This window comes from Miscanthus floridulus, chromosome 17 (assembly GCF_019320115.1).
Source record: "Miscanthus floridulus cultivar M001 chromosome 17, ASM1932011v1, whole genome shotgun sequence".
Lineage (NCBI taxonomy): Eukaryota > Viridiplantae > Streptophyta > Magnoliopsida > Poales > Poaceae > Miscanthus > Miscanthus floridulus.
Window position 1 is genome coordinate 13,583,694 of NC_089596.1, and position 72,089 is coordinate 13,655,782.

Consider the following 72,089-nt stretch of genomic DNA (forward strand, 5'->3'; position numbering starts at 1 on the left):
AGGGCCTAGCCTCCGACTGGACCACCGTCAGCTCTTGCGATGACACCGACGGCTCCGCCATATCATCTGCCTCATCATCAGACGGGATGTCCACCATCTCGATTGTGCGGACCGCCATCGGGCATTCCAACTCTATCCTGGTCACGCTTTCCCCCGGTGCCTTCAGCTCCAACCACAAGGGTGAGCCATGCAGCCCTCCACCCAGCAAGGAAGGGTGCCATGTCTCCCTCTCCTCTTCTGCCATGGCCGGTGGAGGAGGGGCCATGAGGTTTACTTCTGACGCAACCTCCACCGGAATCACCACCAATGCCAACACCGCCACCGTCACTATAGTAGCAACCGCCCCCGGAAGGGAAGGGCTCACCGACGCCACCCTGTTCCCCCTGCCGCTCACCGCGACACACTGTAGGGTGGGCCTCCATGCCTCCTGCATGGGAGTTGGGGCGATGCTCAACTCCATCATCGCTCGGCCACTGACAGAGGGCGCAGGGTTCACACCTTTCTTCCTGGCTTATGGAGCTGAGGCAATGCTGCCCTCCGACCTCGACCACGGCTCCCCAAGAGTGAAGGCTTTTGACCACGACCAAGCCATGGAGGCTCAGCAAGACGCAGTCGACCTACTCGAGGAAGCCCACGAGATGACCGTCATCTGCTCTGCTCGCTATCAGCAAACTCTCCATAGGTACCATAAAAGAAAGATCAGGGGGAGAATCCTCGAAGTCGGCGACCTCGTACTCCGGAGGACCCAATCAACAAAGGAAAAACACAAACTCTCTCCGCCATGGGAAGGACCCTATACGGTGACTGAAGTAATCCGATCGGGCACCTACCGACTGGAGGACGACAACGGCAACGCTCTCACCAACACTTGGAACATTGAACAACTACGTCATTTTCCCCTAAAATTTGGTATTACCGCTTTTTTAGTCAACACTTACTCCTATAAAGCACCCCGGCCCAAACAGTTTTAGCCTAGGTCACTCGGGGGCTACACCCAAGTCGATCAAACGGCTCAGAAAGACACACCAGAGACATAGGTAGGAAGCGAAGGGACACCCCATGTAGGCCATGCCGACTCCAGTCATGAACGACGAGCGTGGGTCCCGGTCAGGACATTTCCGACTGAAGCTCTCCGAACCCCGTCACTCAAGTCATCAAGATGAGCACTACCAACCCCCTCTATTTCCTTATAATCATTTCATACATCCATACGGGCAATCATTCCATACGCCCAGTGCCTCCCAGATGATTCGGGCCCTGAACCGCCTGGGGGCTTGGGAACTAAGCATCACACGTGCAGCGAAATGCATCACAATGCTCTGTGTTGCATCACTGAAGCGGCGGTTGCCTCATCCGACATTAGCAACCAATCAGAGCCAGGGGAGAAAAATGTAGATGAGCCCCTGTGTAGCCCTTGCCCTAGTTTGGTAGACCAGGTCATCTCATCCTTCTCATTCGATCCTAAACCTCTCGCCTAAGCCCACAGAATCTCCATCGAGGAGAGGCCGTTAGGCCACCTGGGTCGGTCTCCAGGAACGACCCGAGCATCTGTCGGGTTGTAGGTAAAGGAGTAGTGGAATGTCACAAGAGGGCTATGTCGACCCCGTCACAAACGATGGACCCAGATTCCGCTCGATCATACCCATTAGCGAACTCACCGAGTGCGTCACTTCAAGCCGAGCGATCAGGGACAAGCGACAAAACTCTGCCCCTCCGGTTGTGAGGAACCGAGGATGGGGTAACGCACACAACTCACACTGACCCCTACTAAGTCCCAACAGGGCTCGGGGGCTCAAGACACAAAAAGTCTAGGTCTGCAACCCCAAACTCGCCCCTTCCGACTGCGCTCCAAAAACACCCGGGTCTGCGACCCCGATCTCACCCCATCCGGCTACGCTTCTGACTGCGCTCCAAAAAACACCTGGGTCTGCGACCCCAATCTCGCCCCATCCAGCTATGCTTCTGACAACGCTCCAAGCACCTGGGTCCGTGACCCCGATCTCGCCCCATGACTCCGACTCACCTGATCCCAATCCCGTGGCGCGCATCGACGCTAGGATCAGTGAGCTCTATCTCGTCCAAACTAACTTCCTCGCATGATCCCATGGCTCGCATCGACGCCAGAATCAATGAGCTCTGTCTCATCCAAACTAACTTCCTTGCCCGATCCCACGGTGCCCATCGACGCCAGGACCAGTAAGTTCTGTCTCAATCCAATCCCCGCGCCTAACCGCCTCAGCTGCACAACGATGCCTTGGATGACAAAACTCCATCTCAAACTAAGAACACGCACACACGTCCGCTAAAACGAACATCCCCTAGATGGTTCTGCCTGAACCGCCCGGGGGCTTGGGGGCTACACCCGTGGGTGTGCTCGCACGCACCCACTGACAAAGAAAAAAACCTCCCCCACTGACAACACAGAAAAACCCCCCAGACAGTTCTGTCTGAACCGTCCAGGGGCTACACCCGTGGGTGCGCTCGCGCGCACCCCCCAGCAAGACAAAAATCCCTTGGATGATTCTGCCCGAATCGACCGGGGGCTCAGGAGCTCCTGTCGGGTTCATAAACCCAGGGTCCCTCGGGACCAGGCTTCCATGCCAAGGCTTGGCCCGAGTAGACAACACATAACTCATGGGTCGGCCCAAGAGTCTAAAATGATAGGCCAGAAGGGCGGATCCAGTCACCGACCGGAAGGTCTAGCCGAAGAGGGACAACGCCCTCTCGTCGACTACTTCGGCCCACCTCTCCGACCGGAGCGCTCGCTTTGGACTCCAACCGCCTCAGGACGGCCTCTCCAATCGGAAGGCCTATCCCAAACACTACTTCCGACTCTGACCCCATGTCTTTGATCGGGGTTCGTAGGAACCCTGCTCACCGCTTCTTCTCCGACTGGCGCGACCAGAGCCGACTAGGGCCATCCAACCGGGGATGCCTACTCGGAAAGGACCTAGGGGACAAATGGAGAAAGCAAGCTAGGGCGCGCAAGTCAAACCATGATACCTGGGACCATACCCTATATGCCTATAGGAATAGTACTCTGCAACCACCCTAACACAAAACAGTATTATAGGCACCGACATCTCCCTCTACAGTATTGTGGGCGCCGCTAAACTCCCATACGGTAAGGCCCCCCCCCACATGCCTCTGGGCATCGATAGTGTTGTGGGCGTCGGGATTTACCGTACCAGGTGAACGTGGTGAAACTCCTCACATGCCTCTAGGCATCAAACAGTATTTGCAGGAACCGACGTCTACCATTCCTGAAGAAAGCAACACGACCTCCCACATGCATCTGACATTCTACAGTGACATCAACAGTGTTGTAGGCGCCTACCATTATCTTGTACCCGCTGGCATGGGAAACAAGGCTCAGTAGCATATGTACCCTCACCCTCTCACTTGTAAAGCCATGCACTCCCTCCAACAAAAAGGGCCCTTCTTTAAGTTAACAAGCACCGATCAAGTTCACGAGCTCACAACCACAGAATCGCCGGGCTTGGACCTCAAGCACACGCTTGAACACTTAACTCATAGCGTAGCTCCTGTCGCTCTCGGCCCTTCCGACCGAAGCCGACCAGACCTCTTGTACACCCCTTCTTTCTCCTTCTCGTTTGTAACCCCACTACAAACTTCGAGCACCTAGGCTCAGGAATAAAGTCACCGACCGACCCAAACTAGACGTAGGGCACGTTGCCTGAACTAGTGTAAATCATGTGTCATTGAGTGCTAGGCCACCTCCGATCACAACGTACGGCAAAACTACAAATATTCACTAGTTGGTCACTTTCTGCACCGACAAACATTGTCTTTAGAAATGATCGCTCTATTCTTGTTGGTGCCCTTGCAGCATGTAAGGCGGAGGCCTTTCCTTGGAAGGCAAGGCTACCAGAAGCTATTAAACATATCACGGAGGCTTGGTGCACCTTGATTGCAAATGCAATTAAGCAACCATTTTAGAGAAATAGTGTGTTGTGTGGTGGCTATTTTGTTGTTCAAACCACCTATGTACTTTGAACCAATTTGGCCTTGGGGCCCCTAAATAAAATGCATCAGGTGGGAGATCCTCTCCCCCTCCATAGAGCTCTTCCCATGCTCCTATGGAGGTCTGATGATGATCTATGAAGGTCTCTGAAAACCACCATAATTGACCATAATGAATGCATCTCCATCCTATTGAAAATTAATTCAGACTCAAACTCAAACCCATTATCATTCAATGATTTGCCCTCCATTGGTACTTGAAGTCCCTAAGCTCTACTCATCTCCACCAAAGAACCCTTAAGTTGAACGGGTCCCACGAGTAGTATTTCCCAATAGCCATAAACTTCTTTAGTTCTTTATCTTCCATAGAAAAAAGGATCAAACTCCTCCTCATCCTCCTCCAATGCCGGCTATTTCTTGGCTAACACTATCACCATATCCTTTGACACATCCTTGAACACCTTTAGGACTTGTTTTGCCAAACCAACTCATTTTGCCAAAGTACCCTCCAGATGCCCAACTCCTCCTCTAGCTATCATGTCCTCAACCTTATCGCCTAGTTTCTTCTCCTCCGTGATTCCTAAACCACAACTCATGTCACCAAATATTCCTTTCCACTTCATGCCTATCAATTATAGTCCTGCAATTTGAGTTCACCACCTTGGCTTTGGGTGGGCAATCTCCTCATCAGAGATCCCATATCCCCCAGGGTGAAACAGAAAACTCAAGAACATGGAGCCCGAACTAGAGACGGCGCATCGAAAAGTCGGTGGAAGAGAACTTTGTAATGCGAAGCAATACTGACTAGATTGGTTCCCGAAACCATTAAAAACACTTGTAGGGAAGGGGCATACACAAGTAATCCAATCGCCTAGGGCCTCTGTACCATAGGGGATGTATTTTCAAAACTCACTAGAAAGTCTCAATCTGACATAGAAACTAGCTCGTCCACCCCGATGAAACCCTAGGAGTCCCATGTGGTGGAAAAAGATTAGGGATCCATCCAGCATCCAAGACATGGAGTCCTCCACAAGCACGATCCCCAGAAGTTGTTTAAGCCATCCCTTAACACCTGTAACATTGCTTTGATTGCTCCAAGCCATCATACTATCGCCACCCAATTGCTTATGATACAACCACATCTACTAGGTTATTATTGATTTTCGTAATTACAATTACTTTATTTATACACTGGTGCAGCAAGGCTTTTTGCTCCCGGTTGGAAAACCCCCTTTAGTCCTGGTTTCCCAACCGGGATCACCAATCCGGGACTAAAGGTACCCTCCTTTAGTCCTGGCTTGACGCCCACCTTTAGTCCCGGTTGGAAACACCAACCGGGAGTAAAGGGGGCCTCCAGGCCTGACCGGGGACCACCACGGGATAGGACCTTTAGTCTTGGTTGGAAACACCAATCGGGACTAAATGTCCCTCTTTTTTTTTCTTTTTCTGATTTCTATTTTTGGTTTCTTTTTTCATTTAATGATTAGTTTTTATATTAAAATACATTTTCGAATACGCTGCTAATAGTAATATATATGTGTACTTCGCACGCGTAAGTTTTCGTTCGAACTTTGTACATAAATAAGAAACGAATATACACGTACATGCATATATATATGATGGATCATATATATACACACGTTATTTTATGTACATATAATATGTGCATATATATATATATATATATATATATTACAAAGGTTTGATATATAAATTGTTTATGTCCTTAGCAATTCACTCCTCCAGATTTGGCATCCACTGTTTCGTTCGGATCATTGTAGAACTCGCCGTTGGGGTTGATGACCTGGTCATTTAGAAATCCTGCTATAGTCTCTCGAATTGCTTTAAGTTGGTCAAGTCAGTATGACCTTTTTCCTCAACCATTCAATCTTCAATAAAAGTTAAAGGAAAAAGTATTAATATATATATATATATATATATATATATGTATGTGTATTGCTCATGTAATTACTTATACAAATGAGAGCAATAAAGAAACTGTAAATATACGATCGAAATAATATAAAGGAAAAAGTATTTATATACATACTTTGAGTTGCTCTTCAGGAGTTCTCTTTGAGTACTCCATAATGAACTCGCAAACATAGTATCCGCAGTAGTTGTTACCCTGCTCCTGCCTTAGAACCCACTTTTATGACAAAAAATCAATTAGGGTGAATTAAAATCATCATATGGTGTTAATTGAATATAAATGTGTAGTTATAGTACTTACTTTTTGTGCGATTACACCCAGTGGCGCTTTGCAATGTTTTATTTTTTGTTCCTTAATGAACCTTTTTCAAACCCTGCTCCCAATAAAATAAAAAAATAATTTAATCTTTAATAATTGTTAGGAGATCGGCGCCATTATATATATATGTTGTTATAGAGAAACTAAATTAATTACCCTTGTATAATATCTATCATCAGCCTGATCACTGGGGCTGGGCTGGCTGGCCAGCCCCCTCCCATGGCTACTGTTCATGCGAACCAGCCAGCAGTACTTCTCTCTCACATAAACGAACCAGCAACGATACGAACCAGCCAACCGAACAGGCTGCATGTCTTGATACTCCGTTTGCAGAGATTTTCAATCTACTATTGGCCATATCGATGACCATCAATATATATATATATATATATATATATATATATATATATATATATATATATATATATATGTGTGTGTGTGTGTGTGTGTGTGTGTGTGTGTGTGAGGTAACTAGCCAGTAAGGAAATATTGATATCCCATATATATGATCGACATTAATTACTTATAATAACACTTAGTTGAAGTTGTAGGGGAAGAGTATCTCCTTCTTGTCGTGTTGGTTCACTAAGAAATTCATGAGATTTCTCTCAGGTTGAGGCTTATAATCCTTCGGGAGGTTAGGGTGTTTGTATACGACATACGGATCAACGAACCCAACATCATTATCCTTTCTCTTTCTAAGTTCTATCATCTCATATCTGCATACATGAAAATTGTGAATATATATATTGTGAATATATAATAAAGAAATTGTGAATATAGTAGAAAATAATCACACTTACAGACAATAGCAGCTAATGAGACTTTTGTCGAGAGAGTCCATGTGGCATAGTTGGTGTAATTCTGCAAGCTCGACATAGATAATGTCATTGCCACGGATGTAATAGGTGGTTTCTAATTCCGACAGAAAGATAGATTTGTCCCGCATCAGACGCCGACATGTACCACCCGTTTAGCAGGTACATTTGCGTACCCAGTTCACCTAATTTCTCTGGGTTGTATAGACTCTGGCCTGGTACAAAATTCTTGTAAGGATCCACTTCTGAAGCAGATGGTCCTTCAGCGAGCACTTCGGCAAGGTTCAAACCAGTTTCCTCATAAAACCGAAGAAATGACTCATAGCCTGCCTACCTCCGCCACTAAGTTTAAGTTTGAACCATATTCGTTAGGAACGACAAGGGGGGATTGATTGTTGTGATTGTTGTCCGAGTTGTGCAACACCTTTCCCTACTCTCTTCTTTTTTTGCGCCGCCTCATATGACTTGGTGAGAGAGCGGTCATAGTCCGATATCGGTTGTTTCGTGGCGCTCTTAAGAGAATTCCGTATTTTTTTTGTTCCAACTTCTTCTTAGCTGATCTAGAGGTAGGAAGAAGTATGATGGCTCTGGGTTCTCCCTCGCTCGTCGTGCCTATTTTGCACCTTCAAAGAAATCTGTCACTTCTTTTTGTACTGCATCCTTTAATTCATGTTCACTTTTCTCATAAGATAGTTTTTGGGGAATAACTGGATGAGTATTTGCTTTCTGCTTCTTTGCCGGTGCAGGCAGGGCAACGGCTTCGTTTGTGGGGCAGACCTCTTAGGGGCTGGCTTCCTTGGAGGTGGGCTGAGGTGTTGGAGACCAGCCTTGGAGGCAGTGTAAGACTTTAGGAGGCGGTGGAGGCATTGGAGACCTCGGCGGAGGAGTTGTGGACTTCCTTGGAGGCGGCAGAGGAGTTGGAGATGGTGGGGATGCAGCAGTGCCTTCGAAGGCGTCATCATTGCCCTGAGCACTATGATGGTCGGGAGAAGCAATAGCTGGACTTTGGTTGGCGGAGGCCCTTCTTTGTGAGTACAAAAAATAATGAGATATAAGTAAATGCTTATTATTAGTCATGCCCATAGAAAATTATCAAAAAATTGTTTTGTTAACTTTTGTCCGCACCTAATGTCTGCTGGCAGTGGAGCAGACGCCCCAAGGGATAATGATGTAGCGCTTGCGCCATAGTATATATGCCTTCTCTGTTTCTCCTAGAGTCTTCTCTCCATCACCTCTAGGAATGTCAAGAGCTAGATCCTCATAACCTTTGCTCACTGTATCCACTGTAACCCTAGCATATCCAGGTTGTATTGGTGCCCCATGGATTCTTGGTGTCTTGGTAAGGTCTGGAGGAGTAAAAACATCGACAGTGACCTTGATTGTGTCATTCCCCCTTGGAACAAGTAGCTCAATTGATGTCACTGGAGTAGTGACATCATCCACAGGGAAGCGCAGCGCTGCGTCATCTTGCTTTGGCAGCTCAGTGGAAGCACAGCTGCTTTTCAACTGACCAGGGGGCTAATATTAACATTCATTCCTGGCTCTGATGCCTACCTCTGGGCACTCATTGCTATCTGCACTTGATTTCTGATTTCTTCCTGCATTCTTGCTTCCATTGCTTTTTCTTGCTCCTTTGCTTCAAGCACCATTTCCTCCAACATTGTCACCCGCTGCTGCTTGCTTCCTCCTTGCTTCTCTAGGCAGCTTCGGTAGGTTTCCCTATCATTAGGGAAACCATGAACCCATGGAGTGTTGCATCCTAAGCCTCTGGTTCGGCCAGTGTGTTCAGCAGTCCCGATGGCATACGTCAGCTCATCCTTCTCTCTATTGGGCTTGAACACACCAATCTCTTTAGCTTCTATAGCAAAAGCCAATCGGACATGCTGCTATTTCGAGTTTTTGCCCATACACTAGCCAGGCCAGTCTATGGGTCGAGTCTTCCCCCATGACTGAAAAACCAATTCTTTGAGCGTGGGGGCCACTTGGCTGATTCTGGTTCGATCCCCTTGGCAATAATGTTCGCTTCCATTTTTTGCCACTTCGGAATGGCAGTATCAGTAGACACCTGATCCCATGTCATGGTGGTATACCTTTTTTTGGGCATTCTCTTGGTTCCTTCTCACCCGTGCCTCACCCTCTGCTGATGTCTTGTACTCTACGAAATTCATTCCAATAGGGCCTCTGTTTCGAGATCAGGCCCGTAGCAGTATTGAAATTCGGCGTTTCGTTCTTCTTGATGTATGTGTTGTATAGGTGTTTCTTCCAAGTCTGGAATTGTGTGGCCATCTTCTTCATAGCCCATGATCGAACTAGCTCCTTCAATTCATCATCGTTGATATCATCATAATCATCCGCTTGCAACGTGAAATGGGCAAGGATATCATTCCAGAGCAAATTCTTGTCAACATCAGAGACAAAACTAACATCAGGCTCGTTGATCTTTTTCTTCCATTCACGGATACTGATCGGAATTCTGTCCCTTACAAGGTACCCACAGTGTTCCACGAATTTCCTTTTATGTGGACCAAGTGGTTCGCCTGTCTCGATGTTGAATTCCGATATTATGTACCGGCCCTCCAGTGGTTTCTTCGGTCCTCGAACATTTTTGCTCTTCGCCATTGTGGTCGCCGATCCAGAGGGCTACATATAAAAAAATAATAAATAAATATCTTTTGTACATAGAAATATATACAATATTCACATATAATATATATTTAGTATATATACCTCGCCTGTATTTTCTTGCAAAACATTTTCTTGCTCATTTTCAAGAGCTAGGTATTGACTTCCGTCATCAACATCCTGCTCACCAGCATTGGCAATAATATTCATCATTTCTTCCTCCATGTTGTCTCCCGGGGCAGCCATATCTAACAAATTTAACAAAATTTAAGTCACATATATAAACAAGTCATATATATACAATAAGTCATATACAAATTTATCTAAGTCACATATATATAAACAAGTCATATATGTAAACAAGTCATATATGTACAATAAGTCATAAACAAAACAAATCTAAGTCAGCATATATAAACAAGTCATATAAATAAGTCATATATATAAACAATTCATATATGTAAACAATCATATATGTCAACAAGTCATATATGTAAACAAGTCATATATGTAAACAAGTCATATAAACAAGTCATATATATAAACAAGTCATATATGTAAACAAGTCGTATAAACGACGAATTCGCCCTAGCGAGAACGATGAATTCGCCCTAGCGAGAATGATAATTCGCTCTAGCAAGAACGACCGAATCGTCGTTCTCGCTAGGGCGAATCGTCGTTCTCGCTAGGGTATACAACAACGGGGCGGCGTTGCTCCGCATATACAACAACGGGGCGGTGTTGCTCCGCATATACAACAACGGGGCCACGTTGCTCCGCATACAACACAACGAGGCGGCGTTGCTCCGCATACAACACAACGAGGCGGCGTTGCTCCGCATACAACACAACGAGGCGGTGTTGCTCCGTATACAACACAACGAAGCGGCGTTGCTCCGCATAAAACACAATGACGGCGTTGCTCCGCATACAACACAACGAGGCGTTCCTCTGCATATATCACATACAATCACATATCGACGTACGTAGGGGTCGGCGGTGACGATCGACGTACGTAGGGGTCAGCGGTGATGGGCATCCGGAGGCGGTGATGACGAGGCGGCGAGGGGCGTGGCCGGTGGCCAAGGCTCCTCCTCCTCCCTTCTCCTTCCTCTTCCCTTCTCCTTCTTCCTTCTCCCTTCTCCTTCTCCTCCCTTCTCCTTCTTCCTTCTCCCTTCTCTCCTCCACCTCCCTTCTCTCCTCTACTGCCCCGCTCCTCCTCTCCTCCAATCTGGCGGTTCAGGGGGCAGGGCACCAGTCCAGCGGCAGGGACGGCCGCGGCGGAGCGGGGCTGAGGCGGGGATGGCCACGGCGGAGCGGGGCCGGGACGAGGACGGCCACGGTGGAGCAGGGACGGGCCGGGGTGGTCGGGGGGCGGTGCGTCGGCGAGCGTGCTTAGTCGGGGCATGCGACGTCGGGGAGGAGGAAGAAGAGGGGTCGGGGCGGGCGCAGAGGCTATATAAGGGAGAGGACCTTTAGTCCCGGGCACCACCACCAGCCGAGACTAAAGGCCCTTTAGTCCCGGGCCCTGTTAACGCCCGAGACTAAGGGTCACACCTTTAGTCCCGGCTGGTGGTGGCGCCCTGGGACTAAAGGTAACCTTTAGTCCCTGGCTGGTGGTGGCGCCCGGGACTAAAGGTTTTTTTAGTCCCAGCTAGTGGTGGCGTCCGGGACTAAAGGTTTTTGGCGGGCGGCCAAACTGCAGTTTCGCTGTCCACCAATTCATTAGGATTTTAATATATTTCTTTTTACACAAATGATAAAAGGATAGTTAATTGCACAGAAAATTAAATAAAAAGACATAAAAATATTTTAAAAAAATATAGATTCTATTTTGCTTTATTGCACACAGGAAAATTATGTGACCTAAAGTTTTAATTTTTTTAACAAGTTTTAAAACACAATATAGTGTTTAAATTACTATTTCGATAATGCAAAAATATAGTGTTTAATTAAATTCAGAAAAACTCTTGTGTTTCGACTAGGAAATTTATTTTCACATCATTTGAACGTGACATAATCCCACCATCAAACATAAATTTGTTTTCACATCATTTCAATGTGACATAATCCCAACATCTAACATAAATTTGTTTTCACATCATTTCAACTGTGACATAATTCAACATCAAACATAAATTCACAATTATTACATAATATCTCTAATACACACTATTGAACATCAATATATATATCAAGCGGGCACAGTAATGAACTTCTTCTTGACGTATGTCCCTTGGTTATGATTGCGCCATAACTGATGGAGTGTCCTCATCGTTTAGCTGGATGCTAGGGTCTTTAGTTCACTATGAAGGGTGAAATTCGGTCATCCTTTTCATAATCTTCTGACATGTCTGACTTGTCTTCGATTCCGACGAATGTTTCTTTTTCCTAAAAGAACTATGTGGCGCTTTGGCTCATCATTGATTGGGTGGTTGTCGTTTTTTCCCTCTCTTCGGTTTTGTAGACATGTCCTTGACATAGAACACCTTGAGTCACATCCTTCGCAAGGACAAATGGTTCAGCCTTTGTACCCAATATTGTTGAGGTCCACTGTTGTCATTCCATACTGGTTGTCGACTGCTATGCTGCCTCCAGTCGTCTTTATCCACTGGCACTTGAACAAAGGTACCTTAAAATGAGATGCATAGTCTAGTTCCCATATCTCCTCTATGTGGCCATAGTATGTTTGCTTGTTCCCACTAGGGTCTATGGCATCTATGCGGACACCACTATTCTGGTTGGTGCTCCTTTTATCTTGTGCTACTGTGTAAAATGTATTCCCATTTATCTCGTACCCTTTGTATGTGAGGATATGCCACGATGGCTGCCTAGCCAACAAATATAGCTCCTCATCAATACTCTCATCACCCTGACATTCTTTTCGCAACCTAGTCGCTGAAAGTTTCCATGTGCTGACTCATAATCCATGCTTTCAGACTTCCTTGAGAACTCAGATCGGAGGAGGTTCTTGTGTGTCTCGATATACGGATCTACCAAGGAGGAGTTCTGTAGAACTGTGTAGTGTGCTTTATTGAAATAATCATCACCCTTACCAATATATGTTTTCTTCCCTAGTGTCCCCTTTCCACTTAGTCTCCCCTCGTGTCGCGATTCAGGAACACCAATCGGGTTAATATCGGGAATGAAGTCAACATAGAACTCAATGACCTCCTCTGTTCCAGTAGCCCTTGGCGATGCTTCCTTCTGGCCGAGCACGGTTGTGAACATATTTCTTCAGGATTCCCATAAACCTCTCAAAGGGGAACATGTTGTGTAGGAACACAGGACCTGAGAATAGTAATCTCCTTGACCAGATGAACTAGGAGGTGTGTCATGATATCAAAGAAGGAAGGAGGGAACACCAACTCAAAGCTGACAAGACATTGAACCACATCATTCTGTAGTTTCGCTAGATCCGTTGGATCGATTGCCTTATGAGAAATTGCATTAAGGAATGCACATAGCTTCACGGTGGCTAGACATACATTTGGCGGTAGAATTCCTCTTAATGCAACTGGAAGCAATTGAGTCATGAGCACTGTGGCAGTCATGGGACTTTAAGTGTCCAAATTTCTTCTCTGGCACATTTATTATACCCTTTATATTCGAGGAGAATCCTAGACGGTACCTTAATGCTATCTAGGCATTCAAACAAGCTGTCCTTCTCTTCTTTGCTAAGAGTGTAGCTGGCAGGACTTAAGTACTGGCGTCCATCATCTGTCTTCTCTGGATGCAGGTTGTCTCATTCTTTCAAACACCGCAGGTCCTGTCAGTGCTTCAATTGTGTCCTTAGGCTTCCCATATACGCCCATGAAGCCTAGCAGGTTCACACAAAGATTCTTCGTCAGGTGCATCACGTCGATCGCGCTGCGGACCTCTAGGACTTGCCAATAGGGTAGCTCCCAAAATATGGACTTCTCTTCCACATGGGTGCATGATCGTTGGCGTCCTTCGAAATAGGTTGGCTTGCCAGGTCCCTTTCCAAATATTACTTTCACATCATTGACCATATCGAGGATGTCCTCACCAGTTCGGTTGCGAGGCTTGGTCTGGTGGTCTGCCTTACCTTTAAAATGCTTGCCTTTCTTTCTTACGGGGTGATTTGTAGGAAGAAATCGTCGATGCCCAAGGTACACGACCTTGCGACACTTTTTCAAGAATATACCTTTCATGTCACCGAAACAGTGCGTGCATGCATTATATCCCTTGTTTGATTGTCCTGAAAGATTACTTAGAGCTGGCCAATCATTGATTGTTACGAACAACAATGCTCGTAGGTCAAAGTGCTCCTACTTGTGCTCATCCCACACACGTACACCTGGCTTGTTCCACAAAAGTAGAAGTTCTTCAACTAGTGGCCTCAGGTACACATCGATGTCAGTTGCCAGGTTGCTTTGGGCCTTGGATGAGCACCGGCATCATAATAAACTTACGCTTCATGCATAACCAGGGAGGAAGGTTGTAGATACATAGAGTAACAGGCCAAGTGCTATGACTACTGCTCTGCTCCCCGAAAGGATTTATACCATCCGTACTTATAGCAAACCTTAAGTTTCTTGCATCACTTGCAAACTCGGGGAATTCTCTATCGATTGCTCTCCACTGGGACCCATCAGCAGGGTGTCTCAACATATTGTCTACCTTACGGTCTTCTTTGTGCCATCACAACAACTTTGCATGGTCTCTATTTCTAAAAAGACTGTTTCAAGCGTAGTATTATAGGAGCATACCACATAACCTTGGTAGGGATTTTCTTCTTGAGACGTTCGCCCTCAACATCACCAGGGTCATCTCGCCTGATCTTATACCGTGACGCGTGACATACAGGGCATGCATCCAACTTCTCATACTCCATACCATGGTAGAGGATGCAGTCATTAGGACATGCATGTATCTTCTGGATTTCTAATCCTAAAGGGCAGACTACCTGTTTTGCTTCGTACATAGTGCTGGGCAATTCAGTTATCCTTCGGAAGCATCTTCTTTTGGATTTTTAGTAACTCCACGAATCCCTTGTCAGATACACCATTCTTTGCCTTCCATTGCAGCAATTCCAATGTGGTACCTAACTTTTTCTGTCCCGCATCACAAGTTGGGTATAGCAATTTCTTGTGATCCTCTAGCATGCGGTCGAACTTGATCTTCTCCTTTTCACTTTCGCATTCTCTTTGTGCGTCACAAATGGCCTGACCAAGATCGTTAGCTGGGCTCCTCCTCTGCCCCTACCTCTTCTTCAGCGGGCTTCTCCTCTGCCCCCACCTCTTCTTCAGCCGGCTTCTCCTTTGCCCCCACCTCTTCTTCAGCTTCCCCCATTGCAGTATCATTGAAGGCACCATATTCAGCAAAAATGTCATTATCGCCCCATTGTTCTTCTTCACCTTCTTCCATTACAACTCCGGTTTCTCCGTGCTTCGTCCAACAAATATAGTTTGGCATGAAACCCGATTTGAACAAGTGTGAATGAAGAGTCTTTGAGTTAGCATATTCCATCGTATTCTTACATACAGCACATGGGCAGCACATGAAACCATCGCGTTTGTTTGCCTTGGCCGCACGTAACAAAGAATGCACGCCAGTCCATGAACTCTTGGGAGCGACGATCAGCATTGTACATCCAATGCCGACTCATTTGCATTACATGACATAAATACCGTATTAAAACCTAGAACATAATTAGTTAATTATACAACATGCATACCACCACAAAAGCTATAAATTTAAGAAAGCCTCGCTACAATGTAGACAATCCCAACTACCACTAAAAACACTAAAGCTAAAATGCACTTCAGCAGCACAAGGATTTCGCGACCAATCCCAACTAAAACAGACAGATCCCCCATTTGTTCAACATCTTTGGGCTTCTTCGGCTAGATCACTGCCTCATTAGCCGCCATATCTGCCTGTTGTGCAAGATATTTTTGCACGAGTTCAACATACTCTTCCTCCAGTAGAAGCCTGAACATCCAGTGCCATCCCACTAAAATTAAAATAGAAAATTAGAACTTTAATCACAACCATCATGAAAATAGGTATAAACTAACCATAGTCATTAAATACGATAAAATAACTCACATTGCGATCCGGACACTTGTAGAAAATGCGACCCTTGTTGGGACCCTCCTTCTTCACTCGGTACTCCATCACAATCTTCGTCTCATCACAACACTTGCCGCATGCAATGAGTGGGAGGCCCGTCCTAAGTCGCTTTGGAAACCCATGAGAGGCCGAGGACCCAGAAGCAGTTGCCATCTACTCTCTATACTCATTTTTTAATACACTATAAATTTCTCATTTTATAAACAAATAAAATTAAAAAAACTCTAAAATTCTCTATATCTCTAAACAATGAAGTGTGCTATGCATGCTACAAATGAACGGTGAATACTAGTTTTTAATAGCTACTTTAACCTTCCTTCATGTAAATATGCAAGCTTGAAGTGATTTTGAGCTCAAATTGCTTACAAATGAAAAAAACTATAATAAAGAACCATATATATATAGTGAACAAAATGAGATAAGACAATGGTGAAACATGAGAGTATGAAGTTGGTAACCTTTAGAACCGAAGAATCGATGGAGGAATCAAAGAAATCGATGGAGGAATCGAAGAAATCGATGGAGGAGTCGAAGAATGGATGGAGAAAGAGCAAGAACACTGCTTAAATTTGAACTTAAGCTCTTGGGCGGGCTCGGGGAGGAAGAAGACGGCCAGCAGGATTTATAGCTCAAAACATGTTTCAATAAATAACCATCCGTACTAGTTGATCTTGCTTACGTGATCATCTCGGTGAGCATTTCTCCACCGGACGGCTCCGTACTTGGTCAAGGAAGAGCTCCGATTCTACGAGGAAGGGAACACGGTCTTCCACGACCAGTTGCCACTCTCCCTCGTAGAATCAAAGCTCCTCCTTGATGTCCGTTACCGCTCGACAGAGAACATGCTCGCCGAGCTGAACACGGTCCACAAGTTCAACTAGTACGGATTTTCTATAATTTTCTAGCTATTTTCTAAGTTTTTCATTTCATAAATAGTTAAAATAAAATGTTTAGTCACGGAGTCCATAGAAATGACCATATTTTGACCTAGCAACGCATTGTCAATTGTCATTGTGTTGCATTGCACCCCGGACCGGACTCCGGACAATAAAATACTATGGTCGATCGATGCCGTTCTTTGTCGTACAGTCACACGGCGACGGCCGACGGACCCGTTCAACCACCAAATCTATCAGGCCTGGCTGTTCGGGCGTATCGTCAAAAGAGAACGGATTTGCTTCCTATTGCACGGCATTGCATTGCATCTGTCATACCAGTCGGAGGCACTAGTCCCCGGTGTGCTTCAAACCTCTACTGGTATACCGAGACGCATTAGGTTGACGGTGGAAGAAAGAAATGAGGAAGACGAGCGAAGTGCACAGAGATAGCAATGCAACCGCAAAACCATGACACTTGTCTCATGCAATTAGTGGGAGGCCCGACCTAAGTCGCTTTGGAAACCCATGAGAGGCCGAGGACCCGGAAGCAGTTGCCATCTACTCTCTATACTCATTTTTAATACACTATAAATTTCTCATTTTATAAACAAATAAAATTAAAAAAAAACTCTAAAATTCTCTATATCTCTAAACAATGAAGTGTGCTATGCATACTACAAATGAACGGTGAATACTAGTTTTTAATACCTACTTTAACCTTCCTTCATGTAAATATGCAAGCTTGAAGTGATTTTGAGCTCAAATTGCTTACAAATGAAAAAAACCATAATAAAGAACCATATATATATATAGTGAACAAAATGAGATAAGACAATGGTGAAACATGAGAGTATGAAGTTGGTAACCTTTAGAACCGAAGAATCGATGGAGGAATCGAAGAAATCGATGGCGGAATCGAAGAATTGATGGAGAAAGAGCAAGAACACTGCTTAAATTTGAACTTAAGCTCTCGGGCGGGCTCGGGGAGGAAGAAGACGGCCAGCAGGATTTATAGGGGGGACCTTTAGTCCCGGTTGGTGGATCCAACCGGGACTAAAGGTCACTTTCTAGTCCCGGGCCACGCCACTAGCCGGGACAAGAGCTTTACTCCCGGTTGGAGCCACCAACCGGGAGTAAAGGTCGACCTTTAGTCCTGGTTGGTGGCTCCAATCGGGACTAAAGGTCCCCTGCCACAATGGCCTGGCGTAGGAGCCGTTGGGCAGGGACCTTTAGTCCCAGTTGGAGCCACCAACCGGAACTAAAGGTCTCTCTAGTCCCGGGCGTAATATTTCCCGGGACTAGAGCCTGGTTTGGCCCTTCGATCAAAGGTATGTTCTCTACTAGTGATATTGGCTTTATAATCACTTTTTGTGTAGTTTTCAAGAAACGCTAGTATAACAAAAAAAATCCAGGTGTTGCAGTTCTCAATAACACTCTTGTTTGTTAGTACAAAATTAGATCAAACTTGACACTAGTACAACAGAGCTCACTACCGGCGGTTTCAAAGCTATTTCTATTGGCGTCTGTCAATACTGCCATCATTCAGCCACCCGCCCGCTCCATCAAATTCACATGTCATGGCATTTTTCACGCACCTCACGGCCAGCAGAATTCGAACCCACGACCTCTCCCTCGTGGGTTACTCCTTTAACCACTACACCTCACACTCACTTATGCCTATAATGGATTTTCTTTCTCCTCATATTATACTCAACTAAGTTTAAATTGATTCTTTGAAACCCTAAATGAATTCAAATCAAAAAGTTGTCAGCTACAAAGTTGCATAACTTTTCGAGATCTACAACTTTTATTTTGGTTGTTTCTCCATCTGAGGTCATTTGAAAAATTCAAATTTCAAATTTGAGAAATTTAAACATAGTTTTTTTTGACAAGATTATTTTAAATCAAAAAGGTTTTAACTACAAAGCTGCATAACTTTTCAAGATCTACAACTTTTATTTTGGTTGTTTCTCCATCCGAGGTTGTTTGAAAAATTCAAATTTTAAATTTGAGAAATTTAAACGTAGTTTTTCTTGACAAGATGACTTTAAATGAAAAAGTTGTCAACTATAAGGTTGCATAACTTTTTGAGTTCTACAACTTTCGTTTTAGTTATTTCTCCATCTGAGATCGTTCAAAAAATTCAAATTTCAAATTTAAGAAATTCAAACGTAGTTTTCCGTGATAAAATGGTTTCAAATGGAAATATTGTCAACTACAAAGTTCTAGAAATCATCGAGATCTACAACTTTTATTTTGGTCATCTTTTCACGTGACTTGGTTTGAACAATTTAAATTTTGAATTTCAAAAAATGATTACTTCAAACAACATTTTGATACAACAATTGATTTCGGCTGCAAAAGTCATCAACAACAAAGTTGTAGAACTCTCCAATGTCTACAACTTTTATTTTGGTAATTTCTTTATCTGATAAAGTGATAGTCTATATTTTTCATAAATCTCTCACATAGTTTATGAAACTATATAAGAGATATGTCATTTGTGAACAATGTTTACTACCACTTTGTCGGATGAAGAAATGACCAAAATAAAAGTCGTAGATCTTGATGAGTTCTACAATTTTTATGTTCATGACTTCTTTAGCTGAAATCATTTGATGTTTCAAAATGCTGTTTGAAGTAGTCATTTTTGAAACTCAAATTTTGAAATGTTTACAAGAAAAGATGACCAAAATATTAGATGTAAGAACACAATAAATTGATAGATCATGATTTTATAAAATTTTAGAAAAAAAATCGAGTAATTTGAAGATAGTACGATGGAGAAAGACTAGCTAGAAGTTTAAACCAGAGATTAAAAAAAGAGATCAGAGTTCTTCAACCATTTTAAAATTGAATTTCAAACAACATTTTGAAACATGAAATAATTTCAAATGGAAATGTTGTAAACAACAAAGTTCTATAATTTTTTGAGATCTACACCTTTTATTTTGGTAATTTCTCCATCTCAGGTCGTTTGAAAAATTCAAATTTTAGTATTTAATTTTTAATATTCAGCGTTTATTTATAGTTACACTAGGTTATGAAAACCGCCACTATAAAAAAAATTACTGGTTGTTTTCTTAAGGCTACCGTAAGTAGAAATCATGTATTTTTATTGGCGTCAAGAGAAAGCACTAGTGTACTAGCGTGAGCTAAAATCAGATGCTAGAAGAAGCTCCTAAAACTCTCGGTTTTGTACAGACACACTGCTGATTGCCGGGGGTAGAGCTTCTATATTTCTATAAGAGGATGTCATCACTAAATTTCTTCATGTTTTGCAAATTACACCATTTTACTTGACAAACTTGTGTTTGATTTCATTCGCAGACTTGAAGAGAAAACAATCTCAAAATTATGACGTACTGACGTGTGGAAACGTATAAACAAACATAGTACACGAGCTAATTAGCCAAACTTGACTAGTAGTGTGGGTTGACGACGAAGCACTTCTCCCTGATCTCTCCCTCGTCGCCGGTGAGCACCTGGACCTTGCCCATCTTGACCATGGCCTTGGCGAACTTGATCTGCCATGCGTTCTCGACTGCGGCGTTGAAGTGGACCGTTCCAGCCGTCCAGGGGTTGTCGAGCAGCGTGTTGTCGGAGATGAACAGGACCTTGTGCGCCAGCACGTTCTTGAAGTACTGGTTGTCGAAGGTGGCCGGCGTGACTGGGTCAAGCGGCACCACCGTGGGGTCCATCTGGGCGTCGCTGGACGGCCATGGGCAGCGGATCTTGAGGTGCTCGGCGTAGGCGGGGTCGAGCGACGGGTCTGTCCGCCCCAGCTGGCCGCTGAAGTTGTAGAGGCGCTTCGTGAAGGAGGAGCAGTGGGAGCGGCCGATGGTGTGCGCGCCGGAGAGGGTGACCATGTCGTCGGCGTTGAGGCCCTTGCGCTTGAAGCTCTCGATGAGCTCGGCGACATCATCAGTCGGGGAGGGGACATTGTTGTTGAGCACCTCATTCTCTTTGGACACGCGGCCGTCACGGCGGCCCGAGGGGACCTTGTAGTCAAGGCCGCCGGCAAGATAGGCGCCGTCACGGGCCGCGAACGCGATGATGTCGGCGCAGGAGACGGTGCGCGGGCAGTGCGCCTCGAGGACGGCCTTGGCGTCGTCGATGACGTCGAAGCCGCGCATGCTGGGGTTGTTGGCCACGGAGTCCTTCTCGGCCTTGTTGCCCGGCGTGGAGTTGATGAGGATGGAGCCGTCGCAGCCCCTGACGAAGCAGTCGTGGAAGTGCATCCGGATGAGTCCAGCGCCGACGCCGGGTTCACGGGCGATACCGCGGCGGACGGCGTTGCGCACGATCTCCTCGGCCTGTGGGCACGACTGCTTGTAGAAACCGACCTCCAGTTCCGCCGGCGAGGCGTGTGCGTGTGCCGCCGATGAGGAGACGACGAAGAGCGCCGACAAGGCAAATGCCAACCACGTCGACCTCATGGCGACGGTGAACAATATGGGCTATATATTGGTCGATCAGATGCTACTCTCACTCTGAGCTTGCTATTAGCTGCTTTAGCTTTGGAGATCGATCGAGAATTCGAGCTGGCGATGAAGAGATGAAGAGCAGCGCAGCTGCTTGATCTCTATTTATACAGTACTGAGGGGATGCATGGCGTGTGCTGGTGTGCATGGATGGAATACCGTGTCTGTGAACCGAGTCAACTCAATACCCAATCCCTGGATCGCCAAATGTAACCTAACAAGTAACAAGTAACAACTGCTACAAGAACCATGTTAGTGGACTTTGTAGAACATATATGTCACCATCTAGCTAATGTTGCCCAGACTTTGTAGTAGCAGCAAATGATAAGCAAAGCAGATAGTTGTTTAGAGATCGAAAACAATGTCAGTCTGAAGGTTACTTGCTTGATCAGAGAATTATTCTAGACATATAGAGTTAAAGTTTCATTGACATGGTCGATAATGATACCGCATGACCGGGACAAATGAAAGCCGTGTCTCATCACAATTTCAAAATTTCTGTCGATTTAGATCGTTTACCTTTTGTAGCTCACACCTCACAGCACCAAGTCAAAAGAGACACTAACGGTTGAATGTGAATCCGTATGGATTATGTTGAAGCCTGCAGAATGATCAAAAGTATTGATGTTTTTGAATGTGAATCCATGCCAAAATACTTTTGTACTAAAGGTTGATGATGCCACAGGTTATATTAGCCTACCTAACCACAACAAACATGAAGAAATGGATGAGAATACGCAACTGCTTGGGGGGCATTTGACTGTTCTATATATCAGGAACAGGATATATATCATCCGCACTGCATCTCCTCTGAGAAGAAAGAAACCACACAACTTCAGACAGTTTCCAAACAATAAACCTGTCCAGATAAACCATCAGTTTTTGTAGTAAGTGGTTACGCCTATCCTAAGTCAGATCAGAAAAGGACTCCAGTGCATTTTGGGTGACGAAGTTGCAAATCTTTGGAATACATGACATGTTTGAATCCTTCAGAGTTACTAAAAATGGGGAGGAAAAGAATTGATATTTCATTCTTGTGTTGTATTGACACAATAGTTTTTTTTTTCTCTACAAAATTGACACGGTAATTATCCAGTACTGCATCCTGCATATAGTAATTAGCAATTGTAGAAAAAAAAGGCTATGAAGCCAAATCAAACATGGGCATGAGCATACATGAGTTTTCTGGGATATGATTTTATTATATAATTATAAAATATATGCCAGGTATTTAACTTAGGGCGTGCTTGTAGTTTTCAATTGGTTATGTTATTAATTAATTCATGTTAGGCAAATTAAACCCACATACAAGACTCTTGAATCCATTCCCAAGCTAAATGTTGCTGAATTTATGCTCTAGCCATCTTAGTGTATAACCTTCTTCTCCTTGGATTTTGTTTAAATATTATTTGAAATAAAAGATTGGGCTTATAATGACACAATAAAGCATCCAGGTCATGAACTATCCCGAAGTTCCCCGTCCCTCTCGGCAGTTCCAAACCAAAATGTTCATTGTTCCCTCTCATTTCTATAACTTGCTCTTTTGCGCTGGTGAAATCTCTCCTCTATTGCCCTTTATGTCATGCTGTACCTAACTCTTATCCACTTCTGATAGGAACGGAGGTCTCGATCTTCTGTTAGATAGAGGTAACTATTGATTTGGTGGAGATGCAACACACTGATTGGCTACAAATTAAAAGACCAAATCCTACACTCTTAGCATCACGTCTCCTCTGGTTATTAATCGTGTCACAATCCAGTTGACCTCGCCAAGAAGGCTAATATCTGCCTGTGAATCGAAGCACACAAGCAAGAACTCCAAAGAACGCAGCTCAAATAAAGTGATAATTATGGATATATGATTAAGCACTCGAAGTTGGAGTCTCACATACCGATGTGATTGTTTGAAGACATATTGATCTAAGAAAAAAGCCAAAACCTAACATGAGCGGCAACGGCTCAACATAAAGTCTATGGGGAGCATGAGTACCCTCTGGACGAGCCACCTAATTGTCACTATGACGATACACGATCTAGCAGACCAAAAGACAGTGTCGAAAGCACCCTGGCAGATTCTGGATGTAGACTTGTTTTGACAATTCATGTTGACTTCTATGGAATTTTCATGTGAGACCGGCGTCGTTGGTTAGGTTATCTTGTCATATTTTGGTGTATGGGTAGAACGTCCAACCCGGAGTCTGTATGCATCCTAGGTGTCTATTTTAGTACTGGCTGCTCCTAAAGGCCAAGCTGGACTCGAACTCGACTTGTGTTGGACCTCCCTCTTGGCTTGGACGCCCTTGCTAGTCTCCTTCACCTCCATGCCTTTGTCCAAGCACTTCATGACCCTCTCCAATGTTCATAAGAATTAAAACATCATTAGGCAACAATCTATTCTCATATATCTGAAAAGCATCGCTTAAGAACGAGCTCACCTCTACATTTAATTACCGCATTCGAGCTCTAGTCATTGGTCCTTGCATAGCGGTTGGAGGAGTGATGGGTGCATCTAAAATAGTGATGTCCTCATCAACTTCCATTTTGATCACTAGATGCTCTTGGGGGGGGGGGGGGGTAGGGAGCACAAAGTGAAAGTTTTACAGCATACCCAACTAGCATAGCAGCGGAAGGGGTTGATAGTAAGTATAAAATAGTAGTGAGATAAAATTATAGAATGTTACATCTTTCTTGAAAGAAACACCTCCATGATTAAGTTATACCCTATAAAACCAAAGTATTAGAGAAGTATTTAGAAACCTTGAACTCAACCGTTGTCCTCCCAATTTAGCTAGACTACTCATTTATATACCATGGAATTCTCTTATGTGTGTGTCATTATTCATAACTCTTATCATAAACAACACATAGCCCCACTTTAGTTTAGTTGGTATACAAGTTAGTAGATACATGATGGTGAACTATCAACTTCTTTAACCATTGTTTCCCTATGGATAAATACGATACCTTGGAATACTCCCGGATGAAAGCTATAGCGGTATCCGTGCGCTTGCGGATTTATCTGTTTGCGTTTGAAAATACTAAACATGGCGTGGTTTATCCCAACAGTTGGCATTGGAGATGCAGCCATCGCGGCGCCCCTTGGAGACGTGGTAGTCGATGCCGCCGGTGAGGTAGCCACCGTCGCGGGCCGCGAACGTGACCACGTCGGCATAGGAGACGGTTCACAGGTAGTGCGCCTCCAGGACGGCCCTGGCGTCGTCGATGACATCGAAGCCGTGCATGCTGGGATTGTTGGCAGGGGAGTCCTTCTCGGCCTGGTGGTCCGGCCCCGTGGAGTTGATGAGGATGGAGCCATCGCAGCCATGGACAAAGCAGTCGTGGAAGTGCATGCGGATGAGGCAGGCGCCCAGGCCAGGTTCGCGGGCGAGGCCACGGCGGACAGCGTTGCGCACGATCTCCTCAGCCTGCGGGCACAAGTCCTTGTAGAACCTGACCTCCAGTGATGGCGAGGCGTGTGCATGTGCCGCCGATGAGGAGACGACGTCGACCTCATGGTGCCTAGTGCATGAACAATGGATTATTGTTGAGGTTTTTACCTGTACGTCCTTGAAAAAAATAGTTCTTCCGTGTATGGTCTTTTTTTAACTTACTTATATGACCCCAAAATGAAATTTTTTTCCTTGTATGACCTTCTGTCAAGACTGTTAGAGTATTATGTTAGTTTGTCCACTAGTTGATATGCGAAATGTCTAAATTGCCCTTTTGTAATTTCTGCCAATACCGCCGCATCCAACCACGCATCTGATCGAGACCGAGCCCAGCGATGGGGGAGGGGGCCGCCGCCGCCGGGATATCCGGCCCGGATTCACCTCCGCCCGGCCCCACTCCCAGCGTCGGTCGCCATGGGGGCAGCTGCCCGCCCATTGATCGGGCTATCGTGGGGGCTGTATTGAGACAGAGGTATTGAAGGGAGGGGTTAAATGAAAATTTATCAGCTCTCGAAAAGGCATGGACCTACAGTGGACTACATAAAAAGTTTATGGACCAAAAAAATACACTTCGAGTGTTGATGGATCCAGATGGCACCCTCTAAAAGTTAATGGACCTATAATGCATTTTACTCTTATTTTTTCACCAGAGGTAAAATGATCATTTCACCCTCGACTTAACACCGTCCAGTGGCAAAAACAAACGGAATAGAAGGAAGCAAATTTGATTTCGGGACCATATAAGTAAGTTCAAAAAAAAGGTCATACTAGGAAGAGCCATTTTTTTCATGGTCATACAAGTAAAAAGCTCATTATTGTTCGATCAGATGCTACGCTCACTCTGAGCTTGAGCTCGATGCAGATGGTACGTGATGAGGAGATGAAGAGCGGGGCAGCTGCTGATCTCTATTTATACAAGGGGAGCAGCATGCAACCATGCATGCGTGTCGTAGCAGTTGGAGAATGGCCTGTGTGTTGTGTGCACCATCCTGACACCGAAAAATGTACACTAGAATGGCACCGAAAAATGTACACCAGAATGTCAGAATCCTTGCATCAACTTGTAGTGTCTATGATTCAAAAAAAAAACTTGTAGTGTCTAACAACTATCACTGTATCACTATCACGCGCATGCATGAACGGTGTTATTGGACTTACCCACTTTAAACATAGTATATATCTAAGCGCATAACAGATATTCTTTCTCCTCATATTATACTCAAACCCGAGACCTCCTGCATCGCGTGCCACTCCTCTAACCACTCCACCCCCACACTCGTGCTAATAACAGATATTCTTTATCCTCATATTATACTCAATCGAATTTAATATGATTGTTTAGGACTCTAAATGAATTCAAATGAAAATGTCCTCAACTACAAAGTTGTATAACTTTTAGGAATCTACAACTTTGGTTTTAGTCGTTTCTCCATCCAAATTTTAAATGTAGCAAATTTAGACGTAATTATCATTATTTCAAATGGAAAAGTTGTTAACTACAAAGTTGTTTAACTTTTCAAGATCTACAACGTTCATTTTTACTGTTTCTCCATCCGAGGCCGTTTGAAAAATTCAAATTTTAAATTTAGAAAATTCAAAAGTAGTTTTCCTTAGCTAGATGATTTCAAATGAAAAGGTTGTCAACTACAAAGTTGTATAACTTTTCGAGATCTACAACTTTTGTTTTGGTTGTTTCTACATCTGAGATCATTTGAAAAATTCAAATTTCAAATGTGAGCAATTTAAACGTATTTTTTCTTGACAAGATGCTTTCAAATGAAAAAGTTGTCAATTACAAAGTTTTATAACTTTTTGGGATCTACAACTTTTGTTATGGTCATTTCTCCATCCAAGGATGTTTGACAATTTCAAATTTCAATACTTAATTTTTATTATTCGACGCCCATTTGTAGGGACGGCTGAAAATACCAGCATTTGTACTAAAAAAGGAGGCGTTGCTACAAATTCTTTTTTAGTAGTGGATGGACGGTGTTGATGAACTAGCATGATGTAGACAATTTGAACCTTGGATTGCAAGCTCGCAATGCATGCATGGTGGATGGTGTGCAAGCTGGAAGAACCGGTAAGACCGACTGGAGCCGACAGGAACCGATAATACATGTCACCATCTACCTATAATCTGTTTTTGTTTGAACCTCTAATAAAATTTTCAGTAGGGACTAAGGTCCCTCCTGTTCCTTAAAAAAAACGATGTGGGTCTGAAGAGGTTGCTTGATCAGAAAGTTAATTCTTCAAGACAAAAGTAAAGTTTCTCTGAATTTGATATTTGTCACACCCAGTTTTAAGAACAAAAGAGGATGTATAAAGTCTTATGTGCACCCTAGGAACGGTCGCACACATAAGTGGACAAATTGTGAATTGTACCAACACAATGTTTATTACATAGCGAATAAATATTCAACACATAGTCTCAAACATAGATATAATAGCTACTAAGATAACTCTCTTGCGGAAGCTCCAACAGGGACGTCAACTGGTGAACACCAAGCCTAATACTCATCACAATAATCTTCAATCCAATCTTGATCTGTTACCCATCCAGAATTTTTCCAACATAAAAGATAAAGCAAGGCATAAGTACATGTCGTACTTAACAAGATAACTAAGGGTTCATGAGGCTCAAATAGCTGACACTGGTTTACTGCGGTTAGCATTTAAGTCATCATCAAGTTTAGCATTTATTAACATCAAGGTAGCAATACCCCATAATACATGATCAATGAACATGAATAATCAATATCTTAAACAATTAACATAAATGATCATCTTAACAAGTAAAAATCATTATCCCTTAATGTAAGTGTTCCAAGGTGGCTCTTATCCGTGAGCACGGCTATTATAACAGTTTGTTAACTCTGCGCAGAGGTGTACACTTTCACTGTGAGTCATGATTTCCAAATGTATGGGTTTGCAAGGTCCAAAACACTGGAAACCATATAAAGCCACCCTAGAGCTCGTCTAACCGGCTAGGGCCGCAGGGTCATTAGATATAGGAAACCCCCTTCCAAAAATAAAGTAAAAGGCCGCTTCCAAAGCTAGGCTCAACAGGACAGAGGCTGTCCTATACCCAACTCGCAGACCTCTAACCAGCTAGAAAAGGGTTTCTCAAATAACTAGAGCCAGAGCCATATAGCCCTCACAGCTGTACGTTAATCCCAGATAATCAGTTACAAGACAAGTCCTTCTGTTGCTAAAAAGTCATCTTGTTTATGTTTATAGCATATTCATTAATCAAGTTTCAAGATCATGATTGTTGCACTAGCAATAGAACTACCCAATGCAAACCTCCCAAGGTGACAAGGTAATTGAGTATTCAAAACCTAGGAAATCCTACCATAGGTAGCAAGGAAGACACATGCATATGTATTTTAGTGAGCATCATGAATAGGACAACAAGGAAGGTCCTTAGCTATACTTGCCTTGATCAAAGTTCTCCTGAAAGTCTTGCTGGTCTTGCTGATCGTAGAAGTTCTCTTGATCACCAACGTAAACCTCACCGTCTGAACTCGATCAACATCACCAAGCAGCAACATACAATCATCCGAGCAATCATACACGAGGCAAACAAATAAATTTAATTAGAACAATACACCAACAGAGACAAACAGTTTTGAAAAGTTCATAAAACTATTCTATACGTCGCTACGATCACACAGACGCGAAGATCACGAAAAACGGAGTTACAACGAGAAAGTTAGGATTAAAACAAGTTTCCCTATGAAAGAAAGAGATTAAATCTAAACTCAAAATTTAAAGTTCAAAAACATGGTGACAAACTATATGAACAGATAGATCTCGAAAAGATGAATCTAATGCAAGTTGAACGGATCAATTTGGAGTTAAAACGAAGAAGTTATGAGCAATTAAAGGCAGTGGCAAAATTGTAATTAATTAGAACTTCTATTTGAATCTGCAAATTGGAAAATACGTTTTCAAAACGAGAAAATGTATTCACTAGAATACGCCATGGGACTGTGGGTTCTATATTTAAAAACCGCAGGGGCTCTTTAGCAAAAGTGCACGCAAAAGGGTACGGGCTATTATGGACCGTTGGATCCAGATCGGACGATCCAGATCAGACCCGAAGGGAGGAGGCGGCGTTGCCGGCCGGAATTGAGGGAGGAAGCGACGGCGGCCATGGCCGGCGGCCGTAGAACTCGCCGGAGTTCTCTGTCCAAGCGATTTAGGGCGCCATTTGTGACGAGACCGGTACCAAACGAACCGGGAGCTCAAGGGCTACTCACCTATCTAGAAGATGACGCCGGCGATGATCCGAGGAGAGCGCGCGGCACGACGAGGCGGCGGCGGCGTTCCTGCGCACGATGAAGTCGCCATTCAAGCCAAATTGGACCGGGAAAAGGCTCAGGAAGATGTGCGGGGTCAAGATGAAGCTACCTAGCTAGCTTACCGAGGTGATGATGGACCGTAGCAGCGGAATTTAACGGCGTGGCGGCCTTTTAGGGTTGCGGCTGCCGCTGCGAGCTCGGGAAGCGAAGGCGGCGATCGCTAGGGTAGGGAAAAAGGCGATGGGAATGCGCACACGTGATTTATAGGGTGAAGGCGCGGTGCGGACGCACTAGGACGCGAGGAAAAACGTGGCTCGATCGGTGCCATGTCCGACCCGAGTCCGGTTCGAGGAGGAAGACACCGCTGACATGTGGGCCCGCTTCGTCAGCGAGACAGAGAGAGAGGAGGACTGCTACCGCTGTGGGCTGCCGTGAGCTGGGCTGGCCTGCGGCCCAAGAAGGAGGAGGAAGGAGGTCTACAGCGCGCTGGGCCAGAGGGAAAGATGGGCCTCGCGGCCAGAACAGAGAAGAAGGAATTTCTATCTTTTTCTTTCTATTTCCAGAATTTTCAAATGGATTTTCAATAGGGATTTGAATTCCTTTTCACATGCAACAAAAACCAGTCCATCACAATTAAAATATGCTCCAGCATGAGTGCATCAACATGTCTCTAGCCTTAGGATGAATTTTACTTTCACAAAAATTATTTATTTAACTAGATTTGCATGCTCACCAAATCACTAATAATTCAAATTCACTTATTTCAAAGTGATGCAAATTTTTGGGTGTTACAGATCTACCCCCCTTAAGAGAATCTCATCCTCGAGATTAGGCTGTGCTTACTCAAACAACTGCGGGTATGTCTTTCTCAAATCATCTTCTCTTTCCCAAGTTGCCTCTGCTTCCGAATACCGATTCCACTGAACCCTACACATCCTAATTGTTCTGCTTCTCGTAACTTTCTTAGCTATATCCAAAATCTTAATTGGAAACTCCTCATATGTCAGATCATCCTTAATAGCAAGTTCCTCTAATGGTATTTGTTCCTTAGGCACACGCAAACAATTCTTAAGTTGAGACACATGGAACACATCATGGACACCAGACAGGCTCTCAGGCAATTCTAACTGATAAGCCACTTCTCCACATCTCTTTAATACTTTAAATGGACCAACATACCTTGGGGCTAGTTTACCTTTCATGTTGAACCTTTTCACACTTCTCATAGGTGATACTTTTAAAAAGACATAATCTCCTTCTTCGAATACCAAGTCTCTTCTTCGATTATCTGCATAGCTCTTCTGATGGGTTTGTGCCACTCTCAGATTCTCTCTAATCTTTCTCACCTACTCTTCAGCGTTTCTAAGCACATCTGGTCCAAACACTTGACTTTCACCAGTTTGATTCCAAAACAAGGGTGTTCTACACTTACGCCCATACAAAGCTTCAAACGGTGACATCTTGAGACTCTGTTGATAGCTGTTGTTGTATGAGAACTCTGCATAACACAAACTCTTATCCCAACTAGTTCCATGCTACAATGCACATGCTCTCAACATGTCTTCTAAAATCTGATTAAGTCTCTCTGTCTGTCCATCAGTCTGAGGATGGTAGGCTATGCTAAAATTCAACTTTGTGCCCAGCGAAGTGTGTACCTGTTTCCAAAAATGAGAAGTGAACTGCGAACCCCTATCAGACACAATCTTCTTTGGAACGCCATGCAAACTCACTATCCTTTCCATGTATAGTTCTGCTAACTTTGGTCCTCTATAAGTGGTCTTGACAGGTAAGAAATGAGCAACTTTAGTCAAACAATCCATAATCACCCATATTGAATCATAACCTTTCTGAGTACGTGGTAACCCCACTATGAAGTCCATTCCAACTTCTTCCCACTTCCACTCAGGTATCTTCATAGGTTGCAACAATCCTGCAGGTCGCTGATGCTTAGCTTTCACTCTCTGACAAGTATCACATATAGCAACATACTCAACTACATCTTTCTTCAGACCATACCACCAATACTTCTCTTTAAGATCCAGATACATCTTAGTACTACCAGGATGGATAGAATAAGTTGAATCATGTGCTTCACGTAGAATTGCATCACGAATGGCTTTCACTTCAGGCACACAGATTATTTTTCCAAACCATAGGGTCCCATTCTCATCTATGCTGAAACCTGGAGCTTTCCCAAGCGCTACATTACCTGCTATCTCCCTTAGTTTATCATCCTCCAACTAACCCTTATGTATCTCAAGCTCTAGTGTAGGTGTCACTTCTATCTCCATAGCATTATAAGCAATACCAAGGTTCAAGTGTTGAAGCTCTTCCCATAACTCCTTTGGCACAGGCGCCATCTGAAGCTCATTGGCATACCTCATCCTACTAAGTGCATCAGCCACAACATTCGCTTTACCAGGATGATAGTGCACCTCCAGATCATAATCCTTGATCAGTTCCAACCAACGACGTTGTCTCAAATTCAGATCCGTCTGAGTGAATATGTACTTCAAACTCTTATGATCGGTAAAGATATCACTCTTATGCCCAATCAGATAGTGTCTCTAGATTTTTAATGCATGAACCACAGCTGCTAACTCCAAATCATGAGTAGGATAATTCAACTCATGTTTCCTCAGCTGTCTAGATGCATAAGCAACAACTCTACCCTCTTGCATAAGAACACATCCCAAACCTTGACGAGATGCATCACAATAGATAGAGAACTTCTTATTTAGATCAGGCAAAATCAGCACTGGCGCTGTTGTCAACCGCTTCTTTAATTCTTCAAAACTAGCTTGACACTGATTAGACCACTCAAACTTAGCATTCTTCTCTAACAGGGCTGTCATGGGTTGAGCAAGCTTGGAGAAACCTTCAATGAACCTTCGATAATAACCAGCTAAACCAAGAAAGCTATGGATCTCACTTACATCAGTAGGTGGCTTCCAATTCAGTACATCCTTCACCTTGCCTGGATCCACTGCTATGCCACCATTAGAAACCACATGTCCAAGAAAAGAGACTTCTCTTAACCAGAATTCACACTTACTACGCTTAGCATACAGCTTATGCTCTCTAAGCTTCTGCATCACCAATCTCAGATGTTCAGCATGATCATCTTCAGTCTTAGAGAATACCAATATATCATCAATGAATACTACCACAAACTTATCAAGATACTCCATAAACACCTTATTCATCATATACATAAAGTAGGTAGGTGCATTGGTCAAACCAAATGACATAACTGTATACTCATATAACCCATACCTCGTAGTAAAAGTTGTTTTTGTTATATCAGTACTCCGAATCTTCAACTGATGATAACCAGAACGCAGATCAATTTTAGAAAACACACAAGCACCTCTCAACTGATCAAACAAGTCATCGATTCTAGGCAACGGGTACTTGTTCTTGATAGTTAGCTCATTAAGAGATCGATAATCCACACACATATGCTATGTTCCATCCTTCTTGTCAACAAAGATCACAGGCGCTCCCCAAGGTGATGCACTAGGACGTACGAACCCTTTATCTGACAACTCTTTCAACTATTTCTTAAGTTCCTCTAATTCGTTAACCCCCATTCTATATGGTCTCTTAGCTATAGGTGCAGTACCAGGTAATAATTCAATTATAAACTCAATGTCACGGTCAGGTGGCATACCTGGCAAATCATCGGGGAAGACATCAGGAAACTCCTCCACAACATGGTCCTGGGGATTAGCATCATCATCTAGTTGATTCACTGTAGCTGTTGGTGGTGGTTGCACTATCACGCCAACACTGATTCGATCCCCCTTTGGTGTTGTCACTGCTACAACTCTCTCCTGACACTGAATTACAGCTCGGTGTTCTTTCATCCAATCCATACCCAGAATCACATCGATTCCAAAAGTTCTTAACACAATAGGACTGACTGTGAAGTCTACCCCCCTTAAGGTAAGACTTGCTGAAAGGCAACAATGTGCAGCAGGTATTGATCCCCCCGGTGAATTTACTAGTATTTGGGTCTTCATTGCAATTAAAGGTATGCTATGCGTTCTAACAAATGCTTGTGAAATAAAAGAATGCGAAGCTCCAGAGTCAAAAAGAACATTAGCGGGGATAGAGTTGATGTTGAACGTACCCATCATAACTTCTGGTGCTCCAACCACAGTCTCAGGTGCCACATGGTTCACTCTTCTAGTGTTGTACGCGGGCTTCTGGTTGCTATTCTGCTTCTGAGGTGTCTGTTGATTCGGCTTCTAAGGGCAATGGTTAGCATAGTGTCCCACATCTCCACACCGGAAACACCTATTGGGAGTACTAGGTGCACTGCTCTTCATCGGGGTATTGTTGGGCGTTTCCTGGCGTGGAGTCTGATTGCCCATTTGCTGCGGGGTACGCTGGTTCCAATTCTGCTGTTGGTTCTGAGAGCGTTGTGGAAACTGACCACAGTTCCACTGACTGACTGGACCTTGATACCTCTGTTGATTATTATAGCGCGGGCGGGTGTTGCTTCCGGAGACCTGTCCCTTCATCTTTCTCTTCCTGTCCCTCTCCAATCGCATATTGTCAAGCACAATAGCGCGATTCACCAACTGCTGGAAATTAGCATATGTGTTACCAGCCAACTGCAACCTGAGATCATAGTAAATTCCCTTGAGGAAGAGACATTGCTTGTCTGCATCCTCCCTCACGTCATTAGGAGCATAGCGAGCCAACTGAGCAAACTTGTCGTGATACTCATTGACAGACATAGAACCCATCCTGAGAGATCTGAATTCCTCCTGCTTGAGCTCTATCAAACCATCTGGAATATGGTGTGCCTTGAAATCCCTCACAAATTCTAGCCAAGTGATAGCAGGAGCATTGTTGGGATGAGCAGACTGATATGACTCCCACCAAGTCTGAGTTGCTCCCTGCAGCTGTCCCGATGCATACAACACCTTTTGTTGATCATCACACTGCGCGATGTTGAGTTGTTTCCCCACTGCGCGTAGCCAATCATCTGCCTCCAAGGGGTCAGCGGCATGAGAGAAAACTGGAGGATGTCCTTGCATGAATTCCCTCTGCTTGTCTCTTGGTGGTGGAGGTGTTGGTGCTCCAATAGGTTGGTTCTGAAAGAACTGCATCATGGACTGCATGAACTGTCCTTGAATCGCCAACACCTCTGCTGCGGTCATGGGTGGTGGTGGGGGTGGTGGAGCACCTCTCCCACATCCTCTACCTCTTCCATGGCCAGACATCTGTGATCCAACATGAAACATCACCAATATGTAAGAGATAAGCAATTCAGAATATTTCTGGACGTGATGCAGAATCAGCAGGTCAGAAAAACTATCATAACTCGAGTTCCAGACATCCAAATACGATGATCTTTATACGGTTGGAAAGCTTAAGAAATTATCTACAACTTTCATTTAGACCACATTTTCTGATTCTGAAGTTACAATAATAAAAAACAGACCACAACAGAAACTGTCCTCAGATTCCAGACAGCACAAAAGTTCATATTGTGACAGTCACAACTCTCAGATATGAACAGATAAAAAGGTGATTCTTGTGCCATTGGAAATACACAGAAGTCTATATACTCCTAGTAAAATTTCATAACCATTGCTCGAATAGGTGAAAAGTTATAACCAAAACATCACTGACTGCTCCAGAAAACAGCAAGCAAAGAGACAGGATAGACCAACCTAAATTATTTATTATAGCACTTTTAACCTTAATATTTTAGCTAAGGAACTCATGGACATGCCCTCAAAGTTCCAGCACTCATCACAAAGATCCAAATCACACCTAAATCACAATAATAATCCAACAAACACACCAATAGTTCACAAACACTTAAAAGACTCGACTCGACTCACGATACTAAAAACGTGCCTATTACAATGGTTTCATGGACTTAAGGGGCGACGTTCTTCTTGGTGGAGGGCTCATCTAACTTCTCAAACAGCTTGGGATGGCCTAACTCGGCGTTAAGGCCATCGATCTCTTTCTGGTATTCTTTGATCATGTCTTGTGCCTTCTTCAGCTCTCCTTTTAACGCTCCCACCTCATTTGTGAGTTCACGGTTTAACTCAACGGTGGCCTCAAGAGTCTTCGATCCTTTTACCATGACCTCTATGGTCCAACTATTTTCCTTTGGAAGATAGCATGGGTAATACAAGAGTCCATCGTCCTTCTTATCATCAGAGAGTCGGCCTCGGTAGTAGGCAAGTGCAATGGAAGCAGCATCCTCCATGCTTCTTTCCGCGGTAGCCCGACTTACATGGTGGGTGACAACGGCATCTATCTTGCGAATATTCGGGGTCTTGACCAGCAACCGAGTATCCCAATATGAACCAATCAGAGGATGACTATGCTCCGTAGTATGATACTCCAGAGTGGCTTGCAGGTCTGGATAATAGTACTCCAACATCATTGTCAGCAAGTCATGGTAGAAGGCATTGTCATCAAGCTTCTTGATGCTTAACTTGTCAGTCCAACCTATACGAGGCAGTGGCTGGAGTACTTCGTCTTCATCATCATTGGTCAAGTCAATGGCCTCCACACGTGCTGGGGATTGAGCTATCGGAGTTGGTGAAGAATGGACCTCTTCTCCAACCTCATTCTTCCAGTTCTTCCTCTGGACGTCCTCTCTAGGCTCCATTGGCTCATACACAGCACGCTGTGGTTGAAAGCATCCAATGTACAAGCGGGCAGACTTGCGGTCTCGTGTCATCTACAGAAATTTCCAAATTAATTAGAATAGAATCAATTGATTTTATAATAGAATAAGACAAAAGAAGCACAAAACTTAGCAAATAACAAGATTGAGGTGGAAAGCATGAAACAAGTGAAGCAAAGGAAACTAAAAACGACCATTCTAACTAGGCTTGCGTCCTACAGTCAACAGTGCTATGATACCAATCTGTCACACCCAGTTTTAAGAACAAAAGAGGATGTATAAAATCTTATGTGCACCCTAGGAACGGTCGCACACATAAGTGGACAAATTGTGAATTGTACCAACACAATGTTTATTACATAGCGAATAAATATTCAACACATAGTCTCAAACATAGATATAATAGCTACTAAGATAACTCTCTTGCGGAAGCTCCAACAGGGACGTCAACTGGTGAACACCAAGCCTAATACTCATTAATCAAGTTTCAAGATCATGATTGTTTATAGCATATTCATTAATCAAGTTTCAAGATCATGATTGTTGCACTAGCAATAGAACTACCCAATGCAAACCTCCCAAGGTGACAAGGTAATTGAGTATTCAAAACCTAGGAAATCCTACCATAGGTAGCAAGGAAGACACATGCATATGTATTTTAGTGAGCATCATGAATAGGACAACAAGGAAGGTCCTTAGCTATACTTGCCTTGATCAAAGTTCTCCTGAAAGTCTTGCTGGTCTTGCTGATCGTAGAAGTTCTCTTGATCACCAACGTAAACCTCACCGTCTGAACTCGGTCAACATCACCAAGCAGCAACATACAATCATCTGAGCAATCATACACGAGGCAAACAAATAAATTTAATTAGAACAGTACACCAACAGAGACAAACAGTTTTGAAAAGTTCATAAAACTATTCTATACGTTGCTACGATCACACAGACGCGAAGATCACGAAAAACGGAGTTACAACGAGAAAGTCAGGATTAAAACAAGTTTCCCTATGAAAGAAATAGATTAAATCTAAACTCAAAATTTAAAGTTCAAAAACATGGTGACAAACTATATGAACAGATAGATCTCGAAAAGATGAATCTAACGCAAGTTGAACGGATCAATTTGGAGTTAAAACGAAGAAGTTATGAGCAATTAAAGGCAGTGGCAAAACTGTAATTAATTAGAACTTCTATTTGAATCTGCAAATTGGAAAATACGTTTTCAAAACGAGAAAACGTATTCACTGGAATACGCCATGGGACTGCGGGTTCTATATTTAAAAACCGCAGGGGCTCTTTAGCAAAAGTGCACGCGAAAGGGTACGGGCTATTATGGACCGTTGGATCCAGATCGGACGATCCAGATCAGACCCGAAGGGAGGAGGCGGCGCTGTCGGCCGGAATTGAGGGAGGAAGCGACGGCGGCCATGGCTGGCGGCCGTAGAACTCGCCGGAGTTCTCTGTCCAAGCGATTTAGGGCGCCATTCGTGACGAGACCGGTACCAAACGAACCGGGAGCTCAAGGGCTACTCACCTATCTAGAAGATGACGCCGGCGATGATCCGAGGAGAGCGCGCGGCACGATGAGGCGGCGGTGGCGTTCCTGCACAAGATGAAGTCGCCGTTCAAGCCAAATTGGACCGGGAAAAGACTCAGGAAGATGCGCGGGGTCAAGATGAAGGTACCTAGCTAGCTTACCGAGGTGATGAAGGACCGTAGCTGCGGAATTTAACGGCGCGGCGGCCTTCTAGGGTTGCGGCTGCCGCTGCGAGCTCGGGAAGCGAAGGCGGCGATCGCTAGGGTAGGGAAAAAGGCGATGGGAACGCGCGCACGTGATTTATAGGGTGAAGGCGCAGTGCAGACGCACCAGGACGCGAGGAAAAACGTGGCTCGGTTGGTGCCATGTCCGACCCGAGTCCGGTTCGAGGAGGAAGACACCGCTGACATGTGGGCCCGCTTCGTCAGCGAGACAGAGAGAGAGGAGGACTGCTGCCACTGTGGGCTGCTGTGAGCTGGGCTGGCCTGCGGCCCAAGAAGGAGGAGGAAGGAGGTCTGCAGCGCGCTGGGCCAGAGGGAAAGATGGGCCTCGTGGCCAGAACAGAGAAGAAGGAATTTCCATCTTTTTCTTTCTATTTCCAGAATTTTCAAATGGATTTTCAACAGGGATTTGAATTCCTTTTCACATGCAACAAAAACCAGTCCATCACAATTAAAATATGCTCCAGCATGAGTGCATCAACATGTCTCTAGCCTTAGGATGAATTTTACTTTCACAAAAATTATTTATTTAACTAGATTTGCATGCTCACCAAATCACTAATGATTCAAATTCACTTATTTCAAAGTGATGCAAATTTTTGGGTGTTACAATATTGACATGGTCGATACCTCTACCGCATGACCAGGACAAATCAAAGCCGTGTCTGTATCATCACAATTTTTCAAGAATTTCTAGATCATTTAAGTACCTTTGTATCTCACAGCACAAAGTCAAAAAGAGACCTGATGATCATATGGATTATGTTATCACTAAGCCTGGATGCACTGTGTTCTCCGTATGGATTACTACGTGTATTAATTATGTAAAGCGTGTTACAGCATGGTCAAAATGTTAATTGAATGTGAATCCATGCAAAAAAAAAAATGCTTTTGCACTAACGGTTGATGCAAGTACAGGTTATATTAGCCTACCTAACCACAACAAACATGAAGAAATGGATGGGAAAAATACACAAATAATGCTAGCGTTGACTGTTCTATAGATCAGGTCATCAGAAACAGGATATATACCATCCGCACTGCATCTTCTCAGAAACAACGCTGAGAAGAAAGAAACCAAAGTCAACTTCAGACAATTTCAAAACAATAATAAACCTGTCCAGATAAACCATCAATTTTTGTAGCAAGTGGTTACACCCCTATCCTAAGTCAGATCAGGAAAGCAATCCGGTGAATTTTGGGTGATGAAGCAAATCTTTGGAATACATGACAATGTTTGAATCGTTAGAGTTATCAAAAAATGAGGAACGAAAGAATAGAAATTTCATTCTTCTGATGTGTTGACGCAGTAGTTTTATCTTGACAAAATAGATGCAGTAATTCGGTACTGCATGCTGCATTAATTAGCAATTGTAGAATAAAAGACTATGGAGCCAAATCAAACATGGACATAGTTTTGTGGGATATGATTTTATGAAATAATTAAAAAAATATGCCAGATATTTAATTTAGGCCGTGCTTGTAGTTTTTAATTGGTTATTATGTTGTTATTAATTAATTCATGCTAAACAAACCCACATACAAGACTCTTGAATCCATTCCCAAGCTAAATATTGCTGAATTTTCGTTCCACCATTTGTGACGAAAATGGCACCTACATAGGGCCATTAAGTGATTTTGGTGAGTGGGTAACAACATGGTCATTGAGATTAATGTTACTAAGTGATTCCCCGTGCGTTGCTACGGAAATTCCTAAACAACACATGTTGGTTTGTATTTGAAATGCAAGAAATAGAGACCAATATTGCTTAATTGTGTAAATCATAGTTTGGATGTAATAATCACACTATGTTGCTGCAGAAATTTAAGGAATGATTTAGACAAAAGTTAAAGAATCGGCTTATTTGGTGAAAGAACATGTAGTACTATGTGTTGCCAAAACTAAAATTGCATTGGAAGGAATACATAGAAGTGTTTTTTTAGTGAAATGCATAGAAGTGTTTTTGCTTTAAAAATGCAAATAGCTGTCATATCCTCTGCTCTGGCTTGGTTTGGCTCTCTCCCAGATGCTTGTAGTACCTGGGTGTCGGGGACCAATACGGGGGTACCCGAAGAGGAGGAGCTAATGGCTGACAACATTGACTCATCTGAGCAGTCAAGAGCGCGACTACGGCTCCAACCGACCCCCCGGCGCACAAGCTCCGCTTCTTCCGGCCTCTGGGGGAGGACTCCGCCTTGCCCGACCCCGAGGCCGCGGGTTCTGGCTCGCCCGACCCTTGGGTCTGAGCTTCGCCTCGCCCGACCTCGAGGCCGCGGGTTTCGCCTCGTCCGACCCTTGGGCCTACGCTCCGCCTCGCCCGACCCTTGGGCATGTGCTCCGCCTCGCCCGACCCTTTGGTCTGCGCTCCACCTCGCTCGACCCTTGGGTCCGCGCTTTGCCTCGCCCGACCTCTAGGGGAGGACTCCACGTCGCCCGACCCCGAGGCCATGGGCTCCACCTCGCCCGACCCTCAGGTTTGTGCTCCGCCATGCCCGGCCTCTGGGGGAGGACTCCGCCTTGCCCGACCCCGAGGCCGCGAGCTCCGCCTCGCCCGACGAAGACCCATACCGCTACCAACCACTCCAGATCCAAGCGTATGGGCCTGAGTCAAAGCTCTGACACCAGGGAAGTAACCGGCATGCCCCGATGTAACCCGTGGCCTTAATAGGCCATACCGGAGGAGTTACATCAAGAACAGCGTCAGCCGTACCGGTGTTGTTCTGCCTAACCCCCATACGAACACTGGCAGGCGCGTCAGTTCACCACGATGTTCGCTAGGACGGAGTGGAGCGCCATGACCAGCATATGACGCCTACGCATGGCGCTAGTGACGGACAGAACCGCGACGTGAATTCATCCATGTTGACATCTACACGGTCGGTGGGACCCGCATGAAGGAGAAGGACCTGATGATCCTAAAGGCCTTTGGCTCTCTCTCTCTCTCGTTCTTCTTTTTCCTCCGCTGTAACCTATGCTTTTCCTTGGCCTATAAAAGGGAAAGCAGGGCGTCTCATAAGGGGCACGACAACACATCACATCAATTCAAGCTAGATCTGATCGAACCATCTCGAACCCAATGAACCCTAAACTGATCAGAACACACAAGCACACAACCGAGAAGCGACCGAGCTCTCGGCACCCGTTCGCTCCTCTCACCAGAAACTTGGGACCTGTCCCTCTCTCGACCGTTTGTAACCCCTACTACGAACTTTAAGTGCTAGTAACACGAGCAGCAACAACTAACTGGACGTAGGGACATTCTGCCCGAACCAGTATAAACCTCGTGTCCTCTTAGCACACCATCTGAGTTAGACGCACAATATCAGAAATTTACTTGTTGGTGGCAACTCGAAACACCGACAGTTAGTGTGCCAAGTATGGGCCTTTTGCGTGTCTTGACATCCACACCAAGCCTCGGATGGCTAGTCGCAACGTCAGCTGGGTGCCGAGCGCGCACGTGCGCTTTGGGGACCTAGACTTCATCGTCACGACAGAAGGAGAGTTGGCACAGGCTCCCGCCGCCGTCCAACCTCTCCACTCCGCTGGCCTCAGTGCGATCGCCGAGGCGCTGGAGGAGCTATGGCTGCACGCACCGAAGGCCCGCACCCCTAAGAGCGACCAGCTCCTCGGCTTCGATTATGGGAGGTTAGAGTGCCAGCTCGGCGCCTTCCTAGGACCTCGACCATTCCAAGAGGACCTACGCCACCTCAGCTTCTCGTTCGCCAATGTCATGGCACATCTTGTCAGGGGAGAGCCCCTCTCCTCAAAATACCTCATCCGAAGCACCACGACAGCGCTCCCGTTCGATCTCCGCAACGCCGCAGAGACCGTTGACCACCCTGTGGCGCAACACATGCCTCCATCCCCTATGAACGACAAGTTCATGGGGAAGACCGAATATGTCGTGGAGTCTTTCCATGACCTCCTTGCAGGAGAATTGGAGTCGCCCTCTAGCTCTAACTTTAGTAGGGGGAGCCATCACCTCTCTCGTGAGTGTTTCATGGCGGGTACCCCTGAGAGACATATCGAAAATATCCATGAGGAAGAGGCTACCCCAACGAATGACCTTGATGACGAGGTCGGGGGGATGCAGGGGGCCCACCTCGCCTGCGGGTGGAGCAGCTAAAGGCCCGACACCAAGAGCTCGAGGAAGCGCGACTCTAGCTCAAGCAGGAACGCATGGAGCTCGGTCGAGAGAGCGAGCACCATGGAGATGGTGGGCATGCACGTGCCATGGCCCATGACGTGAACTAGAGGATCATCGATGACGATGAAGCACTCCCGCACTTTGCCCGGGTGAGCCTGAACATCGCTGTTGTGGCGGCCTTGCTCTAGGGGCTTCCGGGGCCTGCAACGCCCGAAGATCATTGGGCCCATCACGAGATTTGATTGCTACTCGAGCATGTAGCGTCATAGCAGGCCGAGAGCTCACTGTCTCAGTGACACGAGCTCAACGTCAGCTAGTGCACGCTCTCGGAGCGACCCGACAAGGACGCGTCAGTCCACCAGGTGCCACAAGGCGGCAGGCTGCGCATTGTGGTCCCGGTACATTAGCGTCTTGGCCGCAACCGTGACGTGCGTGACACCCTCGACGCCCGTAGGCGTGTCCACGGCGATCCGAGGGAGGGAGCTAGCCACGACTACCACCCTTGTCATGGCGGGCGCTACGACAGCGGCGAGGGCCGAAGCCCGAGCCCTGGCCTGCCGGGACCTCAGTCCTTCGGCTGACACATCCTCAACGCCACCTTCCCTCCACGGTACCAACCATGAACCAACATCCCAAAATACTCCAGGGAAATGAACCCCGAACTGTGGCTCGAGGATTATCGGCTTGCTTGCCAAGCCGATGGAGCGGATAATGACGAATTCATTATCCACAACCTTCCATTGTTCCTGGCCAATTCGGTGCGAACATGGTTAGAACACCTTCCGCCCAACAGAATCCAAAGTTGGGCGGACTTGAAAGAGATCTTCGTGGGAAACTTCTAGGGCACATACAAGCATCCTGGGAACCCATGGGATCTCAAAAACTACCAACAGAAGGCTGGAGAAACCCTTCGTGGATACATCTAGCGCTTCTCCCGGTAGTGCAACGAGCTGCCCAATGTCACCGACGTTGACGTCATAGGAGCCTTCCTGTCTAGGACCACCTGTGAGTCTCTGGTTCACAAGTTGGGACGTAAGGGTCTGCAAACCACCAAGGAGCTTCTCGACGTCACCACCAGCCACGCCTCAGGCGAGGAGGCGGTTGGAGCGATCTTCGACCGCCTCAAAGGCAAGGCGAAGTGGGACAAAGACACTGGTGAAGGCGCCTCTGACTGTCCCAGCAAGAAGAAGAATAGGCAGCGGTGCGAGGGCTCGCTCGTGGCCACCGCTGACTGCAAAGGGAGTCGGAAACTCACCGAGGGTACCCCGAACCACTTTGAGAAGCTACTCAAAGGGCCATGCCCGAACCATTCTTTTCCCGTCGAGCACCTATACAAGGACTGTGACCTCTTGAAGCAGTTCTTGTCCGGAGGCTCCAACAAGGGGGAGCACAGGAAGGAGCCCAGCTAGATGAAGCGTGCAACGTCGCCCTCCACCACTCGGTCAGGTACCAGCAAGCGTTGCGCTGGTACCACAGCCATCGACTGCGGGGTTGGGCCTTCAACGTTGGGGACCTGGTGCTCTATTTCGTTCAGAGCAACAAGAACCGCTACCAGCTCTCTCCATCGTGGGAGGGACCATACGTCATCACGGAGGTGCTCCGATCAGGTGCCTACAAGCTCAAGGCCGTCGACGGTGAAGTTTTCGTCAATGCCTGGAACATCGAGCAGCTATGTCATTTTTACCCTTAATATACGCACACTTCCTCTTATCAGTTTCACTTTCAACTCCCTGATTTATAGGTGACGCCCGACCCCAGCAACGGCAAAGGGTTGGGCCTCACTCAGGGGCTAATAAGAGCAAATCTATCCGGTAGACAGTCTCTACACCTGACCCTTTCTCACGATTAAGACCGAGAAGCAAAGTTTGTGGAAACAAACGTTGAGTAAAACTGGTTGGACTATGACAAACCTACGCCTTGGTGGCTACGGCGTCTTTGCTCACCAGCGTGATCAGAGTTTTTTTTCCTGCACCCCGTGCTTTTTGGCCTTAGCCATGGAAAGAGTCAGTACGCGTTAAAGAGTCTATCCGCCTAGCAAACATTCTCTGTGCCCGACCCTCTCTCACAATGAGACCTAGAAGCTAGGGTTGTGGAAATGAACTCCGAGTAAAACTGGTTGGACTGCAAGAAACCTACGCCTCGGTGGCTACGGCATTTTTGCTCACCAGTGTGATCAGAGTTTATTCACCTGCACCATGGCCTTTACGACCTTAATGACGGAAGGGGTCGGAATGCACTAACCTTTTTATACGAAAGGGGGAGAAGGGCTAAAAACTGTTTGGCCATAACGAAATCTAAGAGCTTGTCTATTTATTACAAGTTTGTCATCTGGATTATCTGCCTAACTAAGTTTTTGGGCGGGATGTTCTCTATCTCTGCAGGTAAGTCCAGTCCCAGCGGGTACCACAAGTCGATCGGACAGCTTGGCTGCTGCCGAGAGACTGGTAGGTAGCAGCAGGATACCCCACTCGAGTTATGTAGACCCCGTCACGAACGACGAACCTGGATTCCACTCGAACATGTCCGATAAGAGCTCCTCAAACCCATCACTCGTGCCATCAAGGTAGGTCCTGCGCCCGTAGGTCACCCTTAATTTGCGCATGTTTTCTCTTATCAATTTTTCTATCGAGCCCCTGACCCCAGCAACGGTAGGGGTGGAGCCTCACTCGGGGGCTAGCAAGAGTATCTATTCGTTAGAAATTCTTTATGCCCGACCCCTTCTCATGTTAAAAAAACTAGAAGCAAGGTGTGCAGAAACAAACTCTAAGTAAAACTAGTCGCATCGCAAGAAACCTACGCCCTAGCGGCTATGGCATTTTTTGCTCACCAGCGTGATCAGAGTTTTTATCCCCGCACCCTGAGCTTTAGCCTCCGCCTTCTCGGGAAGGATTTGGAGGAGCCCACCTACGGAATCTCCATCGAGGAGAGACCGGTAGGTCGCCCAAAGTCGATCGGACGGCTCCGGCCGCTGCCGAGAGACGGGTAGAGAGCAGTGGGATGTCCCATGCAGGTCACACCAACTCTGTTATTAACAACAGACCCAGGTTCCACCCGGACATATCCGGAAAGAGCTCCCCGAAACCGTCACTCGAGCCATCAAGGTAACTTTACCAACCCCCACTTTTCTTTTCCATTGCATGATCATTCATTCATCCATTCTCATGCATGTATTCATACATTCATTCATTCATCTATTCATCCATACATTCATCCCATACATCCAAGCATTGCATATGCAACATGCCCGTTAGCGAGCTCGCCGAACGCGTCACTCGAGCCATCGAGGCAAGTGACGTTAGCTCAACCCCTCCAGTTGCGAAAACCATGGACGGGGCGACGATAACAATAATGAGCCAACCCTCGATCGGACCCCCGCTATGCGCGGGGCCTCGAGGAAAGTTGGGCTCATAAGGAGACCGAACGCACGGATCGTAGAACGACAGACCCCCGAAGGGGTCAAAATCAGGGAAGGACCTTTTCCGACGCACCAAACCTCACAGCTATACCCCCGAGGGGTCCAATCTCGACTGAAAGAGAATCACCATCCCCAGGTCACGTCGCGGGCGATAAAAGAAGGTCCAAGGCCATCAGAGTCCTCTCGCTCGGAAAAACCTCCGAAGGAGTTTTCTACTCCTTCGCAGGCTCGGGGGCTACTGTCGGGGACCAATATGAGAGTACCCGGAAGAGGAGGAGCTAATGACCGACAACATTGACTCATCCGAGTAGTCAAGAGCACGGACTACAACTCCAACCGACCCACCGGCATGCAAGCTCTGCTTCTTCCGGCCTCTAGGGAAGGACTCCCGCTCGCCCGACACCAAGGCCGCGGGCTATGCCTCGCCCGACCCTTGGGTCTGCGCTCCGCCTTGCCCAACCCTTAGGTCCACGCTCTGCCTCACCCGACCCTAGGGTCCACGCTTCGCCTCGCCTGGCCTCTGAGGGAGGACTCCATCTCTCTCGACCCCTGAGGCCGCGAGCTCCGCCTCACCCGACCCTTGGGTCTACGCTCCGCCTCGCCCTGACCCTAAGGCCGTGGACTCCGCCTTGCCCGACCCTTGAGCCTACGCTCCAGCCTCGCCCAACCCTGAGGCCGCGGGCTCCGCCTCACCCGACCCTTGGGCCTTGCGCTCTGCCTCGCCCGACCCTTGGTTCTGCGTTCCGCCTCACCCGACCCTTAAGTCTGCGCTTCGCCTGGCCCGGCCTCTGGGGGAGGACTTCGCCTCGCCCGACCCTGAGGCCACGGCCTCCACCTCGCCTAACCCTTGGGTCTGCGCTCCGCCTCGCCCGACCCCGAGGCCGCGGGCTCCGCCTCGCCCGACGGAGACCCATACCGCCACCAACCACTCTAGGTCCAAGCGTATGGGCCTGAGTCAAAGCTCTGACACCAGGGAAGAGACCGGCATGCCCCGATGTAACCCGTGGCCTTAATGAGCCATAGCGAAGGATTCACATCAAGAACACATGTTGGCTTGTATTTGAAATGCAAGACATAGAGACCAATATTGCTTAATTGTGTAAATCATAGTTTGGATGTAATAATCACACTATGTTGCTGCAGAAATTTAAGGAATGATTTAGACAAAAGTTAAAGAATCAGCTTATTTGGTTAAAGAACATGTAGTACTATGTGTTGCCAAAACTAAAATTGCATTGGAAGGAATGCATAGAAGTGTTTTTTTAGTGAAATGCATAGAAGTGTTTTTGCTTTTAAAAATGCAAATAGCTGTCATATCCTCTGCTCTGGCTTGGTTTGGCTCTCGCCCGGATGCTTGTAGTACCTGGGCGACTAAAGTGTTGTGCAGCGTTATCCTACTTTTTTAAAGAAGCAATTTGGCATGTAGTTGCAGTAGAAAATAATCAACTTATTTGATTAGAGAGCACGTAGTAATGTGTTGCCAAAATTGAATTTGCCAAAGTAGGAAGGAATACAGGAGTGCTGTCAAATAGCTTTAAAAAAGTGTTGCCAAATTACGATGTGAGTATACTCAGCCGGACACATCATGCGCATGCGCATACCATACAGGCGGTACACATATAATGCATATGCGCACACCATGGTGATATAACTCGAGTTGCTCACAGATCGGGCAGATGGTGATCAAAGGGAATCGGTTGTTTGCTGCTGGAAGATGAGAAGACAGTCGGCACTAACAATGCCAGTGCTTCCGTCGACGTCGGATCGCCACGGCCACGCACATAGGGATGGCCGGACAGTCTTGGTTGGAGAGTGAGGAGATTGATCGAACCCGGCGTTGTTGGTGCATCCATGCCCATCTCGGATGCATGCAACAGCCGTTTCGTGCACTGCTAGCTTGCAATTGCTGAAGGTATAGAAATATATCAGCAAGATATAGACAAAGATGAATGTAAACAATCAAGGTACACCCTGCTTATTACCTGAACGAAATAATCGGAAGGATGGATCGGAAGCTACATGATTTGGAGTATGGATCGGAAGCTATGATGCCCAAGCCCAAGGAAGCATCGCTATCGCGTCTGGACAATATATATAGGGTACCTATTAATATGATAGTGCTGGTACACGAAGAGGAAACGGCAGGGATTACGATGATTCCTGTTATCATGTACGACGTTGATTGCTTGGCTATGAGGCTAGTGGAAGACATGACGTATTAGTGGAGCTGTGGACAGCAGTTTCAAGCCGAGCAGCACCATGCATTTACTCGAGGCAGAGGTGGAGGTAGATGCGTGGGCTAGGAGGGAACGATGACGTGGAGGGCTGTTGAATGAGAAAAATAAGCTAGTGGGGTTTTGTTTTATAAGAGTTTAAGATGCGCTAGTATACCAGCTGCAAACATGGACTTAGACAAGGCAACAAAAAGATCAAGTGATCAACACCTCAAGCAAGGTCAAGGAGCTGTTTTGAAGATCCTAAAAGACAAATAAGAAGTCCAAGACATCAAGTGGAATAAGCCCGGACGAAGAGACCCAAAGAAACAGAGCTCAGTGGGCACTGGAGTGCACCACCAGAGCTTATCGGTGATGAGTACCGGAGCTTATATGCTCTACAGTACAGAGGGTTGAGGGAAGAAGACCTGCCTCACCTTAACTTTCGGTGGGCACTGGAGTGCACATCACCAGAGTTTAGGTCCAGAGGTACTTGGAGGCGTGGTGGATAAGAGCAAAGGGCACCGGAACCCTCTGGTGATAGAGCACTTGAGTAAAGGTGTGATCCAGAGGTTGTGCTATGCAGTACTATTTTAACCTCACCTAAAATCTCCAGTAGTGCATCGGAGTTTAGGCCATCCAACGGTCGACAACGGCATGTCCAACATCTAGTCTATGTATTAGGCATCGGAGCTCTCCAGTTGGGATCACTAGAGTTCTCTAATGCTCGTTTATATATGCAATCCGAAGCCAATGGCTACATTGGACATTCAGGGCTATATATACCCCTTCGTTTGGCCAATTCAATGATGATAAATGTGCCAAAGTTTCTAGTGAGTTGAGGTTCTATTCCAAGCAGTAGCGAATCTAGCTGAGAATGTCACTGGGTCATCGGATCGACTTTATTAGATGATATAATTTTAAACTTGAAAAGTAATGTACTAAAAGATTTACAATTTTTGTCAGGGTCCATAGACCCTGATAAACCCATATATCTACCCCTAATTCCAAGTGCTCTAGCCACCAAAAGTGCTTAAGAAAGATTAGGTGATTAGTGTTAGTGCTTTGTGAAGTGCTTATGCTAGTTTAGACTACCCAAATAGCGCTTGCTCTAGGTTTAGGCCTAGTGTTTAGTGAGGGTTGTATACCTCTTGCTACCTAGTGCTTCTATGAACCATTCTTGTGCTCTGAGGGGATTGTAATCTTGTGAGATCATACCAACCACGTTTTTGGTGTGGCTATCGATGGTGTACGAAGGGAATGAGGCTGACGGTGGGGAACAGTCCAGGAGATGGCCATATGAAGACCCACTTGCATGTGGCAAAGATCCGTGGGCTATCCATGGAGTTACCCAATCGGGAGCTTAGTCCTTATGACGAGCTCCATCGAGAACTATGGGAAATCGTGTAGCTTGCTAGCTTAGTTGATAGAATAGAAACAGAGAGTGTAAAACTCTTTTTCATTAGAGATAGCAACACTTAGAAAAATTGTAGTGCACATCTATATAGTATCTTGCATAGGTTTTGTTAGTAGATTTTAGTTGCCCAATTACTTTTTAAGTTGCTTAATTAACCCTCCTCTTAGGTGTCACACTCCCTTCACCATCTTAGTGTAACCTTCTTATCCTTGGATTTTATTTAAATATTGTTTGAAATACAAGCCTAGTGTTATGACGATGCACTAAAGTAACAAGGTCATGTACTATCCCGGAGTTCCCCATCCCTCTCAGCAATTCCAAACTAAAACATTCATTGCTCCTAGTGGAGATTGTCATAAGCACCCGTGAGGCTGCAAGGACCTCCTTTCTGTAACTTGCTCTTTTGCATCGGTGAAATCTCTGCTCTATTGCCCTTTATGTCCTGCTGTAGCTCACTCTTATCCACTTCCATCTTGACCTCTAGTAGCTAACTCTAGTGCAAAATTTTTCTGACTCTACAAAGGCTAGGTATTTCCCTTGGTTGTGCACCTCTTTCATGCACGCACAGTTGATGCCACAAAATTAATTCTTCTTCTATGCTCCCCTTCTCCATTACCCTTGCATACACCTTGCGCTCAACACTGCCTCCTCTCCTCTATTTTTCTCGGCGTAGCCTCCTCTCCAAAAAGGAATCCTCACTTGAGCTCAAGTATGAGTTAAGAAACACATAGTGGATAGTGTCGTTTGTGAGGTCTGCAATGCTGGGTAAGAATCTTCGGCACACGTCATCTTCGCTTGTAGCTCGGCAAAATGCTTCTGGGATGCTCTAGGAATTGTTACCGCAGGAGATCGACAGGTGAACGCTTTGATGCACATTCAGCGACCCAATCAAATACCGTCAAAGCATTTCAGCACCTTTCTCCTTTGCTGTTGGCACATCTGGAAATGGAGGTTGTCTTTAGAAATGATTGCTCTACTCTTGCTGGTGCCCTTGCAGCATGTAAGGCGGAGGCCTTTCTTTGGAAGGCAAGGCGACCAGAAGCTGATAAACATATCGCGAAGGGTTGGTGCACCTTGATTGCAAACGCAATGTAGCAACCATTTTAGAGAAATAGTATGTTGTGTGGTGGCTATGTTTGTTGTTCAAACCACCTATGTACTTTGAACCAATTTGGCCTTGGGGCCCCTAAATGAAATGCATCAGGTGGGAGATCCTCTCCCCCTCCGTAGAGCTCTTCCCATGCGCCTATGGAGATCTGATGATGATCTATGAAGGTCTCTGAAAACCACCATAATTGACCATAATGAATGCATCTCCATCCTATTGAAAATTAATTCAGACTCAAACTCAAACACATTATCATTCAATGATTTGCCCTCCATTGGTACTTGAAGTCCCTAAGCTCTACTCATCTCCACCAAAGAACCCTTAAGTTGAACGGGTCCCATGAGTAGTATTTCCCAATAGCCATAAACTTCTTCAGTTCTTTATCTTCCATAGAAAAAAGGATCAAACTCCTCCTCATCCTCATCCTCCTCCAATGCCGGCTATTTCTTGGCTAACACTATCACCATATCCTTTGACACATCCTTCAACACCTTTGGGACTTGTTCTACCAAACCAACTCATTTTGCCAAAGTACCCTCCAGATGCCCAACTCCTCCTCTAGCTGTCATGTCCTCAACCTTATCTCCCTGTTTCTTCTCCTCCGTGATTCCTAAACCCACAACTCATGTCACCAAATATTCCTTTCCACTTCGTGCCTATCAATTATAGTCCTGCACTTTGAGTTCACCGCCTTGGCTTTGGGTGGGCAATCTCCTCATCAGAGATCCCATATCACCACAGGGCGAAACAGAAAACTCAAGAACATGGAGCCCGAACTAGAGATAGCGCAACAAAAAGTCGGTGGAAGAGAACTTTGTAATGTGAAGCAATACTGACTAGATTAGTTCCCGCAACCATTAAAAACACTAGTAGGGAAGGGGCATACACAAGTAATCCAATCGCCTAGGGCCTCTGTACCATAGGGGATGTATTTACAAAACTCACCAGAAAGTCTCAATCTAACATAGAAACTGGCTCGCCCACCCCGATGAAAGCCTAGGAGTCCCATGTGGTGGAAAAAAGATCAGGGGTCCTTGCCAGCATCCAAGACATGGAGTCTTCCACAAGCACAATCCCCAGAAGTTGTTTAAGCCATCCCTTAACACCTGCAACATTGCTTTGATCGCTCCAAGCCATCATACTACTGCCACCCAATTGCTTATGATACAACCACATCTACTAGATTATAATTGATTTTCGTAATTACAGTTACTTTATTTATATTGGCTTTATAATCACTTTTTGTGTAGTTTTCAAGAAACACTAGTATAACAACAAAATCCAGGTGTTGCAGTTCTCAATAACACTCTTTTTTGTTAGTACAAAATTAGATCAAACTTGACACTGGTACAGCAGAGCTCACTACTGGCGGTTTCAAAGCTATTTCTACTGACGTCTATCAGTACCGCCAGTAGCAAAGGCCAGTGAAAATCACGAACTTCACGGACGTCTTTAAGAGAACCACCACTACAAATGATTTACACTAGTTGTTTTTCTTAAGAAAACAACCACTACAAATGATTTTCAAAAATTGCAAATCAGGCTCAAAAAATAGCAAAAAAAAATTTATCCGGGGAGGCCCCCATCATTCAGCCACCCATCCGCTCCATCGAATTCACATGTCATGGAATTTTTCGCTCACCTCGCGGCCAGCAGAATTCGAACCCGCGGTTACTCCTCTAACCACTACACCTCACACTAACTTATGCCTATAATGGATTTTCTTTCTCCTCATATTATCCTCAACCGAGTTTAAATTGATTGTTTGAAACCCTAAACGAATTCAAATCAAAAAGTTGTCAGCTACAAAGTTGCATAACTTTTCAAGATCCACAACTTTTATTTTGGTTGTTTCTCCATCTGAGGTTGTTTGAAAAATTCAAATTTCAAATTTGAGAAATTTAAACATAGTTTTTCTTGACAAGATGACTTTAAATCAAAAAGTTTTCAACTACAAAGCTGCATAACTTTTTGAGATCTACAACTTTTGTTTTGGTTGTTTCTCCATCCGAGGTCGTTTGAAAAATTTAAATTTTAAATTTGAGAAATTTAAACGTAGTTTTCCTTGACAAGATGACTTTAAATGAAAAAGTTGTCAACTATAAAGTTGCATAACTTTTTGAGTTCTACAACTTTTGTTTTAGTTATTTCTCCATCTGATCATTTAAAAAATTTAAATTTCAAATTTAAGAAATTCAAACGTAGTTTTCCGTGATAAAATGATTTCAAATGAAAATATTGTCAACTACAAAGTTCTAGAAATCATCGAGATCTACAACTTTTATTTTGGTCATCTTTTCATGTGACTTGTTCTGAACAATTTAAATTTTGAATTTCAAAAAATAAGAACTTCAAACAAGATTTTGATACAACAAATGATTTCGGCTGCAAAAGTCATCATCAACAAAGTTGTAGAACTCACCAAGGTCTACAACTTTTATTTTGGTAATTTCTTCATCCGATAAAGTGATAGTCTACATTGTTCATAAATCTCTCGCATAGTTTATGAAACTATATAAGAGATATGTCATTTGTGAATAATGTCTACTACCACTTTGTCGGATGAAGAAATTACTAGAATAAAAGTTGTAGATCTTGATGAGTTCTACAATTTTTATGTTCATGACTTCTTCAGCTTAAATCATTTGATGTTTCAAATTACTGTTTCAAGCTGTCATTTTTGAAACTCAAATTTTGAAATGTTTACAAGAAAATATGACCAAAATATTAGATGTAAGAACACAATAAATTGATAGAGCATGATTTTATAAATTTTAGGAAAAAAATCAAGTAATTTGAAGATAGTACGAGGGAGAAAGACTAGCTAGAAGTTTAAACCAGAGATTAAAAAGAGAGATCAGAGTTCTTCGACCATTTTAAAATTGAATTTCAAATAGCATTTTGAAACATCAAATGATTTCAAATGGAAATATTGTAAACAACAAAGTTCTATAACTTTTCGAGATCTACACCTTTTATTTTGGTTATTTCTCCATCTGAGGTTGTTTGAAAAAATCAAATTTTAGTACTTAATTTTTAAAATTCAGCACTTATTTGTAGTGACGCTAGGTTATGAAAACCGCCACTATAAATACATTTTTAGTGGTTGTTTTCTTAATGCTACCGTCAGTAGAAATCTTGTATCTTTACTGTCAGTAAACTTAAGAAAACAACAAGTAAAAATGAATTTACACCGACGGTTCATGATTTGGACCCATCGTTTTATTTCCAGCGGCACGTGCTCTTTCCGAACCATTAGTGAAAAAAAAAGGATGGCGACAGCTAAAATCAGATGCTAGAAGAAGCTCCTAAAACTCTCGCTTTTGTCCAGACACACTGCTGATTGCGGGGGGGGGGGGGGGGGGGGGGGGGGCAAGAGTTTCTATATTTCTATAAGAGGATGTCATCACTAAATTTCTTCATGTTTTGCAAATTACACCATTTTACTTGACAAACTTGTGTTTTATTTCATTCGCAGACTTGAAGAGAAAACAATCTCAAAATTATGACGTATTGACGTGTGGAAACGTATAAACAAACATAGTACACGAGCTAATTAGCTAAACTTGACTAGTAGTGTGGGTTGACGACGAAGCACTTCTCCCTGATCTCTCCCTCGTCGCCGGTGAGCACCTGGACCTTGCCCATCTTGACCATGGCCTTGGCGAACTTGATCTGCCATGCGTTCTCGACTGCGGCGTTGAAGTGGACCGTTCCAGCCGTCCAGGGGTTGTCGAGCAGCGTGTTGTCGGAGATGAACAGGACCTTGTGCGCCAGCACGTTCTTGAAGTACTGGTTGTCGAAGGTGGCCGGCGTGACTGGGTCAAGCGGCACCACCGTGGGGTCCATCTGGGCGTCGCTGGACGGCCATGGGCAGCGGATCTTGAGGTGCTCGGCGTAGGCGGGGTCGAGCGACGGGTCTGTCCGCCCCAGCTGGCCGCTGAAGTTGTAGAGGCGCTTCGTGAAGGAGGAGCAGTGGGAGCGGCCGATGGTGTGCGCGCCGGAGAGGGTGACCATGTCGTCGGCGTTGAGGCCCTTGCGCTTGAAGCTCTCGATGAGCTCGGCGACATCATCAGTCGGGGAGGGGACATTGTTGTTGAGCACCTCATTCTCTTTGGACACGCGGCCGTCACGGCGGCCCGAGGGGACCTTGTAGTCAAGGCCGCCGGCAAGATAGGCGCCGTCACGGGCCGCGAACGCGATGATGTCGGCGCAGGAGACGGTGCGCGGGCAGTGCGCCTCGAGGACGGCCTTGGCGTCGTCGATGACGTCGAAGCCGCGCATGCTGGGGTTGTTGGCCACGGAGTCCTTCTCGGCCTTGTTGCCCGGCGTGGAGTTGATGAGGATGGAGCCGTCGCAGCCCCTGACGAAGCAGTCGTGGAAGTGCATCCGGATGAGTCCAGCGCCGACGCCGGGTTCACGGGCGATACCGCGGCGGACGGCGTTGCGCACGATCTCCTCGGCCTGTGGGCACGACTGCTTGTAGAAACCGACCTCCAGTTCCGCCGGCGAGGCGTGTGCGTGTGCCGCCGATGAGGAGACGACGAAGAGCGCCGACAAGGCAAATGCCAACCACGTCGACCTCATGGCGACGGTGAACAATATGGGCTATATATTGGTCGATCAGATGCTACTCTCACTCTGAGCTTGCTATTAGCTGCTTTAGCTTTGGAGATCGATCGAGAATTCGAGCTGGCGATGAAGAGATGAAGAGCAGCGCAGCTGCTTGATCTCTATTTATACAGTACTGAGGGGATGCATGGCGTGTGCTGGTGTGCATGGATGGAATACCGTGTCTGTGAACCGAGTCAACTCAATACCCAATCCCTGGATCGCCAAATGTAACCTAACAAGTAACAAGTAACAACTGCTACAAGAACCATGTTAGTGGACTTTGTAGAACATATATGTCACCATCTAGCTAATGTTGCCCAGACTTTGTAGTAGCAGCAAATGATAAGCAAAGCAGATAGTTGTTTAGAGATCGAAAACAATGTCAGTCTGAAGGTTACTTGCTTGATCAGAGAATTATTCTAGACATATAGAGTTAAAGTTTCATTGACATGGTCGATAATGATACCGCATGACCGGGACAAATGAAAGCCGTGTCTCATCACAATTTCAAAATTTCTGTCGATTTAGATCGTTTACCTTTTGTAGCTCACACCTCACAGCACCAAGTCAAAAGAGACACTAACGGTTGAATGTGAATCCGTATGGATTATGTTGAAGCCTGCAGAATGATCAAAAGTATTGATGTTTTTGAATGTGAATCCATGCCACAGGTTATATTAGCCTACCTAACCACAACAAACATGAAGAAATGGATGAGAATACGCAACTGCTTGGGGGGGGGGGGGGGGGGTGGCATTTGACTGTTCTATATATGAACAGGATATATATCATCCGCACTGCATCTCCTCTGAGAAGAAAGAAACCACACAACTTCAGACAGTTTCCTAACAATAAACCTGTCCAGATAAACCATCAGTTTTGGTAGTAAGTGGTTACGCCTATCCTAAGTCAGATCAGGAAAGGACTCCAGTGCATTTTGGGTGACGAAGTTGCAAATCTTTGGAATACATGACATGTTTGAATCCTTCAGAGTTACTAAAAATGGGGAGGAAAAGAATAGATATTTCATTCTTGTGTTGTATTGACACAATAGTTTTTTTTTCCTACAAAATTGACACGGTAATTATCCAGTACTGCATGCTGCATATAGTAATTAGCAATTGTAGAAAAAAAAGGCTATGAAGCCAAATCAAACATGGGCATGCGCATCCATGAGTTTTGTGGGATATGATTTTATTATATAATTATAAAATATATGCCAGGTTTTTAACTTAGGGCGTGCTTGTAGTTTTCAATTGGTTATGTTATTAATTAATTCATGTGAGGCAAATTAAACCCACATACAAGTCTCTTGAATCCATCCCCAAGCTAAATGTTGCTGAATTTATGCTCTAGCCATCGTAGTGTATAACCTTCTTCTCCTTGGATTTTGTTTAAATATTATTAGAAATACAAGATTGGGGTTATAACGACACAATAAGTATCCAGATCATGAACTATCCCGAAGTTCCCCATCCCTCTCGGCAGTTCCAAACTAAAATGTTCATTGTTCCCTCTCATTTCTATAACTTGCTCTTTTGCGCTCGTGAAATCTCTCCTCTATTGCCCTTTATGCCGTGTTGTACCTAACTCTTATCCACTTCTTATAGGAACGGAGGTCTCGATCTTCCGTTAGATAGAGGTAACTATTGATTTGGTGGAGATGCAACACACTGATCGGCTACAAATTAAAAGACCAAATCCTGCAATCTTAGCATCACGTCTCTCTGGTTATTAATCAGTGTCATAATCCAGTTGACCTCGCTAAGAAGGCTAATCTCTGCCTGTGAATCGAAGCACACAAGCAAGAACTCCAAAGAACGCAGCTCAAACACTACTAGAGAACAGACTTTAGAACGATGTCCCAATTTGGCATTAGCCTCGGCATTTTTTGCCCCCGGGACTAAAGGTTCCTGCCCAACGGTCGTCCGCGGGGCAGGGATCTTTAGTCCCGGCTGGTAATACCAGCCGGGACTAAAGCTTTTAGTCCCGGTTTGGGTGATGCCCCGGGAATAAAGATTAATCTTTAGTCCTAGTTTGGCCCCCTAACCGGGACTAATTATCCCGGCCTATAGACCAGCTCATTTCTTCCTCCCCGAACCCGAGCCATTCCATTCAAACTCACTGCCTCTGTTCTTCAGCTTGCTGTTGTTCTTGCTCTCTCCCCCTCCATTTGTGTTGCTCTTCGATTTTGGAGGTAACAAACTTAATCCTCTTATGTTTTATTTGTAGCTTATCTCATTTTGCGATGTAGATGCATGTGTAACTTTATATGTTGGACTTTATGGGGGGGGCGGGGGGGGGGCATTTGACTGTTCTATATATCAGGAACAGGATATATATCATCCGCACTGCATCTCCTCTGAGAAGAAAGAAACCACACAACTTCAGACAGTTTCCAAACAATAAACCTGTCCAGATAAACCATCAGTTTTGGTAGTAAGTGGTTACGCCTATCCTAAGTCAGATCAGGAAAGGACTCCAGTGCATTTTGGGTGACGAAGTTGCAAATCTTTGGAATACATGACATGTTTGAATCCTTCAGAGTTACTAAAAATGGGGAGGAAAAGAATAGATATTTCATTCTTGTGTTGTATTGACACAATAGTTTTTTTTTCCTACAAAATTGACACGGTAATTATCCAGTACTGCATGCTGCATATAGTAATTAGCAATTGTAGAAAAAAAGGCTATGAAGCCAAATCAAACATGGGCATGCGCATCCATGAGTTTTGTGGGATATGATTTTATTATATAATTATAAAATATATGCCAGGTTTTTAACTTAGGGCGTGCTTGTAGTTTTCAATTGGTTATGTTATTAATTAATTCATGTGAGGCAAATTAAACCCACATACAAGTCTCTTGAATCCATCCCCAAGCTAAATGTTGCTGAATTTATGCTCTAGCCATCGTAGTGTATAACCTTCTTCTCCTTGGATTTTGTTTAAATATTATTAGAAATACAAGATTGGGGTTATAACGACACAATAAGTATCCAGATCATGAACTATCCCGAAGTTCCCCATCCCTCTCGGCAGTTCCAAACTAAAATGTTCATTGTTCCCTCTCATTTCTATAACTTGCTCTTTTGCGCTCGTGAAATCTCTCCTCTATTGCCCTTTATGCCGTGTTGTACCTAACTCTTATCCACTTCTTATAGGAACGGAGGTCTCGATCTTCCGTTAGATAGAGGTAACTATTGATTTGGTGGAGATGCAACACACTGATCGGCTACAAATTAAAAGACCAAATCCTGCAATCTTAGCATCACGTCTCCTCTGGTTATTAATCGTGTCATAATCCAGTTGACCTCGCTAAGAAGGCTAATCTCTGCCTGTGAATCGAAGCACACAAGCAAGAACTCCAAAGAACGCAGCTCAAACACTACTAGAGAACAGACTTTAGAACGATGTCCCAATTTGGCATTAGCCTCGGCATTTTTTGCCCCCGGGACTAAAGGTTCCTGCCCAACGGTCGTCCGCGGGGCAGGGATCTTTAGTCCCGGCTGGTAATACCAGCCGGGACTAAAGCTTTTAGTCCCGGTTTGGGTGATGCCCCGGGAATAAAGATTAATCTTTAGTCCTAGTTTGGCCCCCTAACCGGGACTAATTATCCCGGCCTATAGACCAGCTCATTTCGTCCTCCCCGAACCCGACCCATTCCATTCAAACTCACTGCCTCTGTTCTTCAGCTTGCTGTTGTTCTTGCTCTCTCCCCCTCCGTTTGTGTTGCTCTTCGATTTTGGAGGTAACAAACTTAATCCTCTTATGTTTTATTTGTAGCTTATCTCATTTTGCGATGTAGATGCATGTGTAACTTTATATGTTGGACTATATGGGGGGGGCGGGGGGCATTTGACTGTTCTATATATCAGGAACAGGATATATATCATCCGCACTGCATCTCCTCTGAGAAGAAAGAAACCACACAACTTCAGACAGTTTCCAAACAATAAACCTGTCCAGATAAACCATCAGTTTTGGTAGTAAGTGGTTACGCCTATCCTAAGTCAGATCAGGAAAGGACTCCAGTGCATTTTGGGTGACGAAGTTGCAAATCTTTGGAATACATGACATGTTTGAATCCTTCAGAGTTACTAAAAATGGGGAGGAAAAGAATAGATATTTCATTCTTGTGTTGTATTGACACAATAGTTTTTTTTCCTACAAAATTGACACGGTAATTATCCAGTACTGCATGCTGCATATAGTAATTAGCAATTGTAGAAAAAAAGGCTTTGAAGCCAAATCAAACATGGGCATGCGCATCCATGAGTTTTGTGGGATATGATTTTATTATATAATTATAAAATATATGCCAGGTTTTTAACTTAGGGCGTGCTTGTAGTTTTCAATTGGTTGTGTTATTAATTAATTCATGTGAGGCAAATTAAACCCACATACAAGTCTCTTGAATCCATCCTCAAGCTAAATGTTGCTGAATTTATGCTCTAGCCATTGTAGTGTATAACCTTCTTCTCCTTGGATTTTGTTTAAATATTATTAGAAATACAAGATTGGGGTTATAACGACACAATAAGTATCCAGATCATGAACTATCCCGAAGTTCCCCATCCCTCTCGGCAGTTCCAAACTAAAATGTTCATTGTTCCCTCTCATTTCTATAACTTGCTCTTTTGCGCTCGTGAAATCTCTCCTCTATTGCCCTTTATGCCGTGTTGTACCTAACTCTTATCCACTTCTTATAGGAACGGAGGTCTCAATCTTCCGTTAGATAGAGGTAACTATTGATTTGGTGGAGATGCAACACACTGATCGGCTACAAATTAAAGACCAAATCCTACAATCTTAGCATCACGTCTCCTCTGGTTATTAATCGTGTCATAATCCAGTTGACCTCGCTAAGAAGGCTAATCTCTGCCTGTGAATCGAAGCACACAAGCAAGAACTCCAAAGAACGCAGCTCAAACACTACTAGAGAACAGACTTTAGAACGATGTCCCAATTTGGCATTAGCCTCGGCATTTTTTGCCCCCGGGACTAAAGGTTCCTGCCCAACGGTCGTCCGCGGGGCAGGGATCTTTAGTCCCGGCACCAGCCGGGACTAAAGCTTTTAGTCCCGGTTTGGGTGATGCCCCGGGAATAAAGATTAATCTTTAGTCCTAGTTTGGCCCCCTAACCGGGACTAATTATCCCGGCCTATAGACCAGCTCATTTCTTCCTCCCCGAACCCGAGCCATTCCATTCAAACTCACTGCCTCTGTTCTTCAGCTTGCTGTTGTTCTTGCTCTCTCCCCCTCCATTGTAACACCCTAAAATTTGCAATCTTTTAAAATAGTAAGTTTGATTTATTTATGTTATATTGAGTGCATTCAAATATAGGAAATTAATAATTTTTGGGAAATTAAAATCAAATATAAGGAATAGAAACATGTTCATGCATTCATGCCGCTGCGCATTTGTTTTTGTAATGATTAGCTTTGACTAAAATTTGAATTGAATTCAAATTTACCTTGAAAATGAGATTGGAAAAAATTATTTATAAAAGAAAAAAAAGGAAATTTCTTTCCATTCCCTCCTTTCCCTTCTCCATTTCGGCCCGCAGGCCCTTTCTCCCGCCGGCCCGCGCGCCTCCTCCTTTTCCCCCTCTTCCCGCTTTCTTCCTGGGCCGGCCCACTCGGGCGAGCTGGCCACTGCCTCCGCGCCAGCCCAGCAAGCGCGCCAGCCCTGCACCGTGAGCCTGCAACCGCTGCCGCGTGCCTTCGGCTCGTTTTCAACCGCTGCCAGTCCGGGCCCGCCTGCCAGTGCTTCTCCCTCCTCCCGCTCGCCCGCGCCAGTCAAGCCGCAAGCCGCAACCGCCTCCGTGCCCACGTCTTGCGCCATCGTGGGAGCGCCCCCCACGCGCCTTTGCCTCTACAAAAGGAAGCCGAGGCCGTCCCCGCACCCACTGCTGCTGATCCCCGCTCCCTCTCGCGTCGCCGTGCCCGAGAAAACCGCCGCCCTGAGGTCTCTGAGCTCCGCCGACCACCGTCCGTCCCTCCGCGTGGACCGCCATTCCAGAGCCGTGTTCGCCTCCGATTTTCTCCGTGGTGAGGTTCGCCGTGCCCTCCTCTCCTTCCCCGACCGCTTCCTTTGGCAATTGGTGCCTTGTATGGCCGTTTCGGGTGCGCCAGCGAGCTCCTCCTCGCTGCCGGTCATGGCGGGCGCCGCGCGAGCCATTCCTCGGCCGTGTTTTGTCCTGGGATGGACTCGCCATCCTCCCCGCATCATCCTCGTGGCCTCGGTTGGTCACACCATGGCCCGTAAGGCCTTAACCGACCACGCCGGCGAGCTCCTCGCCGCCAGCAATGGAGAGCCACCGCGGCTGCCCCTGTTCCCTGCCGGCGCACTCTCTCTCTCCTTCCCATCTCTAATCAGAGCCATTCGTCCTTGATCCAACGGCCTAGGATGGCCGATACCCTTTGGTCGTGGCAAATTTGTTAAAGAGCCCCTCCCTTTTCCCGAAATAGAACCCGCGGTGCTTAGCGTACTCTAGTTTTACGTTTTCTCTTTCTGAAAGCGTAGATCTCCATTATCAGATTCAAAATACGTTTCCCTTAATTACAATTTTGCCACTGATTTTATTTTGCTCATAAAAACTTCGTTTTAGCTCCGAATTGATCCGTTCAAATCGTGTTGGTTTCGTAATTCCATAATCTACATGTTAGAACCACTGTTAGTCAAGTTTGGAACTTTTTAATTTCATGGTTAGATTTAATTAAATATATTACTATAGGAAATCCCGTTTTAATCATAACTTTCGTATTTTAGCTCCGTTTTTCGTGAACTTCGCGTTGACGTGATCGTAGCGAGACGTAGATTATTTTCACAAACATTTTATCTTGTTTTCTATACTGTTGGTGTACTGTTCTAATGATAGGAATGTTTGCTTTGCATGAATGCTTTTGGAATGTTGTATGTTGCCGTGTTGGTCGCGTTCAGACGGTGAGGAAAACGTTGGAGACCAAGAACTCTTCGACGACCAGCAGGAACAGCACGAGTTTGTGAACCAAGGCAAGTATAACATGGGCCTTCCTTGATGTCCTATTTCACTTTAATCAATTACTCATTTGCATGTGTCTAATTTTGATAACCGTAAGGATATCCTAGTGATTGTTATCCTGTTCCTTGTCTCCTATGGGTTAAATGCATATGGGTAGATTGCTAGTGCTCTAACTGAACTTGATATACATATAGATGAATGATACTATAGAACAAAGTGAGTAACATGAATTATAACAATTGTTCCATAGGGCGAAAGTGCAAATGACCTTTGTTCATGTTGCTCCCGGCCCTCCATAAGGACTTATCTGTCGGCAAAAGCTGGGACTGACAGTGCAATCGGGAGAGTCATATGGCTCTGACTTTAGCTCAGTAATAGGACCTTTCCTAGCTGGTTAGAGGTTACCTTTTTGGCGCAAATGGGGCTTGCCACTTTGGGTATAGGGCTGCCTCTGTTCCTATGAGTATAGCCGCGATGGATTTGTGCCATAGGAAAGGGGGGGTCCCTACATCTGCCTGCCAAGGAAACCTAGCGGCCCTAACTTGTTAGGAAAACCTATGAAATGGCTTCATAGTGTACCCTGCCCGCTCACCTTGGTAGTGACATGGGAGTAATTAACCCGGGCGTATGGGGATCACGACTCACGGTGAATGTGCACCACCTCTGCAGAGGGTAACAAACTGTTATAACAGCCGTGCTCACGGTTACGAGCGGCCCGGAAAACTCACAGAATAACTGTTTAATTGTTGATGATCATTTAAAGTTGTTCAATGATGATATATGGTACACCTGACCCCGATATTTGTTCTTATGGGAATTAAATGGGAGCTTAAGCATAACTTGATAATACTTGAGAATAAAAGTTTGACCTATTAAAAATGCTAACTGCAGTAAACCAGAGTCTATCCTTTTTGAGCTTCATAACCCCTTGTTAGCTTGCTAAGTACGGAATGTACTTACACTTGTTTATTTTCTTTACTTGGATAAAAATCCCGGATGGGTAACAGATGACAACGGGTATGAGGATTTCCCGGAGGATTATTAGGCTTGTGGTCAACCAGTTGACCTTCCCTGTGATGATGGCCACGAGAGTTCATTCTATTTTTATTATTCCGCTGTGATGTATGAGACTAAGTTCTATTATAACTCTGATGTATGAGACACTGTGATGATACTATTGTAATTTGTCAGCTTGTGTGTGTGATTGATTCCTGGGCACACACGAGTTTTGTGCATTCAATTTTATCCTTAAAATTGGGTGTGACAAATTGGTATCAGAGCTGTGTTGACTGTAGGACGCAAGCCTAGTTAGAATTTGACCATCTTTTAGGATTTGAAATTGCTATAGAATCCTTGTTCTATAGACCTTGATATTTTCCCTCTCTACTATATCCTTGCTATTCATCTCTACCTCGATGCTTATTTTGAAGTCTTTGCTCTCGTCTCCACTCTTTGATTTGACATGCTTTTAGAACTTCTCCTTACCACCTTCTTGCGTAATCCTAAGACGAGTCTTCAGATTGTTATCCCTAGCACAATAAAAACGATAGTATCGCAAGTTGTGTCAATGATTGAGTTGTGCATCTCTATTGATTGTTGAATTGTCATTATGCTTATGATTGTTTTAAATCTTTGTAATGATTGCAATGATCTTGTTGGGTGTTCCCACAATCTCATTTAGTTATAGGCCTAAGGCATAAGGATGAATGAAATAAGTAGTTGGGTTATGGTTTTCTTTTGTTCTCTTGATCCTGTCTTTTCGGAGCAGTCAGCACTCTACAGCTTATATCTCTATTCTTGGACAACCAGAAATCATGAGAAAATTTTGGACAATAGTACACTGCAATATCTTTCTTTGAGCACAAGAATCAGCTTGATAGCTATTTTGGTTATGGAGATACGAAAATCACAAGGCAATGCATCTGTGCTGTTTGGAATCTGGAGTAGTTTCTGTTGTGTACTGTTTTCGACCAAGTTAACTGCAAGAATTTGGAAAAGTGTTCTATGAAGAAGTAGATGTAAGCTATACTTTGGTGTCCCCTAGTCTATCTTTTCTTAAGGGGGGTAGCCAAGTTGAAGAATTTACAAAGTATCATACGTTCTTGTTTGCGCAGCGGAAGCGTGGTGGTACCCAAATATGTGAGAGAAACTCAGAGTCTCAATGAGGTTTGATTAAAGGTTCAACGAAGGTTTATCCAAGATCATTAAGATTTTGGTAAAGCTACTGGAGAAGATTTTAAGTTAGTTTGGATCAAGAATCTACATGACATCTTCACTAAGTTGGTCTTGAGTTGGTGATATCCTCGTTGGAATGAAAATTGATTATGACTTGGAAAAGTGCTATCACTTGGAGAAGCAAAAGTCATGACCGATGCCCTTAGCAATGGGGAGTTGTGCTAAGAAGGTTCGGGTGACACCAATGATCAAGAATTGTATTCCAAGTTCGAGCAGACGATGGAACTACGCGATGAAGTAAAGAAGAATATATAGACAAAGTATCCCTATCTTTCAGTCGACGTCGTCCGAATCTCGAGGACGAGATTCATCTTAAGGGGGGTAGAATTGTAACACCCTAAAATTTGCAATCTTTTAAAATAGTAAGTTTGATTTATTTATGTTATATTGAGTGCATTCAAATATAGGAAATTAATAATTTTTGGGAAATTAAAATCAAATATAAGGAATAGAAACATGTTCATGCATTCATGCCGCTGCGCATTTGTTTTTGTAATGATTAGCTTTGACTAAAATTTGAATTGAATTCAAATTTACCTTGAAAATGAGATTGGAAAAAATTATTTATAAAAAGAAAAAAAAGGAAATTTCTTTCCATTCCCTCCTTTCCCTTCTCCATTTCGGCCCGCAGGCCCTTTCTCCCGCCGGCCCGCGCGCCTCCTCCTTTTCCCCCTCTTCCCGCTTTCTTCCTGGGCCGGCCCACTCGGGCGAGCTGGCCACTGCCTCCGCGCCAGCCCAGCAAGCGCGCCAGCCCTGCACCGTGAGCCTGCAACCGCTGCCGCGTGCCTTCGGCTCGTTTTCAACCGCTGCCAGTCCGGGCCCGCCTGCCAGTGCTTCTCCCTCCTCCCGCTCGCCCGCGCCAGTCAAGCCGCAAGCCGCAACCGCCTCCGCGCCCACGTCTTGCGCCATCGTGGGAGCGCCCCCCTCGCGCCTTTGCCTCTACAAAAGGAAGCCAAGGCCGTCCCCGCACCCACTGCTGCTGATCCCCGCTCCCTCTCGCGTCGCCATGCCCGAGAAAACCGCCGCCCCAAGGTCTCCGAGCTCCGCCGACCACCGTCCGTCCCTCCGCGTGGACCGCCATTCCAGAGCCGTGTTCGCCTCCGATTTTCTCCATGGTGAGATTCGCCGTGCCCTCCTCTCCTTCCCTGACCGCTTCCTTTGGCAATTGGTGCCTTGTATGGCCGTTTCGGGTGCGCCAGCGAGCTCCTCCTCGCTGCCGGTCATGGCGGGCGCCGCGCGAGCCATTCCCCGGCCGTGTTTTGTCCTGGGATGGACTCGCCATCCTCCCCGCATCATCCTCGTGGCCTCGGTTGGTCACACCATGGCCCGTAAGGCCTTAACCGACCACGCCGGCGAGCTCCTCGCCGCCAGCAATGGAGAGCCACCGCGGCTGCCCCTGTTCCCTGCCGGCGCACTCTCTCTCTCCTTCCCATCTCTAATCAGAGCCATTCGTCCTTGATCCAACGGCCTAGGATGGCCGATACCCTTTGGTCGTGGCAAATTTGTTAAAGAGCCCCTCCCTTTTCCCGAAATAGAACCCGCGGTGCTTAGCGTACTCTAGTTTTACGTTTTCTCTTTCTGAAAGCGTAGATCTCCATTATCAGATTCAAAATACGTTTCCCTTAATTACAATTTTGCCACTGATTTTATTTTGCTCATAAAAACTTCGTTTTAGCTCCGAATTGATCCGTTCAAATCGTGTTGGTTTCGTAATTCCATAATCTACATGTTAGAACCACTGTTAGTCAAGTTTGGAACTTTTTAATTTCATGGTTAGATTTAATTAAATATATTACTATAGGAAATCCCGTTTTAATCATAACTTTCGTATTTTAGCTCCGTTTTTCGTGAACTTCGCGTTGACGTGATCGTAGCGAGACGTAGATTATTTTCACAAACATTTTATCTTGTTTTCTATACTGTTGGTGTACTGTTCTAATGATAGGAATGTTTGCTTTGCATGAATGCTTTTGGAATGTTGTATGTTGCCGTGTTGGTCGCGTTCAGACGGTGAGGAAAACGTTGGAGACCAAGAACTCTTCGACGACCAGCAGGAACAGCACGAGTTTGTGAACCAAGGCAAGTATAACATGGGCCTTCCTTGATGTCCTATTTCACTTTAATCAATTACTCATTTGCATGTGTCTAATTTTGATAACCGTAAGGATATCCTAGTGATTGTTATCCTGTTCCTTGTCTCCTATGGGTTAAATGCATATGGGTAGATTGCTAGTGCTCTAACTGAACTTGATATACATATAGATGAATGATACTATAGAACAAAGTGAGTAACATGAATTATAACAATTGTTCCATAGGGCGAAAGTGCAAATGACCTTTGTTCATGTTGCTCCCGGCCCTCCATAAGGACTTATCTGTCGGCAAAAGCTGGGACTGACAGTGCAATCGGGAGAGTCATATGGCTCTGACTTTAGCTCAGTAATAGGACCTTTCCTAGCTGGTTAGAGGTTACCTTTTTGGCGCAAATGGGGCTTGCCACTTTGGGTATAGGGCTGCCTCTGTTCCTATGAGTATAGCCGCGATGGATTTGTGCCATAGGAAAGGGGGGTCCCTACATCTGCCTGCCAAGGAAACCTAGCGGCCCTAACTTGTTAGGAAAACCTATGAAATGGCTTCATAGTGTACCCTGCCCGCTCACCTTGGTAGTGACATGGGAGTAATTAACCCGGGCGTATGGGGATCACGACTCACGGTGAATGTGCACCACCTCTGCAGAGGGTAACAAACTGTTATAACAGCCGTGCTCACGGTTACGAGCGGCCCGGAAAACTCACAGAATAACTGTTTAATTGTTGATGATCATTTAAAGTTGTTCAATGATGATATATGGTACACCTGACCCCGATATTTGTTCTTATGGGAATTAAATGGGAGCTTAAGCATAACTTGATAATACTTGAGAATAAAAGTTTGACCTATTAAAAATGCTAACTGCAGTAAACCAGAGTCTATCCTTTTTGAGCTTCATAACCCCTTGTTAGCTTGCTAAGTACGGAATGTACTTACACTTGTTTATTTTCTTTACTTGGATAAAAATCCCGGATGGGTAACAGATGACAACGGGTATGAGGATTTCCCGGAGGATTATTAGGCTTGTGGTCAACCAGTTGACCTTCCCTGTGATGATGGCCACGAGAGTTCATTCTATTTTTATTATTCCGCTGTGATGTATGAGACTAAGTTCTATTATAACTCTGATGTATGAGACACTGTGATGATACTATTGTAATTTGTCAGCTTGTGTGTGTGATTGATTCCTGGGCACACACGAGTTTTGTGCATTCAATTTTATCCTTAAAATTGGGTGTGACAAATTGGTATCAGAGCTGTGTTGACTGTAGGACGCAAGCCTAGTTAGAATTTGACCATCTTTTAGGATTTGAAATTGCTATAGAATCCTTGTTCTATAGACCTTGATATTTTCCCTCTCTACTATATCCTTGCTATTCATCTCTACCTCGATGCTTATTTTGAAGTCTTTGCTCTCGTCTCCACTCTTTGATTTGACATGCTTTTAGAACTTCTCCTTACCACCTTCTTGCGTAATCCTAAGACGAGTCTTCAGATTGTTATCCCTAGCACAATAAAAACGATAGTATCGCAAGTTGTGTCAATGATTGAGTTGTGCATCTCTATTGATTGTTGAATTGTCATTATGCTTATGATTGTTTTAAATCTTTGTAATGATTGCAATGATCTTGTTGGGTGTTCCCACAATCTCATTTAGTTATAGGCCTAAGGCATAAGGATGAATGAAATAAGTAGTTGGGTTATGGTTTTCTTTTGTTCTCTTGATCCTGTCTTTTCGGAGCAGTCAGCACTCTACAGCTTATATCTCTATTCTTGGACAACCAGAAATCATGAGAAAATTTTGGACAATAGTACACTGCAATATCTTTCTTTGAGCACAAGAATCAGCTTGATAGCTATTTTGGTTATGGAGATACGAAAATCACAAGGCAATGCATCTGTGCTGTTTGGAATCTGGAGTAGTTTCTGTTGTGTACTGTTTTCGACCAAGTTAACTGCAAGAATTTGGAAAAGTGTTCTATGAAGAAGTAGATGTAAGCTATACTTTGGTGTCCCCTAGTCTATCTTTTCTTAAGGGGGGTAGCCAAGTTGAAGAATTTACAAAGTATCATACGTTCTTGTTTGCGCAGCGGAAGCGTGGTGGTACCCAAATATGTGAGAGAAACTCAGAGTCTCAATGAGGTTTGATTAAAGGTTCAACGAAGGTTTATCCAAGATCATTAAGATTTTGGTAAAGCTACTGGAGAAGATTTTAAGTTAGTTTGGATCAAGAATCTACATGACATCTTCACTAAGTTGGTCTTGAGTTGGTGATATCCTCGTTGGAATGAAAATTGATTATGACTTGGAAAAGTGCTATCACTTGGAGAAGCAAAAGTCATGACCGATGCCCTTAGCAATGGGGAGTTGTGCTAAGAAGGTTCGGGTGACACCAATGATCAAGAATTGTATTCCAAGTTCGAGCAGACGATGGAACTACGCGATGAAGTAAAGAAGAATATATAGACAAAGTATCCCTATCTTTCAGTCGACGTCGTCCGAATCTCGAGGACGAGATTCATCTTAAGGGGGGTAGAATTGTAACACCCTAAAATTTGCAATCTTTTAAAATAGTAAGTTTGATTTATTTATGTTATATTGAGTGCATTCAAATATAGGAAATTAATAATTTTTGGGAAATTAAAATCAAATATAAGGAATAGAAACATGTTCATGCATTCATGCCGCTGCGCATTTGTTTTTGTAATGATTAGCTTTGACTAAAATTTGAATTGAATTCAAATTTACCTTGAAAATGAGATTGGAAAAAATTATTTATAAAAAGAAAAAAAAAGGAAATTTCTTTCCATTCCCTCCTTTCCCTTCTCCATTTCGGCCCGCAGGCCCTTTCTCCCGCCGGCCCGCGCGCCTCCTCCTTTTCCCCCTCTTCCCGCTTTCTTCCTGGGCCGGCCCACTCGGGCGAGCTGGCCACTGCCTCCGCGCCAGCCCAGCAAGCGCGCCAGCCCTGCACCGTGAGCCTGCAACCGCTGCCGCGTGCCTTCGGCTCGTTTTCAACCGCTGCCAGTCCGGGCCCGCCTGCCAGTGCTTCTCCCTCCTCCCGCTCGCCCGCGCCAGTCAAGCCGCAAGCCGCAACCGCCTCCGCGCCCACGTCTTGCGCCATCGTGGGAGCGCCCCCCTCGCGCCTTTGCCTCTACAAAAGGAAGCCAAGGCCGTCCCCGCACCCACTGCTGCTGATCCCCGCTCCCTCTCGCGTCGCCATGCCCGAGAAAACCGCCGCCCCAAGGTCTCCGAGCTCCGCCGACCACCGTCCGTCCCTCCGCGTGGACCGCCATTCCAGAGCCGTGTTCGCCTCCGATTTTCTCCATGGTGAGATTCGCCGTGCCCTCCTCTCCTTCCCTGACCGCTTCCTTTGGCAATTGGTGCCTTGTATGGCCGTTTCGGGTGCGCCAGCGAGCTCCTCCTCGCTGCCGGTCATGGCGGGCGCCGCGCGAGCCATTCCCCGGCCGTGTTTTGTCCTGGGATGGACTCGCCATCCTCCCCGCATCATCCTCGTGGCCTCGGTTGGTCACACCATGGCCCGTAAGGCCTTAACCGACCACGCCGGCGAGCTCCTCGCCGCCAGCAATGGAGAGCCACCGCGGCTGCCCCTGTTCCCTGCCGGCGCACTCTCTCTCTCCTTCCCATCTCTAATCAGAGCCATTCGTCCTTGATCCAACGGCCTAGGATGGCCGATACCCTTTGGTCGTGGCAAATTTGTTAAAGAGCCCCTCCCTTTTCCCGAAATAGAACCCGCGGTGCTTAGCGTACTCTAGTTTTACGTTTTCTCTTTCTGAAAGCGTAGATCTCCATTATCAGATTCAAAATACGTTTCCCTTAATTACAATTTTGCCACTGATTTTGTTTTGCTCATAAAAACTTCGTTTTAGCTCCGAATTGATCCGTTCAAATCGTGTTGGTTTCGTAATTCCATAATCTACATGTTAGAACCACTGTTAGTCAAGTTTGGAACTTTTTAATTTCATGGTTAGATTTAATTAAATATATTACTATAGGAAATCCCGTTTTAATCATAACTTTCGTATTTTAGCTCCGTTTTTCGTGAACTTCGCGTTGACGTGATCGTAGCGAGACGTAGATTATTTTCACAAACATTTTATCTTGTTTTCTATACTGTTGGTGTACTGTTCTAATGATAGGAATGTTTGCTTTGCATGAATGCTTTTGGAATGTTGTATGTTGCCGTGTTGGTCGCGTTCAGACGGTGAGGAAAACGTTGGAGACCAAGAACTCTTCGACGACCAGCAGGAACAGCACGAGTTTGTGAACCAAGGCAAGTATAACATGGGCCTTCCTTGATGTCCTATTTCACTTTAATCAATTACTCATTTGCATGTGTCTAATTTTGATAACCGTAAGGATATCCTAGTGATTGTTATCCTGTTCCTTGTCTCCTATGGGTTAAATGCATATGGGTAGATTGCTAGTGCTCTAACTGAACTTGATATACATATAGATGAATGATACTATGGAACAAAGTGAGTAACATGAATTATAACAACTGTTCCATAGGGCGAAAGTGCAAATGACCTTTGTTCATGTTGCTCCCGGCCCTCCATAAGGACTTATCTGTCGGCAAAAGCTGGGACTGACAGTGCAACCGGGAGAGTCATATGGCTCTGACTTTAGCTCAGTAATAGGACCTTTCCTAGCTGGTTAGAGGTTACCTTTTTGGCGCAAATGGGGCTTGCCACTTTGGGTATAGGGCTGCCTCTGTTCCTATGAGTATAGCCGCGATGGATTTGTGCCATAGGAAAGGGGGGTCCCTACATCTGCCTGCCAAGGAAACCTAGCGGCCCTAACTTGTTAGGGAAACCTATGAAATGGCTTCATAGTGTACCCTGCCCGCTCACCTTGGTAGTGACATGGGAGTAATTAACCCGGGCGTATGGGGATCACGACTCGCGGTGAATGTGCACCACCTCTGCAGAGGGTAACAAACTGTTATAACAGCCGTGCTCACGGTTACGAGCGGCCCGGAAAACTCACAGAATAACTGTTTAATTGTTGATGATCATTTAAAGTTGTTCAATGATGATATATGGTACACCTGACCCCGATATTTGTTCTTATGGGAATTAAATGGGAGCTTAAGCATAACTTGATAATACTTGAGAATAAAAGTTTGACCTATTAAAAATGCTAACTGCAGTAAACCAGAGTCTATCCTTTTTGAGCTTCATAACCCCTTGTTAGCTTGCTAAGTACGGAATGTACTTACACTTGTTTATTTTCTTTACTTGGATAAAAATCCCGGATGGGTAACAGATGACAACGGGTATGAGGATTTCCCGGAGGATTATTAGGCTTGTGGTCAACCAGTTGACCTTCCCTGTGATGATGGCCACGAGAGTTCATTCTATTTTTATTATTCCGCTGTGATGTATGAGACTAAGTTCTATTATAACTCTGATGTATGAGACACTGTGATGATACTATTGTAATTTGTCAGCTTGTGTGTGTGATTGATTCCTGGGCACACACGAGTTTTGGGCATTCAATTTTATCCTTAAAATTGGGTGTGACATCCATTTGTGTTGCTCTTCGATTTTGGAGGTAACAAACTTAATCCTCTTATGTTTTATTTGTAGCTTATCTCATTTTGCGATGTAGATGCATGTGTAACTTTATATGTTGGACTTTATGGGGGGGGGCGGGGGGGGGGGGGCATTTGACTGTTCTATATATCAGGAACAGGATATATATCATCCGCACTGCATCTCCTCTAAGAAGAAAGAAACCACACAACTTCAGACAGTTTCCAAACAATAAACCTGTCCAGATAAACCATCAGTTTTGGTAGTAAGTGGTTACGCCTATCCTAAGTCAGATCAGGAAAGGACTCCAGTGCATTTTGGGTGACGAAGTTGCAAATCTTTGGAATACATGACATGTTTGAATCCTTCAGAGTTACTAAAAATGGGGAGGAAAAGAATAGATATTTCATTCTTGTGTTGTATTGACACAATAGTTTTTTTTCCTACAAAATTGACACGGTAATTATCCAGTACTGCATGCTGCATATAGTAATTAGCAATTGTAGAAAAAAAGGCTATGAAGCCAAATCAAACATGGGCATGCGCATCCATGAGTTTTGTGGGATATGATTTTATTATATAATTATAAAATATATGCCAGGTTTTTAACTTAGGGCGTGCTTGTAGTTTTCAATTGGTTATGTTATTAATTAATTCATGTGAGGCAAATTAAACCCACATACAAGTCTGTTGAATCCATCCCCAAGCTAAATGTTGCTGAATTTATGCTCTAGCCATCGTAGTGTATAACCTTCTTCTCCTTGGATTTTGTTTAAATATTATTAGAAATACAAGATTGGGGTTATAACGACACAATAAGTATCCAGATCATGAACTATCCTGAAGTTCCCCATCCCTCTCGACAGTTCCAAACTAAAATGTTCATTGTTCCCTCTCATTTCTATAACTTGCTCTTTTGCGCTCGTGAAATCTCTCCTCTATTGCCCTTTATGCCGTGTTGTACCTAACTC

At 44.9% G+C, this 72,089-nt stretch overlaps 4 protein-coding genes across 4 annotated transcripts; all 4 read right to left on the reverse strand.

Annotated features, from left to right (window-relative positions):
* Positions 1-20,074: 20,074 nt before the first annotated feature.
* Positions 20,075-21,183, reverse strand: LOC136518259 (peroxidase 5-like). The gene has a single exon (XM_066511899.1). The coding sequence runs from the start codon at positions 21,089-21,091 to the stop codon at positions 20,075-20,077; it is 1,017 nt and encodes a 338-aa protein (XP_066367996.1). The 5' UTR covers positions 21,092-21,183.
* Positions 21,184-24,318: 3,135 nt separating this feature from the next.
* LOC136515269 (peroxidase 5-like) lies at positions 24,319-25,001 on the reverse strand. Its single transcript, XM_066508912.1, has 2 exons — positions 24,967-25,001; positions 24,319-24,655 (listed from the first exon to the last, which is right to left on the reverse strand). Exons 1-2 carry the CDS (start codon positions 24,999-25,001, stop codon positions 24,319-24,321), a joined length of 372 nt encoding a protein of 123 aa, XP_066365009.1.
* Positions 25,002-33,145: 8,144 nt separating this feature from the next.
* On the reverse strand, positions 33,146-34,066 carry LOC136515271 (uncharacterized). Its single transcript, XM_066508913.1, has one exon. It carries the CDS (start codon positions 34,064-34,066, stop codon positions 33,146-33,148), a length of 921 nt encoding a protein of 306 aa, XP_066365010.1.
* A 19,003-nt stretch (positions 34,067-53,069) lies between these two features.
* Positions 53,070-54,297, reverse strand: LOC136518161 (peroxidase 5-like). The gene has a single exon (XM_066511826.1). It carries the CDS (start codon positions 54,203-54,205, stop codon positions 53,189-53,191), a length of 1,017 nt encoding a protein of 338 aa, XP_066367923.1. The 5' UTR covers positions 54,206-54,297; the 3' UTR covers positions 53,070-53,188.
* Between the last annotated feature and the right edge of the window lie 17,792 nt (positions 54,298-72,089).

Bases quoted from the DNA above. Each gene is read 5' to 3' on its own strand.
- LOC136518161 (XM_066511826.1), bottom strand. From the start codon at position 54,205: ATGAGGTCGACGTGGTTGGCATTTGCCTTGTCGGCGCTCTTCGTCGTC.
- LOC136515271 (XM_066508913.1), bottom strand. From the start codon at position 34,066: ATGACCGCAGCAGAGGTGTTGGCGATTCAAGGACAGTTCATGCAGTCC.
- LOC136515269 (XM_066508912.1), bottom strand. From the start codon at position 25,001: ATGGCGACCGACGCTGGGAGTGGGGCCGGGCGGAG. The intron at 24,656-24,966 runs GTGAATCCGGGC...TTCATGCACTAG, and splicing joins GGGAGTGGGGCCGGGCGGAG to GCACCATGAGGTCGACGTCG.
- LOC136518259 (XM_066511899.1), bottom strand. From the start codon at position 21,091: ATGAGGTCGACGTGGTTGGCATTTGCCTTGTCGGCGCTCTTCGTCGTC.